Raw genomic sequence first — 71,923 nt, 5'->3', positions numbered from 1 at the left:
TTTCTAGTCCTCCCGGTTTTGACCCTTGGCTGTTTATGGACTCTGTGCCTGCCTGCCTTGACCACGAGCCTGTCTGCCACTCTGTACCTCCTGGACTCTGATCTGATTTTAACCTTTTGTCTGTCCTTGACTATTCTCTTGCCTACTCCTTTTGAATGAATAAATATTGTAAAACTCCAACCATCTGCCTCCTGTGTCTGCATCTGGGTCTCGCCTTGTGTCATGATAGGTTGGAGTTCGTTGGTCCCCAGTGGTGGTGGGTATACTGGTAGCTAGACCATAGATTGCTGGTTATGATTCTGGTTATGTATATTTTGATAATCATTATCACCATCATCGCTAGCAGAACTGACGTTAGCTACCTAACTAGCTAGCTCAATACAACTCGGATTTGATTTGTTAACATTTCAAAAGAAGGCAAATAATTAGTAGGACCTTTTGTCACGGTTGTGATGTCGCGAGATTGACTTTCGATGCAGTATAATTTAGCCAGCTAACGACGTTTGAGGGGACCACTGTATTTTAGCAAGCTAACATTAGCATTGCTAGCTATCTTTGACAGACTTTGCTAGTAACAGTAAAGGCAACATTGCCATCTGTCCAAAGTAAATTTGACGACATCATAAAATGGAAAAGTTGTTTCCTACTAATTCCTCCGAAGTGCAGCCCATGTCTAGGGCACAAAATAAGGATGGTGGTACTAGCTAACTTATGTCAAGCAGCAACAAACTGAAACCAACCCAGGGCCATAGCAAAACATGTCACAGTTGGTTGCATAGTGTAACGGAATCACCGGCCTGAATCTAATCCAATCTGGAACAAATCGGTCTACATCTGTAAAGCATAGAATTAGCTTCCAAATTAGATAGTTATTTCTCGAGCTATGTTTATAACTGAGGGATGATGACAATTGTTGACCCTGTTTTTTGTTGTTGTTTTTTAAAACTTTGTTCTTATTGAGGAACACAAATAAAGAACAAATAAAGAACAAAAAAGAACTGGCAGTTACAGCGCACATCATACAGTACGTTTATCAGATTAGTTGCATTGATATCATCTTTCAATTAGACAATTGTCAAGTACGAAACCCATTTTTCCCAGTATTCCTGGCCCCTCTCCTCTTGAGTTCTTAAAGCAAAGGTCATACGCTCCGCTCCATGTGGTGTATTTCGTTAGCAATATCTATCCATTGTGTCACGATGGGAGGGTCTTTTTGCAGCCATTTCCTAGCGATAGCCTTTTTACTGGCTGCCAGTAGGACCTTCAACAGGTACTTTTCTCTAGTGTGTAAGTTATCAGGTATTTCACCCAAGTACAAAGAAATTCATGCTTGTTCTGTCAAATCCCATTATTTTTCCAATGTTAGATCTTATTTCTGTTATGAAAAAACATATAACATTCTTCCAACATAATTACTCTCTATGACCTTGAGTTGGTGGAGCTTTGTTGAGTCTCAAATACATTCAACCATGTTTCATCAGTTATGTCAATGTTAAGTTCCTCCTCCCATTTCTGTTTAATATAGTTTGTAGAATGTTTCTTTGAGGCTTGAATACCCATGTAAAGATTTGAAATAGTTTTTTTGTTACTCCCCAAGTTGTCGGCGTTAGTGAATACTTAGATTCATTTTTGAGGTGCTCGAGGGTCAATCACTTTTATCTCCCTTTAAGAAATTGTGTTGCGCATGTAGGTATCTGTAAAAATCTTGTTTATCCAACCATGTTTTTTACTTAGGTCCTGGAAGTTCTCTCGGTCCCCGTTCCTTATAATTGTACTGATTGATGTGATGCCTTTCTGCGTCCACTGTTTAAATCTGCTATCCTGAATTGCAGGGATGAAGCTGGGGTTGTATGCGGGCCATTTCAGCAGCTAGACCTCTCCGTCTAAACATTTTTGCTTAACTACCCTAAACCATGTCTTCAGAGAGAAATTAATCCACTGATATATATTTCTATTACCATATCAATGTAATCTCCATGTCTTCACATTTGGATTCGTATTCTGAATTGCACCAACACACCAGAGGTCTCAATTGGGCTGACAAAAATAATATTTTAGGGTTGGTAAGGCCATATCCCCACTGTTTTTCCAGTAATTGTAATGTTGTATAACTAATTCTTGGTCTCTTACTGTTCCAGATAAACCTTGATATCCGTTTATCCCATTCTCTAAATTGTTTAGGCAGGATTTCTATGGGCAGTGATTGGAACAAATACAGTAATCTTGTTACGGTTTTCTGTATGAGAAGGAGAGTCGGACCAAACTGCAGCGTGTCGATTGCGATCCATGTTTATTTAAACAAACGTAAACACGACTAAACACGAACACTACAAAACAATAAACGAAACGAAAACAGCCTATACTTGTGTCAACTAACATCAAACAAGGACATCAAGACACTCAGGACAATCATCCACAACAAACTCAAAGAATATGGCTGCCTAAATATGGTTCCCAATCAGAGACAACGATAAACACCTGCCTCTGATTGAGAACCACTTCAGACAGCCATAGACTTAGCTAGAACACCCCACTAGCTAGAATCCCCATACATACACACCACATACAAAAACCCATGCCACACCCTGGCCTGACCAAATAAATAAAGATAAACACAAAATACTTCGACCAGGGCGTGACAAATCTTGGCCGGATGTTAATTTTGATTAAGATCTACTACTGATTAATTCTACTACTAAGATCCAAGGGAAGTGAATTCCACCTGTCCAGGTTACCATATATTTTCTTGTTGATGTGATCGTAATTCATGTCCTAAAGTTTGGGTGTATTTTTTTGGTAGATTTACTCCCAGATATTTAATGGATGAAGAGGTCCAGGTGAAGTTATACCTACTCTTCAGCTCTTCCTGTGGGAAATAATTATATACTAGGGCTTGGGTCTTGTGTACATTAAGCATATACCCTGAATATGTTCTAAAAGTTTGTAAAACATCCATTAATCCATCAATCTTACACTTGAGCCTGGGTCTTTAAGGAATAACAGAACGTCATTAGCATACATGCATATCTTATGTTCACTTATTGTTATTCCCTCTAAAGATGGGTCCTGTCTTTATTGCCTGTGCTAAAAGTTTGATGTACAAGGAGAAGAGCGTGAGTGAAAGATTACAGCCTTGTCTTGCCCCTCGCTCTAATTTGATCATTCGTGGCAAATGTCCATTTATCTTTATTCTAGCAGTCGGACATGAATACAGTGATTTTATGCACTGTATCACTTCTTTGTTGAAACCAAATCTTTCCATAACTTGGAATAGATTATCCAATCCGACTGAATCAAATGCTTTTTCTGCATCTAGACTGATTAATATAGCACTTGTCTTATTCTGAGTAATGTGGTCCATGACATGTAGAGTTCTTCTTATGTTGTCCTGTGTCTGCCTATTTTGTACGAAACCAGTTTGATCCTCGTCAATCAATTCTGGGATTACATTACTACAAATATTAATAGATAATTATGGAAAATAAATAAACAGGATTTTTAAAATATATTTATATATACAGTTGAAGTCGGAAGTTTACATACACTCAGGTTGGAATCATTAAAACTCGTTTTTCAACCACTCCACAAATGTCTTGTTAACAAACTATAGTTTGGCAAGTCGGTAAGGACATCTACTTTGTGCATGACACAAGTAATTTTTCCAACAATTGTTTACAGACAGATTATTTCACTTATTATTCACTGTATCACAATTCCAGTGGGTCAGACGTTGACATACACAAAGTTGACTGTGCCTTTAAACAGCTTGGAAAATTCCAGAAAATGATGTCATGGCTTTAGAAGCTTCTGATAGGCTACCTGACATAATTTGAGTCAATTGGAGGTGTACCTGTGGATGTGTTTCAAGGCCTGCCTTCAAACTCAGTGCCTCTTTGCTTGACATCATGGGAAAATCAAAAGAAATCAGCCAAGACCTCAGACAAATAATTGTAGACCGCCACAAGTCTGGTTCATCCTTGGGAGCAATTTCCAAACACCTGAAGGTACCACGTTCATCTGTACAAACAATAGTACGCAAGTAGCCATCATTACCGCTGAGGAAGGAGACACGTTCTGTCTCCTAGAGATAAACGTACTTTGGTGCGAAAAGTGCAAATCAGTCCCAGAACAACAGCAAAGGACCTTGTGAAGATGCTGGAGGAAACAGATACAAAAGTATCTATATCAACAGTAAAACAAGTCCTATATCGACATAACCTGAAAGGCCGCTCAACAAGGAAGAAGCCACTGCTCCAAAACCACCATAAAAAACCTAGACTACGGTTTGCAACTGCACATGGGGACAAAGATTGTACCTTTTAGAGAAATGTCCTCTGGTCTGATGAAACATAAATGTAACTGTTTGGCCATAATGACCATTGTTATGTTAGGAGGAAAAAGGGGGGGATTGCAAGCTGAAGAACACCATCCCAACCGTGAAGCATGGGAGTGGCAGCATCATGTTGTGGGGGTGCTTTCCTGCCAGAATAGTATGTCAACTCTCTCCTGTTTCATCTTTGCTATGTAACGCGATTCGTCTTCCTCTGACGAGGAGTATGAAGGATCGGACCAATATGCAGCGTGGTACGTGTCCATGTTGATCATTTATTAACATTGAACACCAAAAACACAATAACAAGGAGAACGAACGAAAACTAAACAGTTCTGTCTGGTAAAGACACAGAGACAGAAAACAATCACCCACAACTAAAATGGGGAAAACAGGCTACCTAAGTATGATTCTCAATCAGAGACAACAAACGACACATGCCTCTGATTGAGAACCATACCAGGCCAAACACATAAATACTACATAGAAAAAAGAACATAGACTACCCACCCCAACTCACGCCCTGACCAAACTAACACAACGACATAATAAAGGAACTAAGGTCAGAAGGTGACATGCTTACTTCTCTTGATGGCACTCCCCAGTCCGTTTACATTGAGACTGATGACCTTAAATTCCCGATGACGCATCGATATATATATAAAAAAAACTGTGCACCATAACTGCCTGCTTATCATGAGCCTGAAAATGAACGAAAAATCAAGAACGATAATAAAGTATACCAAAGTGGAAAAATACTTTGGTATTTGGACTCCTATGTCAGAGGACTGTCTCTTGCTTCTGGGGTTTGAGGGGATGAGCCTGTCCGCAGGAGGGGCCCCTCGCTCAAATATGAAAATGCGTGACGCAGTCGCAAACCAGACTTGTTGGAACCGAAAATAAAATGGGCGCCTATTTCATCGCTTATATCCATCGATTAATTACAAGTGCAAACTATATAGGTCATGCGTGCATATCCTCCCCTTGATATGCCCTTCTGTCACCCCGTTGTCAATGTGTCATTAATCATAAGCTAATATGTTATTAACGTGATCATACATAATGTGTCCATAAAGAACACATACATATGGCTCATCACCCTTGCTCAGCATTGGGGGAAAATAGGGGAGACATTTTACCTATTGCAATGTCAACCCGTAACACCCTAATACGTCTTAACAGCTCACGGTAACTATTAAGTCTTGTTAAATCCGATTCAGTGTCTTCCATCTTCTCGTTGGAAATGCCTGAGTCTCTCTTGGATGTGAACATCCTCTCACCGAGTTGATTTCCCTCTTTTTCTGTGACTCTGCTCGCCGACAACGATCCTTGGGAGGGCCTGCTCGAGTCTTTCCGCCGGTGAAGACACCGTTCTCCTGGCAGTATACTCCACTGGGACGCCCCTCGACTTCAGGTCCTCAGCTGCCTCGTCTGCATGCTTGTATGTAACTAGGCCATTTTCCAGAAATACCCACATTTTTGCCCTGGAATGGTGTTTGGAAGTGAAAACCCTTCTCTTTAAGTGCTTTCTTAATGGGGGTGTATTCCTTCCTTCTTTTCAGTATCTCTCCCGCGGTGTCATGATCAAAGAACAGTCGTTGGCCTTGGAAGTTAACAGGCTTTTTTCAGGCTGCACGTGAGACGTGCCCTCAGCCACAGAATAAAGTTTAATGTTGTTTCGAAGTTCTGTCACTTTTGTCTGTAGTGCATGATGGCTTTTCAAAGACGGTTCAAGTATTTCCTTGACTGCAGTGTTCCATGTGTTCCATGCTGTTCTGCGTCCCCCATTCTTGTAGATAATGTCCTTCTTGAACTCCTTTGTTATTTTCAAACATCTTGAGGGTTATTTTGGGGATATTTTTGAGGGTTATTTTGCTGCTGCTAGCTTATTTGCGCTAGCATTAGCCATCTCTGTTTTGTCTACGATTGTATATTCTGTGACTTGTTATAAGCTATTGTAACAACAGCTGTATTTTGTTACAGGCTGTTTTCCTATTTTCCCCTTTTCCATTTTGTGTAAGTTATTATAATGCTCAGAGTAAATTCTTGAATTTAGGGGGGAAACACCTAACCGATGTGCAGTACAAAAAACTAGGCAGCCATTTCCTAAATTGCGTCAAAGGATGTCCCCGACCCTGTTTTTCTGTTAGACAAAGTGCACAGTTGGGTGCCAGACTGATCCCCTTGTCATGAATGGATCCTAGGACCTACCTGAAGGAGCAAAGGTGGCTATCAGAACATCTACAGCAATGTGATTGGAATGGTTTAGTGGCCTCCAAAATTTTTTTAAATCACTGTTGATTTGCTATTTTTTCAGCTTGTCAGGCAAGACCTGTTGCCAGTCTCCCTCGCCTCCTATGAAAAGGACATGCCATCACGAGGCCTCTGACAGTGGCCCGAGTTACAGCCCATTTGACACAGATGGCTTCATCAACAACGACAGGTAATGTTTGTTATGTGAAATGTGAAAAGTTGTATTCAAATATACCCAGCTTGATAAACTAGTAGCCTAATTCCCCAGCCAAGCAGATACAACTAGTAATTTTTGTTGTGAAATGCATTAGCAAAAAGCTTTGTATTTTCTAAAGAACTAAATTCAATTGACCACTTGGCTGTCTATTATATCACCCTTTTACAGTCCCTCCCAGTCCACACCACCTTATAATATCGCCTGTTGCAGTTGTACGAGAGATGTTTGCAGCCGAACATGCAGCATAGAGAAGACCAGCAAGGGGGCCCTCATCAGCATCATGCAGACATGCCCTCACTGTGAGGATTCCTATGAATGGAACAGTCAGCCACATGTTGGCAAGTATCCGCCCAGCAACCTTCACCTGTCAGTGGCAACAGCTTTCACAGGTTCACCATTTGTTCAAATACAGAAGGTAACTGTCTTCATTACTTTGATACATTTGATAGCCCAATTGTGAAACCTAATATATGTAAACTGACATTACTTGTTGCTTATGTTCTACTTCTTAGATGCATGTAATGTCCAGGGCATAACCTAGCCTGGTGGAACCAGTCTGATCGCTGTGTTCACCATTCTATTTCACTTCACATTTTATGACATCTGTAGTTAAATAGAAAGGTGAATGCAGCGATCAGGTTGTGTCAACCAGGTCAATCATAACCAACAGATCAGTGCTCCGTGTGTGAGTGTGTGTGTGTATGTGTGTGTGTGTGTGTGTGTGTGTGTGTGTGTGTGGGTGTGGGTGTGGGTGGGTGTGACCGACTGGTAACTTTGATGATGATCTACGTTGCTATGCCCAAAGAATCTCACCTCCAGCATAACCACTTGCATGCTCACCAACGGTCATCGATGGAGAGAAGAGAATTATGCAGGTTTAATCTGTCCTGTTCAAACGTCAGCATAGCACCTGTTTGTGTGTCAGATATGACCTCTCCTAACTGCCATTAGTAATAGAAAAGTGAAAGTGTGTGTTTGTGTTCACAGAAACATGTATGGAGCCAGCACACGGAGACTTGCAAAATGATGTGATGAAGTTCAGACTCACAGACGGGCTTCTCTCAAAGGAGATATACCTGGAGCTCGGCATAAACATTTTACTAGACATAACTTTTACTTGGGTCTTTTTTATTATTCAATTGAATGGTCTCAGTCAATATGGGCAGGGAGAAACCCTGTGTATCCTGTACCAGGATCAGGGAACTCCTGTTGTACACGGGACGCCACACAGGAAGATATGACCACTCTGACATGTTTGCCAAGGTAGCCTCATTACCACCAGACAAAATGCCGATAGGCACAGTATCTGTATCGACTGGGAATGACAATGGTCCACATTGTTATATGTGACTCATTTCAGGAAAGTAGGCGTATGTCGCGTGTCACTACTTCACAGGAGAACTATTTGAACGTAAACTATTTTTTAAAATCAAAATGCGTTTTGTGGGAATAAAATTGTTAAATTCTGAGCCTAGTTGGTTTAGCCATGGAAAAAGACAGCAACTTACCCGCTAGCCAAGATTGGCTGAGATAATGAGTGGGCTGGACATGCCGAGAGACGAGTTCGGATTGGTCTACCATGTAGCACGCTTCTGTCTATAATATGAGCTGGTTAGTATGTGTAGGTAATCCTTTCCAACGCGGCCTTTTTGAAAAATATCACGTAGTAGAACTGCATAAGTGTTGCTCTCCACTTTCTGGAGGGCCGAGTTTTGAAATCAGTGGAATTAGAGTATGCTAGCTAAGGAGAGGAAAAAAATTCTGCCACTTGATTGCAAATATGCAGGAGTCGAAAAGAGAACACAGAAGGCTCCGGATTACATCTTCAAACTAAGGGCAACCATGGCATCCCTGACAGAGAGGGAGAAGCGTCCATCCATGTATATTTTTTATTTTTTTATTTTATTTATTTCACCTTTATTTAACCAGGTAGGCTAGTTGAGAACAAGTTCTCATTTGCAACTGCGACCTGGCCAAGATAAAGCATAGCAGTATGAGCAGACAACACAGAGTTACACATGGAGTAAACAATTAACAAGTCAATAACACAGTAGAAAACAAAGGGGGAGTCTATATACAATGTGTGCAAAAGGCATGAGGTAGGCGAATAATTACAATTTTGCAGATTAACACTGGAGTGATAAATTATCAGATGGTCATGTACAGGTAGAGATATTGGTGTGCAAAAGAGCAGAAAAGTAAATAAATAAAAACAGTATGGGGATGAGGTAGGTGAAAATGGGTGGGCTATTTACCAATAGACTATGTACAGCTGCAGCGATCGGTTAGCTGCTCAGATAGCTGATGTTTGAAGTTGGTGAGGGAGATAAAAGTCTCCAACTTCAGCGATTTTTGCAATTCGGTCCAGTCACAGGCAGCAGAGTACTGGAACGAAAGGCGGCCAAATGAGGTGTTGGCTTTAGGGATGATCAGTGAGATACACCTGCTGGAGCGCGTGCTACGGGTGGGTGTTGCCATCGTGACCAGTGAGCTGAGATAAGGCGAAGCTTTACCTAGCATGGACTTGTAGATGACCTGGAGCCAGTGGGTCTGGCGACGAATATGTAGCGAGGGCCAGCCGACTAGAGCATACAAGTCGCAGTGGTGGGTGGTATAAGGTGCTTTAGTGACAAAACGGATGGCACTGTGATAGACTGCATCCAGTTTGCTGAGTAGAGTGTTGGAAGCCATTTTGTAGATGACATCGCCGAAGTCGAGGATCGGTAGGATAGTCAGTTTTACTAGGGTAAGCTTGGCGGCGTGAGTGAAGGAGGCTTTGTTGCGGAATAGAAAGCCGACTCTTGATTTGATTTTCGATTGGAGATGTTTGATATGAGTCTGGAAGGAGAGTTTGCAGTCTAGCCAGACACCTAGGTACTTATAGATGTCCACATATTCTAGGTCGGAACCATCCAGGGTGGTGATGCTAGGCGGGCATGCGGGTGCAGGCAGCGATCGGTTGAAAAGCATGCATTTGGTTGGGTATGGGGAAGAGATGGGTAAGAGAGTCTAGCTAGCTACATTTTCAGATATTACGCATTTCTAATTTTGAAGTTAAAGTGTACTGTTAGCTAGCTAGCTAACGTTAGCTGGCTGGCTAGCTAGCTAATGTTACGGGTATGATATTTGTAGTAATATTATTCATATCTCAGAGCTATTTGCATTGCTAGTTATAGCCTAATGTTAGCTAGCTAACAATGAACCTGGTTGGTTAGCTACCTGCAGATTCATGCAGGGTAGTAATGTTATGAGTTGGGATTATGGTTAATTGTTTAAATGTCTAAACAAAAGACACCACTATGCAAGTAACTATTTCAATAGAATGTTTATGATGTCACTATGACAACTGTCGATAGACGTAGCTGGTATATTTGCTCTGGCTATCTACTCCAATTTCAGAGCACTCTCGTCTGAATGTGCCATTGCGCAGAATAACTGATGAATTTACAAACGCTCAATGAATATGGCCGGTGTCAGTAAATGTTGGCAAAAAATGCGTAATTAAATTGTTGTCTGCAGCACAGTTACAGTCACCAACACTTTGGATAACATAAAAACAGCCTAACCAGCTCTGCTAGGGCGAGTAAAATGGTCAGATTGAGCTGTTCTCTCATTTGTGTCTGGAAGTAGCTCGCAAGCTAGCCAACTGAATGGGTGTAGACAAAGAAGAGCACTCCAGTATGTACCAAAACATTCAAGGGCCATTTTCTCAAAAGTGAGGTTACAAGTTTATAAACTTACAAAGCAGAATGACTTTTCCATTGTTGTGCAACTGTAGTGTATGATATACCATTTTTTGTAGCTCTGAGTCTCTACTTTTATCCAATGTAAAAAACACAATTTCAAATTTTACTACATAAGACCGAATCCAGCCGGTCGGTCACATATTAGCAGAACACTTCTTCTATGGTATTATGTAAAGTGTTGTTTATTCTACATGGGCATGTTACTACATTTGAAAGTAATCAAAACACTTAGTTTTGAATGTCCACATAATTTCAGCAATTGCATTCTCTTATTACTCTGTAGGCTGCTGACCTGTTCAAAGGTCATTTGCTGTCATTTAATTGCTGTTTTGTTTCATATTGTGTTTGATGGTTGTGTTGCCGTGGTCAGGGCACCCTTGGGAATGAGATCCTAAAATAAATAAACACTTCTTTTCCCGACATCTCACCATCTCGCCTGTAATTATGGAGTTCAACCTGCAGGAGGTTTGTTTGTTGTGACTGAGCGGAGGGAAACACAAGGCTCTGACAGATGGATGTATCTTGGTGCTGGCAACACACCCAAGAAACACCCGTATCAAACCACACCCCCAGGCCAACTCACGTTTGGTTTCTGTCTTGGCCGCCAGCATTTCTTGAAGAGCAAGCCAAAAAACGCTGGCCAAATCAGCGGGTGCAGTTCCCCTTTAAAATATTGTTGTCATTATATTATGCAATTTACAGTAGAAATATATGATAGGATGCATAAATGACTCGGGACTACCGAGTTAGGTTTGAATCATTTCACAATGTTAAGATTATGAACGTTAATATAACTCAGTTTGCTTTCAGTTTATTTTATCGAGATACGCAGTCGACTACAACAATGTGAGGTACTGTGTCTGTAGACCACAGGAGGCTGGTGGCACCTTAATTGGGGAGAAGGGGCTCGTGGTAATGGCTGGAGCGGAATAGTTTCCATGTGTTTGATGCCATTCCATTTGCGCCGTTCCAGCCATTATGAGCTGTTCTCCCCTCAGCAGCCTCCTGTGGTGTACAGATACAGTACCTCACATTGTTGTAGTTGACTGCGTGGCAGATGGAGTTGGTTTAGGGAATGTACATGTTTTCCTTCTTCTGTTTTTTAACAGATGGGTAGCCTACACAGAGAGACTAATCTGAGTGGGTGTAGCCCTCAGAATGCATGCATTCAGTGATGCAAATGGGGCCACAAACAGATGTGGCTCTAAATAGCATCACACAGGGAACCCTGTGGCTCGGGCCCACTATGGCCCCTTGCTGCACTGGGTGGGGGAACCACAGAAATGAAAATAAATAAATGTCTCTGGGTTAAGCACCGGTTGGTTCGTGAGCATCGGAGGATGGAAGGGGGAAATCCGCATTTTGCACTGATGTGTGAAAATCTCTCATGGGTGAGGGGGATAGAGAAAGGGGTGAGGGGGATAGAGAAAGGGGTGAGGGGGATAGAGAAAGGGGTGAGGGGGATAGAGAAAGGGGTGAGGGGGATAGAGAAAGGGTGAGAGGGTTGGAGAAGGGGTGAGGGGGTTGGAGAAGGGGTGAGGGGGATAGAGAAAGGGGTGAGGGGGTTGGAGAAGGGGTGAGGGGGTTGGAGAAGGGGTGAGGGGGACAGAGAAAGGGGTGAGGGGGTTGGAGAAGGGGTGAGGGGGTTGAAGAAGGTCATGAATACAGACTTGTCTCAGATACATCTGGGCACTGAACGGATCTGTGATTTTAATGGCTCAGTGGGTTAGGGTTTGGTGCTGGAAACATTTGGGTTGTGGGTTCGATTGCCACATACTGAATATGCTGTTTGTATAAATCCAATACATATATTTGGGTGGCAGGTAGCCTAGTGGTTAGAGATTTGGGCCAGTAACCGAAAGGTTGCTGGATCAAATCTCTGAGCTGACAAGGTAAAAATCTGTCCTGTTCCCCGGTAGGCCGTCATTGTAAATAAGAATTTGTTCTTAACTGACTTGCCTAGTTAAATAAAGGTTGAATATCAGAAGTCTAATCCACTTCAGTCATTAAAAAGATCATGCCATAGAGGAGGCTGAGGTGAGATAACTGCTGTTCATCCTGTTACTGAATCAATGTTTCACCTTCCCAGTTCATAAAGCCGTTTCAGGCCACTAAGAATCTCAACAAAATCTCCAGCCAGGTGATGAGCCGACACTTTCAGTGTCAGTTGACAGCGAGTAACAACAGCTATTTTAGTAGGAGTGGATTGTGGACGGATAGCACTCTCTTCACAGTGTCTTTGAAGTCATGAAAGCCTGGCTATGTGGCCACTGGGTGACGGGTGACGTCTGAGCTGAAGGAACCCCCCTGGTGTCAGACAGGCGAGAGAAGAGACTGGCTTTGTCCTCATGGGGGTTTGATTGGTTTTAGTGCATGGTCGTCTCTCCTAGATCCTTGAAGTGTCCTTTCCACAAAAATGTTGCAACTGCCTCGATGTCAATGAGTTACAAGTCCAAATAATACAAACTTCAAAACATTCCAATTAGAAGAGCAATGCCTAACACCATGTATGCAGTTGCATGCCAATTATGAGAATACCATTTAAAAAAAAAGATAAGTAAACAGAAGAAACAAAAGAATGTGAGTGGCAGAGTAACAATAAGGACGTTCCTAGAGACGTCTGCCTGCTTAATCTTATTCCCCAATAAAGGGATTACGATTTGTCTTGTAAAGCTAGGAGTATTTTAAAGCATTTCACAGCCTTCCCTTACTGTGAGTGGAGTGGAAGTAAAGGCAGAATTTACAGGCCTGCTATACTACAAGGATCCTGCCATCACTGGTGGTCCGATTAGGGGCCGATTAGGGGCCATTCGTTTTATTGACATTTTTTAAGGCCTTGGCATCCCAGTTGACCCAGAGCTTAACCCTACACTGGAGAGCACTATTCCAGAGCAGGGGCTGAAGAAGGAAGGAAGTCGTTTGAAATGCATCACAACGCAGCACCATTATCACCAGCACGGTGCTGGGGAGCGTCCACCCGGACATGCCCCAGCCCCTGGCATCTCAGGAATCTTAATGGTGTCTTTACGATCCGGTTGGTGAGATGACAAAGACATCAAGGAGACATTTAGAGAACTGGCGGGCCGTCCACCAGCTGTCCAGAGGTAGAGGGGCTAGTCTGTGACTCGCCACTGTCTCACCACCGCTGATGGTCAAGTCGATTGCCCACTCAGTGTCGGAGGGGGGATCAATTGAAACGCTTTCCCAACTGAGATACAATATTTTCTTAGAGGTTAGGCACCAGGATGATGCCTACAAACACAATGCCAATGACCTACAACACATTGCCAATGAACTGACGAACACAGTATGAGCACACCAGCCCATTCTACTATTGCATGCGTTCACATCTTGGCTGCTGTTTCATGTTTGAATTGATATTTGTACTTTATATTCAAAGAGAATAACAACAGGCATACAGTATCGAACATATTCATCACCATTTGAAAATGTTTTTGTTGTTGTCTATACATAAAGAAAATGCTCCATAAAGCAAAACAAACAAACAAGAACAGCATGTGGCTCTTGAAACAGAGTGTTGTATCTCTCCTGGTTCCTGACACCATATCTCCTTTAACACCCTCTGTGTGGGTTTTGTTGACCCTTTTTGTTTTGTTATCCAATACCCCAGAGTTCCAAGCAACACCCGCATTCCTCTACACACCCACCCCTCTGCTTCCCAGCCGAAAGAGTTCGGAAGAGTTTGTGCATATATAACGATTACATTTTGTGAGGTTTTTGTTCATTTTGGACAACATGTTTTCATGCAATTTTTTTCATTTTGAAATACTGCACCAAACATCTTAGTTAGATGTAAAATTGCACGACTAAGATCTCGGCAAAAACGTCAAAATCAATGACAGATTTCTTGAATTATCTTAGAATAATTCTGACTATTTTGAGGAAGTGGCTATGGCGTCTCAAAATAGACATTTTTCATTTTTCAAGAGAATGTCTTTCAAGAGAGTATGCGAGCACACTCGTTTGGTTCGCCTAGCCGACTTCGGCTAGCCGCCAGTCGAACTGAAGCAGGCTGACACCTTAAACCCCTTCCAACCCCCCACCTCTCCTCCCCCCTCTCCCTCCACCATCCCTACCCAGATCCATATCCAGGTTGATCCCATCTGCACAACTCAATCCTCCAAACCCACAAAAATGGAGGGTAATGGCTTCAGTCAGTCAGTCTCACAACCCCCTCTCTCCCAGGGCTATGGGCCTACCCAGCCTTATCTACAAACATTTGTAGCAACCTTTAGCATTGAAGAGCCTCGTAATGTTTTGCCTGCAGGGGAGGAAACGCTCTTTCAAAGAGCTCAGACCATCCTCAACGTCTCCTTTAGGGCTGTTATAGTTAATCAGTTAACTCAAGTTAACTTTTTGTCATTTTTGTGCTCAAATTATTTCATTTTTGGTAATTAATTGTATTGTCTGAAATCATTAAAAATACACTGCAAACATCCAAAATACATCATATACACCGCTAAAAACAACAAGTTCAGGGAGTGCATAATTTAATAAACAAATGAACAAAACAAAAAAACACGAACAACGCACAGACAGGAAACTGAAACAGAAGCAATAACGCCTGGGGACCCTACCTACCTGGGGCATAAAAGTATTTAGTCAGCCACCAATTGTGCAAGTTCTCCCACTTAAAAAGATGAGAGAGGCCTGTAATTTTCATCATAGGTACACTTCAACTATGACAGACAAAATGAGAGAAAAAAAATCTGGAAAATCACATTGTAGGATTGTTAATGAATTTATTTGCAAATTATGGTGGAAAATAAGTATTTGGTCGGCAGATAAATTCATTAAAAATCCTACAATGTGAATTTCTGGATTTTTTTTCTCATTTTGTCTGTCATAGTTGAAGTGTACCTATGATGAAAATTACAGGCCTCTCTCATCTTTTTAAGTGGGAGAACTTGCACAATTGGTGGCTGACTAAATACTTTTATGCCCCAGGTAGGTAGGGTTAAAGTGACTATGCATAGATAATAGATAACAAACAGCGAGTAGCAGCAGGCTAAATAAAGTGTCACATTGCAAGAGGTTTTTATACACTGCTCAAAAAAATAAAGGGAACACTAAAATAACACATCCTAGATCTGAATGAATGAAATATTCTTATTAAATACTTTTTTCTTTACATAGTTGAATGTGCTGACAACAAAATCACACAAAAATTATCAATGGAAATCAAATGTATCAACCCATGGAGGTCTGGATTTGGAAAATTAAAGTGGAAAACCACACTACAGGCTGATCCAACTTTGATGTCATGTCCTTAAAACAAATCAAAATGAAGCTCAGTAGTGTGTGTGGCCTCCACGTGCCTGTATGACCTCCCTACAACGCCTGGGCATGCTCCTGATGAGGTGGTGGATGGTCTCCTGAGGGATCTCCTCCCAGACCTGGACTAAAGCATCCGCTAACTCCTGGACAGTCTGTGGTGCAGCGTGGCGTTGGTGGATGGAGCGAGACATGATGTCCCAGATGTGCTCAATTGGATTCAGGTCTGGGGAACGGGCGGGCCAGTCCATAGCATCAATGCCTTCCTCTTGCAGGAACTGCTGACACAGTCCAGCCACATGAGCTCTAGCATTGTCTTGCATTAGGAGGAACCCAGGGCCAACCGCACCAGCATATGGTCTCACAAGGGGTCTGAGGATCTCATCTCGGTACCTAATGGCAGTCAGGCTACCTCTGGCGAGCACATGGAGGGCTGTGCGGCCCCCCAAAGAAATGCCACCCCACACCATGACTGACCCACCGCCAAACCGGTCATGCTGGAGGATGTTGCAGGCAGCAGAACGTTCTCCACGGCGTCTCCAGACTCTGTCACATCTGTCACATGTGCTCAGTGTGAACCTGCTTTCATCTGTGAAGAGCACAGGGCGCCAGTGGCGAATTTGCCAATCTTGGTGTTCTCTGGCAAATGCCAAACGTCCTGCACGGTGTTGGACTGTAAGCACAACCCCCACCTGTGGACGTCGGGCCCTCATACCACCCTTATGGAGTCTGTTTCTGACCGTTTGAGCAGACACATGCACATTTGTGGCCTGCTGGAGGTCATTTTGCAGGGCTCTGGCAGTGCTCCTCCTGCTCCTCCTTGCACAAAGGCGGAGGTAGCGGTCCTGCTGCTGGGTTGTTGCCCTCCTACGGCCTCCGCCACGTCTCCTGATGTACTGGCCTGTCTCCTGGTAGCACCTCCATGCTCTGGACACTACGCTGACAGACACAGCAAACCTTCTTGCCACAGCTCGCATTGATGTGCCAACCTGGATGAGCTGCACTACCTGAGTCTCATGCTACCACTAGAGTGAAAGCACCGCCAGCATTCAAAAGTGACAAAAACATCAGCCAGGAAGCATAGGAACTGAGAAGTGGTCTGTGGTCACCACCTGCAGAACCACTCCTTTATTGGGGGTGTCTTGCTAATTGCCTATAATTTCCACCTGTTGTCTATTCCATTTGCACAACAGCATGTGAAATTTATTGTCAATCAGTGTTGCTTCCTAAGTGGACAGTTTGATTTCACAGAAGTGTGATTGACTTGGAGTTACATTGTGTTGTTTAAGTGTTCCCTTTTTTGAGCAGTGTACAATGAATGTATTAATCGTGCATATGTTCAATATGGAAATGAATACGAGAAGAAAGTTGACAATGTCTTTTAGCTGGAATATGTCTGGAATGGTCAACAGACATGCTTTTGGTATTCCAATGGGAAGGCCTATGCCCCTGCAGACTGGTAAACCCATCCCCTCTCCCTCCCCTACCTGCTTTCATCCTGGGTTGGAGCAGAAGCGAAACTCTGTAACATGGTGGGTGACTTTGTGCTGCTAGTCTCTATCCCTGTGTCCACGCACCTCTGGCAAGAAAAACACGGGCTGGAATTCATAGGGGGTCACAAAAGTTGATCATGGGGTCCAGATGCACTGTGTGTGTGTGTGTGTGTGTGTGTGTGTGTGTGTGTGTGTGTGTGTGTGTGTGTGTGTGTGTGTGTGTGTGTGTGTGTGTGTGTGTGTGTGTGTGTGTGTGTGTGTGTGTGTGTGTGCGCGTGCATGCGTGCTGTGTGTCGCAGCCTTTCCGTATACCTAACACACTAACAGCTAGTGGAGGAAGTCACCCCTCCTCTTCTACAGCTGAACAGTGGAAACATTACCTACCAAGGTGAAAGACAGAATGGCAGGAACAATGAGCACAAGTGTAGTGATGACCACCCCATATTGCAGAGATATCATCTCCCTGCCTTCCAATAGGTGAGGCCCTTGACTTTTAGGGCTAATGAACGTGCCATTAAACCTCTATCAACAACAAGGATCTGCTGAGGGAGAGGTTGTATGTAGTCACACCCTCCACATCACAATCCCCAACCCCACTGTGTTGTTCGTTCGGGGCAGAGTTATCACACAAAGAGGGGCTGTGCCCTCATTTACAAGTAACAAAACAACAGTCACAAAAAAGCCATAAACAAGGGGACTAACACAATGGTCTCATTTCAGCACAAATGAGAAAGAAATGCGGCCCAAGATCCGATTTAAGGCAGACGACCCATCTAGTAGAAAAGGGTCATTCTTTCCCAGCCACCTCCTCATAAATGTGTCACTTCTCTTTGTGTCACGTATAACATTCGGCTCACGCGTTGATTCATGTCTTTTTCCAGCTCTTGCTTCATAGGGCCCGAACAATCAAACATCCATTTTCCTCATCATAAACCAGCCTTACAAAACATCCCAGCTGCACTGTGTGAGTGTTCAGAGATTGAACAGAATGTCAGGGTTAGTATATTATGATTCCTGTTGACAAAGCTTGTGCTGGTAATTGGGCTCAAGAGTGGCCACACACCCAGAACCACAGGCCCACTGGATGCTAATATATTACAGCACCATTACAGCACTATTGTATTTCACAGACACGCACCAGGGTAGTAAATTAAATAATCTTTATTTTGTCAGAACAGCATTCAATATTTTGCACCATTGTTATTTGACTATTTCTAGGTTGTCTGAAACGGCACTGCATTGTTCACTGGTTCCTGCTCGACTACAACAAACCAGAGACCTTGAGACCAGTTGACCTTCTAAAAATATCCCCAAATAAAGTAACAATAAAATAAATGACTCCACAGTGATGCAATGGTCTCGTTTTAAGCAAACAAAGCCCAGAAGACATCACTGGTGCTTTTCACCAATATAAATAGTCTTCAATGACACATAGTTCTGCGATCACAGCAAACCTTCCCTTGAGATGTCCATTAAGTGAGAGCATGGGAAAGAGACTAACGTGTGTAATTCAACTCTCCGTATATGTATTGTACTGCATATAAGCCAATGCTCTGTTTTAAGGGTGCATTTTTCTGCTAGGGAAAGCACCATGACATTTTATTTCCTCAGATGTTTTTATTTTTTATAACTCAATAAATAATTTTCGGGCTGTAATTAAATATTGTCCACACATTGACGAAACAAAGAGTGAGTCACCCAAGTCGCTCTCACACACACAGCCAGTCACACAAATGAAGACATGTTTATTTCTTTATTATTGTCACTGTGAGAATACACAGAATATCCACATACAAATAGTCAGTGAATGAAATTGAAAGCCATAGTAGTTATGGAAACAAATCCTCCTCCTCATCATGGCTCAACTGCCTATTATTATTATTAATATGATGAAGAACCGGTGTGGCTGCTCTGGTCTTAGCAGGCCTGTTAAGCATCTTGTCCCCGATAACAAGGCAGACAGTATGCCATATGATCCTCCTAAAGAGAATCAGGGCCACCAGCACAACCATGAGAGCACCGGAGAACATGGTAGAAATAACAGCAATGGAACCACTAAACTCGGTTAACCCAGAACTCAAATCTCACAGAATTTGGTCAGATGTTTTACGTAGCCTCTGTCTGTCCACAAGATATTATGTAACGTTTACTCGTCTAGGACACTGATTCATTTCCATCAACCCTTCCAATGTTGACCTTTTTATACATTTCTCTCCCTCTCCCTCAAACATGTGAATCTATTAATCCTAGAGGAGAAATAGAGACAGTCCTGAGGAATGTGATTGTATGCTGCTCACAAACCCAGCCTACAGAGATAACTCAGAGGCGATGGAATGGGGTGCAGTGGTGGTGGTGGTGGTGGGGGGGGGGGGGGGGGGGGGGGCACAGTCCACAGCACTATTCATCGCTGTCTTCAGCCACTTCAGCCTGCCAACAATGATAGCTCTGTCAAGAGGAACTCCGGAGCAATCTCCTGCTCCCTTCAGAAAGGAGCCCTGATTTGTGGAGTGTGCCTCACACCCTTCTCCCTGTGCCCCCTTTTCGATCCCTCCTTCCCTCCTTTCTTCTCGGCTGCTGATGTAATCCAAAATCATCCAGAGGAGCAGCTGCACAGCGAAACTGCGTTCCTCTCACTCGCTTGCACTCTCTCTCTAAATCACTTTCCTTTCTCTTTCGCCAGAGGCGCGCAGGGCTGTCACAGGGAAGGAGAAGGGGGCTGTAGAGACAATTGTGTCCTTTCTCTCGTCTATCACTTCAAATCTCCTTTTCTGTCCACCACTGTATCCTGTTTGAAGAGGTGTCCGGGTTCGGAACAGCCTGAGGCACAGGCAGTTGTGTGTTTGTAAAACAAAACAAACTTGAAAATCAACTGTAGCTATCTCCCTATTGGGCCACCAAAGCCTTTCTCCGATGTTGTAGTCTAAGTATACTTTCTAAGTATGCTGTGTAAATATCACAAAAGAATCTCACCTTGCCTGACTGGCTTTTCCGTCTGAGGGGAGACGAGTCATAACCGTCTGCTGTGAAAGGTGTTGAGTGCACTAATCTGCCAGTAGTGTGAAGAATAACCTTATCTTGAATAAAGTATAGGACTAGTACATGGAGTTTACCCATAGGGGTGTGATTTAAAGACCTTGGTTTTGACTTTCCTGATAAGGGAAAACAGCCTTTCGACATTGAGATTATTTTCTTAGATCAGTTCATGGTACACGTATTCAGATGTTTTTCCGTTTCAGAGCAGTCAGATGCCTCCAAAAATTACATTGTCTGTCAAATCACGTGCTAGACCCTTTCTCAGTTCCAGTCCTGGAGGTCTTGCTAGCCCCGTTCTCAGTTCCAGTCCTGGAGGTCTTGCTAGACCCTTTCTCAGTTCCATGCCTGGAGGTCATACCAGCCCCTTTCTCAGTTCCATGCCTGGAGGTCATACCAGCCCCTTTCTCAGTTCCATGCCTGGAGGTCATACCAGCCCCTTTCTCAGTTCCATGCCTGGAGGTCATACTAGCCCCTTTCTCAGATCCAGGCCTGGAGGTCATACCAGCCCCTTTCTCAGTTCCACGCCTGGAGGTCATACCAGCCCCTTTCTCAGTTCCATGCCTGGAGGTCATACCAGCCCCTTTCTCAGTTCCAGGCCTGGAGGTCTGACTCATGCTGGTTTCCATACTTTCATCCTAATCAGGAATTGATCCAACCCTGAGGCTGAAGGTGAAGGAACTGTCTGGCCAATCGGTGACATTAATCAATCAATTAACTCCCAGGGAGGAAACACTCCAGACCTTCATGCTTAAATGTGACTACCTCTGCTCTACCACAGCGCAACAGAAGGGAGAGCTAAGTGGAGTGTATCCTTAGTCATGATGAGGGATCCATCCAAAATGGCTTCCAAAACATAGTTACAGTACCGTTACATAAATTGTAAGCTTAACACTGCCTTGTCAATGTGGGGCGCAAAGCTCCAGGAAAACAAACTCTGTTCTCTCTGCTCGGTGGGCAGCAAATAAACACCAGCAGCCGCCCACTCACCAAACACACCAAACACATAAACCATGACCAGCAGTCCGACTCATCAGGACTGATGTAGACCTGGCCAGGGGCTCTGGGGCTCTGGAAGAGATTGGAATGTCATGGTGAAAGGTCACCGGTCAAAAGGTTCTTCATGTGCGACTGATTCAGAGGTGAAACAGACAAGGTGCAGAGAAACAGGGCATCCAGGAAGCAGGATAGCCAGCCTCATTTTGATGTTGAGGTCAACTAGCTGTGTTTGTTTAGTTCCATAGAGACGCACAGGAGGTACTTGGTATCAACAAGGAGTTAAAATAAGAATTTCAGAAAGAAAATCATATATGCCTGTCTGGGAGTTGAGTCTACTGAAGAACGTTCAGAAAGAAATATGACTTGTGTAGCCCACTTGTCCATCCACTTCTCTCTCGAAGCTCCGGGGCGAGTTCTCTTGCCTGCAGAGACATGTTCTCTATCACTGGCCGATCTTTCTTACCAACACAGATGTCCACTGACCTTAGGGAATCCTTCTTTCACCTCAGACCTGATCAACATGATCAATGACCACACATGCTGTACACAATACAATTTCTTGTATTTTTTGTATTTAAACTTTGTTTAATTAGGCAAGTCAGTTAAGAACAAATTCTTATTTACAATGACGTCCTACCAAAAGGCAAAAGGCCTCCTGTGGGGACGGGGGCCTGAAATGTAAAAAATATATTATAATAAATACAATATAAATACAGGACTAAAACACACATCACAACAGGAGAGACTACACAACACTACATAAAGAGAGACCTAAGACAACAACATAACAAGGCAGAAACACATGACAACACAGCATGGTAGCAACACAACACTACATAAAGAGAGACCTAAGACAACAACATAACAAGGCAGAAACACATGACAACACAGCATGGTAGCAACACAACACTACATAAAGAGAGACCTAAGACAACAACATAACAAGGCAGAAACACATGACAACACAGCATGGTAGCAACACAACATAACAACAACATGGCAGCAACAGAACATGGTAGCAGCACAAAACATGGTACAAACATTATTGAGCACAGACAACAGCACAAAGGTCAAGAAGGTAGAGAGAACGATACATCACGCAAAGCAGCCACAACTGTCAGTAAGAGTGTCCATGATTGAGTCTTTGAATGAAGAGATTGAGATAAAACTGTCCATTTTGAGTGTTTGTTGCAGCTCGTTCCAGTCGCCAGCTGCAGCGACCTGAAAAGACGAGCGACCCAGGGATGTGTGCGCTTTGGGGACCTTTAACAGAATGTGACTGGCAGAACGGGTGTTGTATGTGGAGGATATAGATGGTAGATATCAGTAGTAGATATCTCAGATAGGGGGGAGTGAGGCCTAAGAGGGTTTTATAAATAAGAATCAACCAGTGGGTTGCAGCAATATGAAATGTCACAGTCTAAAAGTGACCATTGCAGTAAATGTCATGGCTTTCCTTGAAGGCACGCTACAGTGCCTTGCGAAAGTATTCGGCCCCCTTGAACTTTGCGACCTTTTGCCACATTTCAGGCTTCAAACATAAAGATATAAAACTGTATTTTTTGTGAAGAATCAACAACAAGTGGGACACAATCATGAAGTGGAACGACATTTATTGGATATTTCAAACTTTTTTAACAAATCAAAAACTGAAAAATTGGGCGTGCAAAATTATTCAGCCCCGTTAAGTTAATACTTTGTAGCGCCACCTTTTGCTGCAATTACAGCTGTAAGTCGCTTGGGGTATGTCTCTTATCAGTTTTGCACATCGAGAGACTGAAATGTTTTCCCATTCCTCCTTGCAAAACAGCTCGAGCTCAGTGAGGTTGGATGGAGAAAATTTGTGAACAGCAGTTTTCAGTTCTTTCCACAGATTCTCGATTGGATTCAGGTCTGGACTTTGACTTGGCCATTCTAACACCTGGATATGTTTATTTTTGAACCATTCCATTGTAGATTTTGCTTTATGTTTTTGATCATTGTCTTGTTGGAAGACAAATCTCCGTCCCAGTCTCAGGTCTTTTGCAGACTCCATCAGGTTTTCTTCCAGAATGGTCCTGTATTTGGCTCCATCCATCTTCCCATCAATTTTAACCATCTTCCCTGTCCCTGCTGAAGAAAAGCAGGCCCAAACCATGATGCTGCCACCACCATGTTTGACAGTGGGGATGGTGTGTTCAGCTGTGTTGCTTTTACGCCAAACATAACGTTTTGCATTGTTGCCAAAAAGTTCAATTTTGGTTTCATCTGACCAGAGCACCTTCTTCCACATGTTTGGTGTGTCTCCCAGGTGGCTTGTGGCAAACTTTAAACGACACTTTTTATGGATATCTTTAAGAAATGGCTTTCTTCTTGCCACTCTTCCATAAAGGCCAGATTTGTGCAATATACGACTGATTGTTGTCCTATGGACAGAGTCTCCCACCTCAGCTGTAGATCTCTGCAGTTCATCCAGAGTGATCATGGGCCTCTTGGCTGCATCTCTGATCAGTCTTCTCCTTGTATGAGCTGAAAGTTTAGAGGGACGGCCAGGTCTTGGTAGATTTGCAGTGGTCTGATACTCCTTCCATTTCAATATTATCGCTTGCACAGTGCTCCTTGGGATGTTTAAAGCTTGGGAAATCTTTTTGTATCCAAATCCGGCTTTAAACTTCTTCACAACAGTATCTCGGACCTGCCTGGTGTGTTCCTTGTTCTTCATGATGCTCTCTGCGCTTTTAACGGACCTCTGAGACTATCACAGTGCAGGTGCATTTATACGGAGACTTGATTACACACAGGTGGATTGTATTTATTATCATTAGTCATTTAGGTCAACATTGGATCATTCAGAGATCCTCACTGAACTTCTGGAGAGAGTTTGCTGCACTGAAAGTAAAGGGGCTGAATAATTTTGCACGCCCAATTTTTCAGTTTTTGATTTGTTAAAAAAGTTTGAAATATCCAATACATGTCGTTCCACTTCATGATTGTGTCCCACTTGTTGTTGATTCTTCACAAAAAAAAACAGTTTTATATCTTTATGTTTGAAGCCTGAAATGTGGCAAAAGGTCGCAAAGTTCAAGGGGGCCGAATACTTTCGCAAGGCACTGTATACTGTACTTCTAGCTTCATACAACAGAAAGCGTTGAACCGCGCAAGTGGAGAAGCAGCACGGGGGGTGTGTGTAGTCACTAAACACACAGTGGTGTCTCCAGGAAAGGAGAAGAGAGAGAAAAGAGGAAGTGGAAGTGGCAGACAATAACCCCAAGTGGAGATGGCAGACTTCTGCTCTGGCACAACTTGAAAGGATGAAGGGGGTTGGATGGGGGCGGAGGCGGGGGCGGCTGCTCCATTGCTATGGCAGGAGCAGCCGTCTGGGTTCCCATCCAAGATTCAACCTCCAGCTTAGAGCCCAGCAGCCAGGGCACAGGACTCACCCATGAACCATTCTGCAGCCGGGGAAGGCTAGCCTCCCTGTCTTCTATTCAGACCTGAGCTGATCTTCCAGAGCAGATCACAACATCATTAAGCTACATCATATTGATGGAATCCTGAGGTGTCACACCCATCTATTATTCACCAGGTCCCGTTTAGAGCATACGGCATCACAGTTTCTGCTTGTGATGGGTACTGCGAGTTTGGCCATTTTAAAGAAAAAGGATGGTGGTTCCTAAGGATAATTCATATCTATGCCAATGGCAACACATTCAATAACTCACAAGCATTGCGCTGTCATAATCATCACTATCGTCAACGGAATAAATAATCAAACGTAAACAAATAATTGATCAACAATTACAAAGACTGTTGTGTGACTGTAATGGAAGTGGTCCAAACATGTTTCCATCTAATCAGACATCCAATTCTTTCCATAGCTTTAGGGAATGCCCCCCGCTACCCCCCCAGCGCCCATCTTCCTTCTCCCCTGAACACAGTGTCAGAGAGGGGAGCCAGACAAGACCAGGAATGCCAGGTTTCACCAATCACCATCCGACACCCATTATGCAAATCCAACATTTGCCTGCTGAGGTCACAGTAAATTTCCACTACCAGACTTCCAAGCATACCATGCAACAGTTGGGCCATTGATGATCAGTCTGGTGATAGTAGGGTGAGAGAGGGAATAATCCTGATCTTAAGTATGATCCTATCTCTCTGTAAAGAGAAACATGATATCTAGCACAAGTTATGAAATGCACTGCACAGACCAGTTTCATCCTTTTTAAGCTTTTCAAAAGTATGTCTGAACAAGTCATTTCCTCAGTGAGAAGTGAAGTTACATTCCTTTAAGATGTTACTAGTGTATTTAGATGCCTGTTTAGAATAGGAAGGGGGGTAGGGTTATTGACAGAAAGGGGGCAACTAATAGTCGGCGCCATTCGAGCCCCACTAGTAAAGGGAAGGTTTAGTCAAAGAGAGGGTGTGTGTGTGTGTGTGTGGTTGGGTCAGGGTCTGCCTGTGCCCTGAATGCAGAGCTGTTCAGGGCAGATTTCACGGCTGGCTGATCACAGGCGTCCATGGGCCGACCCTCGCGACAGCTGCAAAGCCCCGCCGGCTGCCCCTGCTTCCCCCTCCATCCCTCCCTCCAACACCCTCCCCACCTTGGCACAAAGGAGGCCCTACACTGCACACCAGAGCGCCTGACAGGCTACTGCCGCCGCTAACGATGGCAACTGTGTGAGGCATGCGCGAGGGGGGGGGGGCTAAAATACTGCACACCGTGCTAATCGAGCAGACGAGCGAAGTGATCTTCAGCACCCTGTCTCTTCCCCCATCTCTCCTCCCGCCTCCCTCGTTCATCCATCCAGACTATGAGGAGCTTTCTTTTCCATGAGATTATTCCTCTTTATTATTCTCATTTGTTTCATTTCCACCCTCTTTTATTTCCAGCTCTCCCTTCATCTGACAAGTCCGGATCCATCCGAGATCCACACCAGAACATTATGCACCGAGACGTCCATGTTCATTGCTTTCCCCACTTCACTTCTCACATCCCTGGCCTGGTGGTGGTCTGATCTGCCTGGGAGAGCCATGAAGACTACCGTTCACATGGGTTAAGGTTGGAGGCCAGGACAATGTTTGGACTTTGCAGCCAAGTCATATCAGAGCGCAGCTTGGACATTCTAGTGAGAATGTCTGTTCCTTAGCTCCCCATCTCCACACCAACCATTCACCCAACTCCACCCCGGATTCCCATAGACTCCCTCCTTTTCAGGGTCATCAATGAAATCAAGTTGGATGGATGCATTCAATTTATAGCTCAGGGGTATAGATCCAGAATAGAGAATTGTTAGCATTGTCCCTTGGGAGCTCATGTTTATCATGTCAGACTCATTGTATGGCACCCCCTCCGTTGACCCTGCATGTTGACCCCACGACCCTCAGGGGTCAGCAGGGTCGACCACTAGACACCACACCGCTGCCCACAGGACTGTAATGAGCTTGGGTGGTTCCGTCAGCCTCTGAGATAATGTATTGGAGCCACTAACAGTCTTAAACAGTGGTGACATGGACTTAAAGCAGAGAATAATCCTTGGCTTTAACAGGATGGGCCACTAATATGGCAAAGACACACACGTCCATCCGGCCAATCCCGCCACATTTCCTCAAGGCACTTGGGTAGGCTACAGTCCTGCCAAAACGACACTGCACACCGAACAATACATGTAGTTCATTAAGGACTACAACGCTACGTTTTGAAACACACCTGAATTCACTACCTGTAATTCTCCCCACCTACCGTATAACCAGTGCAAAAACATGATTAAGAAATCGTATTCCCTAAAAATCACTGAAACAGCTTTGGACATTTTCAAGGTAAGGTTGTAGATCTATTAAAGCCAACATAAACAGTTTCCTTCTCGGGGTATCCATTACATACCCTGTGCGAAGAGACTTGATCTATGAAAATATGAAGGATCCCTTTCAATGGAGAGTGATTTGAGAGATTGGGAGGGAGAGAGCGAGTGAGGGAGAGGGGTGGCAGGTAGCCGCGTTCCACTAACCAAGACTAGACTCATTGTCCTGTCTCTGTGGGAAACTCTGAACACTTCCTTCAAGAGCGATTACCAGGAAACTTAAGATGCCACATCAGTGACCCTTCTCACGTTCACCGCAACTAAGTACAACTCTGCCCACAGGAGATGGCTCCCCCTCATCTATACACACACACACACACACACACACACACACACACACACAAACGAATGTGGACGATGAACAATAGGCCCTTATATGGAGAGTAGCTAAATAGGTTTTATATCTAATGGGGGGGGTCAATCAGCCTTAATAAAAATATGAGACTTTGTCATGGTGGATTACTGAGAAATCAGAACAACATTGGGATGGGAGTAGGTGCTGCTATGTAGGGGTGATAAGAGCTGGGCCACAATGGACATCATATGATAACCTCATCATTATCATAGCAATGCAGAGCAGTCCTTCTATTTAACCAGGGTCCACCAAACAGCATGGCTAAACAGCCAGCTACGTCCAACAACAGGGAACTGGACTTTTTCCATGGTCATGTTTGCACACCATGCCTGATAAAACTGGTAACACCGTAGGCCTAGGTCTTAAAAACTTCCATAAACTACAAGTCCTTTGTTTTCTCTTCATAGAAAAAGTGGGGGTAAGATGGTCTCATAGAATTCACCACCTGTTGCATCTAGGACTTGTTGCATCTAGGAAGCAACTACTGCCATCTAGCGGTGAGATCCCGCTCATTAAGTATGGAAGCTCCCAAGAGCAGCTCTGCTCTGACAGAGACTAATGGCTGCCTTGCCTCCTACAGACAGAGCCCAGAGGACAGCTGCTGGCTTCTGTCTACATGCCAATGTTGACCTAAATCTTTCTGAGGGAAAATCCCCCTCATTCTGTTCCCAGAAAAAAACCTTTGCTTCTTACTCTGCAATCATCACCCTGGTCGTTCCCTATTCCCTTTCTAAAGACCTGCCTCATCTACTTACTTCTTCTCACCTGTATGCTAATGAGCCTGCTCTCTAAGTGTTTTGAGCGGGAGAGAAAGGGCAGTGCGGCAGACTGATTGCTTCCGCTGCTGAAGAATGCATTCCGCACTTTGGCCACAAGTTAATTTATTACTGGAGAATTACAGTGCCAGACACAGAGAGGGGTGTTTGCAGAAATCGCTTTTCATGTCATTAGGCTGGCAGAGCAATCAACAGTGCTTTGAACAGCATCTCGTTTTTTCTGAAGTCTGCTCTGCCATAAAGTGTGGAAGAAACTTGATGAAAGTATTCTTGTGGGTTTTTAACTGAATATTCAATCAGAAAAGGGCACTTCAATAAAATATCTGTATCTTATTATGGTGTCATGCAATTTGGAGTATTGATCAAAGCAATGCACTTCTCTCTCTCCCTCACACACCCAGAGTGGGAGAGAGAGAGAGAGAGAGAGAGAGAGAGAGAGAGAGAGAGAGAGAGAGAGAGAGAGAGAGAGAGAGAAAGTGGGCGAGTGAGAACCAGCTGCTGCTTGCTAAAGATGGGCTGGGCGTGAGACAGGCTGAAAGTGGAATGTCCTGAACTTTTCCCCTCTCTTTCTCCCTTATTGTTTACAGCCCTCCTTATCCTGCATGGGGAGTGAAACCGGACAGAGGCGAGAGGGGGGGGGGGGGGGGGGGGGGCAGTGAGGCGATAAAGTGGCACCTGGCTGGCAGGTGTTGGAGGAGGCTGCCAGAGTGCACCGTGGCCCAGATCAACGGCCCCGCTCACCTGAGTGGGCACCAGCCCCAGCTCCGCCTCTCCACCAGGCAGAGAAAGGAGCTGGGCAGGGCCTGACAGGCAGGTGCATCTGCTCCCACTCAGTAGGGCAGACAGGCAGCCATTGAACAGAAGAAAGAGGCCAGGTCGGTTGGTCGGTCAGTTTAGTGGGCGGCTGAGTAATTAGTCAGGGAGACCTCATATAGGACCTGGAAGATGTGGTGACGAAGTTGTGAGGCAGTAGGTGGTGAAGGGGAGGTGATATGTGGTGTAGGTCATACCTCTCCCGTGTGTCCAGATATGGGTGGCCTGGTCTCAGAGTAAAGGGTACAGGCTATATGGAGGTGTGGGCATAGGGACATCTCCTTCTATTCTGTTCCTGTGGCTTCACAAAAGGTGAGAATGGCCCAATACCTCACCATAAAGACCTGTGGAGTTGGATCCCTTTAATTATATAAATCCGCATTTTCCCTGGGCGAAACATAAGATCGCACCCTGGTGCGGCAACTTCAAAAGGTCCTGTAAAAGCAGGCCTCCCACATTTGGTGAAAGGGGTGAGAGAACGGGCCGGGGCCAGCAGGTATCATTAGAGCTTATAGAGGCAGGTTAGCTAAGCCTTCAGGTGAACAGGGAAAGGTGGAGAAGTAGGTGGCGACTAAACCTGCCCCTCGACAGTTGCTCCTGGATCAGTTTCCTCGCTCCTCCTCTATTAACTATGGTGGCGGGATTTAAGATGTGAAAGATGATCCACAATCAGCAGCTGGATGGTGAATGGAATCTTTTTGTTCAATATTCTTCAACTTCCTAGATGCCACACTACTTATAAGGGTGACAGCTTGAGATTCAATAGAGGGACAGAATTGGCAGTTCAATTGGATTTTCAATAGCAGATATGTTGGTATGAGGTCTATTCACCCAAATAAGAAAGACCTTGAGATACAGTCAAACCACCTGATGGATCAGGTGAAGCATATTGATCAGGAACAAAAAAAAGAGTAGTAATTCCCTTATTAGAGAACGAGAGAGAGAAAAGACAAATAAGGGAGAAAAAAACCCTCAGTAATCAGTGAGAACATGGTGCAGCTGTCAGAACCCTTTCAGGTCAGTGAGAATGACAAGAAATTAGTAGAACAATTCTGGAAGGACTGACGACCGCCATAATGAGCTCACTAGTAGGGAAATACAGGTTCAGAAGCAGTGTGAATTATGATATTTTTGCTACTCCAGAAACAAAAAGGGTTACCAGGGGGTCAGTCCCACGTGCTGTAACTAGCGTTGGTAGTCCTGTGAGCAACAAACACCACCTTCTTCAAGCAGTAGGAGGCAAGACCAACTAGTCTGTTTGTCACTGCATGTGAATGCCTCACTTTGTTTCCAATATCCTCTTTAGTAAAGAGAGAGAGAGGGAGCGAGAGAGCTAACCCTGTTGGGTCCTCCTCCCCTGTCAGCACCTGCATTCTTAAAATACTTGGAGAACTGACATCTCTCATCCATGGCCTTTCAGCGCACAGAGCAAAAGGTCGCCAGGCTATGACATCATTTAGTTTGGCAGGTAACACAGAGTGCTAGCTTCCCATGAGCATCTTCAGCAGGGAATGTGTGAGGGGGGGGGGGGGGGGGGGGTTTAGAGGCACTGACAGCTGGCGATCAGACAGAGAGACACGTGACTCATTCAACCAATTACTGTAACCCTGATTCCTCATGTTGTTTGGTATGCATGTAGGCCTAGAGACCAGCGTTTCCCAAACTCGGTTTTTGCCCTAGCACTACACAGCTGATTCCAATAGTCAGCTCATCATCAAGTTTTACATTTGAATCAGCTCTTTCGTGCTAGGGCAAAACCAAAAACCTTTGCGTTCCGTTGACTGAGTTTGGGAAACACTGGCCGAGAAGTTGATGAAACTGAGTGCCTAGTGAGAAGTGAGGCAGTCCAACACTGAGGTAGCAGAAACAAACCCAGCCAAGCTCAGTGACTGAATAAACGACAGGGTCAACAAACTATGGTCTGGTAAAGAAACACACCGCAGTGATACAGTAGGTTCCTAGGGGATGTAATGACTAGAAATGCCACCACAGTCATTACAATACAACTGACTGAGGTCAATGAAACTACAGCAACCACTGGGGATCAACCATTGTCCCGTATCCATGTTTGAGCAGGAGGACAGTATGTCTAAAGTCTACATCTCCACGTACATACATCTGCCCAGCCTGCATTCCTCTAGCACAGTCCTTTCCAGACTGTGGCCCCACAGCTAGCCTGCATGATTTTGTTTCATTTTTAATGAAATCCGGCTTTCAACCTACCTCTGAATGTTGTAATGGTAAAATGCAAATGGTGCAATTTCGAAATTGGGTAGTGCATCAGCAGTTCCTCTTGTCCTGTCAACCATTGCAGACCATAGAGAGCTATTTATAACTTTTCAGATATGTATAGATCATGTCAGTTCACATTTCTTAGCTAGGTTTTTTAGCCCATTGATTTTGTTGTCATGTTTGAGTCACTGAAATGTCACAAACACATAAGACAGGAAAATGTGGAGAATTCCAGGAAATTTACTTCAAAACTGCTAAATGTTCTCTGCACCGCACACCATAACAAAATCAGTAGAATTGCATTTTCTCTTCGCCAACAAGAGGAGTCTGAACAGTTTGTATCATGAACAGTGCTTGTGCCAATATAAAGTGCGCAGGGGGAGGGGGCACGGGATGTTCTCCAATGCTGGAAAGGGGGCCTGAGTAACAAAGTTTGGTAACCCCTGCTCTACCACACATCACCTAGGCCTATCCCTCCTGCTAGTGTTGGCATTCCAGACAGCCAGGCTCTGTTGACCTAATCTGTCCTCATCAAGCTGGGTAAACAGTAGTCATTAGTCTGCTGGACTCATTAACCACCTGCTTCTAATTATCACCAATTATGCCTCATCTGGGATGCCTCTGGCTCTGCCTTCACTGCAGTGGTGGGATCTAGATAGAACATGGCTGACATATTGGCAAAATTGATGGAAGCCTCAACCTTTTAAGTTTAAGTTTTAAGTTAACTTCCTGCAATTCTGCACATCTTGCCATGGGCGTAGAGAAAATGTTTTTGTTTTAAAACTAATTTCATGCAATTCTACACATTTTGCCATGGGTGGAGGCAAATGTTTGCCGTTTTTAATATGATATCTGATGATCAATGGGACCCACACCGGTTGGTAATTCGACCATGCTTACTACAAGTTTAGATAGCTGGCTGCTAAACTAACTTACCAATAAATAAAAAACATGTAATGGGGTAATTGTGTGACTTCCGATGCACAACCAAATCTCCAAATTGCATCTTGGGTATTCTATTATTCTAACTCTCAAAAGTAAGTTCAGACCCCGACTGAGTTCCCCCCCCAAAAAAATAATTCTAATTGGTCCGCTGGCCTACAAAAGTGGGCCCCCGCCAGTTGCCCATCCCTGTTCTAGAATGTATAACTCACTACTCTGAAAGGACTCAAAGAGAAGGGTCCAGATAGCCCTACACAGGCTAGCTAGCCTACATCATATCTCAATGGTCTGTCATATTGTCATGCAATGGGCTTTTAACCTGATATGTCCCTACATTCTATTGTGGTTGTGCTAAGGTCTTGCACGAGCCCAAACTCACCAAGGGGAAAAGCAAACAAATAGTGGGAGGAGAGGAGGTCAGAGCTTTGATGTCAGGCCCTCTGGAGGTTGGCTTGTTTGCCTTCGTCTGTTTCCAGTAAACATGATGCTTGAGTGTGTGGGGTGTGGAGTGTCAACACCAGTGTGTGTGTGTGTTTGTGTACTCTATTAGCATAGAACCACAGAACAAACCCCAGGGACAATGCCTAGAACGGTGCCATGCCTCGATCGCCGTAATTACCTTTCGGATTGCATTTTATTATGATGTTGTAAAATGTGCTATTTTTATTATTCACAAAAAAACATGTTTCTCCCGCTGCCCTTCAGGTAGAATAACAGTTCTTCATTCCATTCTATACCATGCCATTCCGCAGTGTGAGCAGGATTCCTCAGTCAAGACTTGCATGCCCCGGGGAGAGCTAATTACCCTTATCTGAAATGACCATCACCAGGATGCATCAGCAGGAAATCTTCATTTAATCTTTAGCACTAACTAGCCTGGCCTGATGAGTGTGGAAGAGGGAGACGTCAGTTGGTGCTTATGGTCGGGAAGAAAAACACACAATGCCGGCACCTTCCAACTGATTGCAACAGTGAGGTAATTATGTATCTTCAAGATAGTTAAATAAAGGTTGAATAAAAAATACAAATAAAATATGAAATTGTAGAGAGATTTTACCTAATGCATAAAAACAACAAAGGTGGGCCTTGTCTAAAATTTGTTTTACACATTTGAAAGAATAATTTTCAGCCATACTAAACACATATTTCATAATTTATATAAAGTTCACTGAGATTTCTTTATTTAGCTAAAAGCACAAATATAAAATGCATCCCATGTTTCCCCCCTGTACAGCTTTCTTTTTATAAATGGCTTAAAAATCCTATTTACATTGCAAGGCAGGTAAGCAAAAGAGACAGCTTTCATGACAAATATACAAATATATGAATAAAAACTAGTCCTTTCCCCTTTTTACTCCCTATTAAATAATTTCATTAAGAACAGAGGTGTATTTTGTTTTGTTTGATGGCATATAGTGATTGCCATCAAACGAAAGTGATAACAGACTTAACATGAACAAAACGCTTAGCAACGTAATCTTTCAAACTCACTTTTAAAGGAACGGATGCAGGGAGAGAGGCATTTGTTCAGTGGTTTGAGTGCAAAAACACACAAAATGTGACAACATAGGACGAATCAGAATTGAGAGAGCACTGACAATATAGTCCCTTTTGAGTCCTTGACATTCACACAGAAATACGTGATAGCCAGTAAAGGCCCTGTTTATTTTGGATTGGCACAAGCCTGGTCGGACGTAGGGTCCAATGGTGTGTGAGGGGTGAAGGGTCATCAGCTGAGATGCAGGTGAGGGTGCTGGTGGAGTTGGGTGACCAGCTCCTCCTCTGTAGGCTCCTGAATTTGTTCTCTGGAAGGAACAGTGCAGTTTTAAAGACAGGACACAAAACTGTGTCAAGAGACACACAACGAGTTGAAGCGGAGCACGCTCATGCAAGCGGCTGCTGTAGTCCACAACGTGCATTTAGGGACGGGCATTAAGGGTTGCTCTTCTGACTTGCCCCTGCTAAACATATCAACCACACCTTCAGCAAATATTTCAGCGACATGCGTTTAGTTAAGTGGTTAAAAAGGGGGGCGGATGTTTTTGCTACCAATTATATTAGTGATGGGGTAAAAATTGATACAGTTACATATCGCAATATTATTTGTGATGATATTATCTCGATACTTTGACTAGTAACAATTTTTTTTTTTAAATGCTAGTCGGCTGTACCTGCACCTATCCTATATAATACATGATCTGCAAGCTAGGTCACAAAGAAATACATGCCATTTAAGAGTTTGTAATCAGAAAGCTCCCCAGACACAATTGCACAGATAAAAGCATTTCCAAAGATTTTGGGGAAAAGTGATACAGTAGTGAAATGTGAGTAGCCAAAGAGCATGGTTTAAAGCAGTGCCTTTTGATACTAAATGACATACAGCCAAAACATTTGACTGCATTCACAGAGAACTGGCAGAACCGCTGACAGTCAGGGCATCCCCGTTGGTGACTGGGATAGGCCTAAAACCAACACCAAATAGTAGGAATATGCAGCCGCCCAGACAACAAACAGAAGCAAAAAGCCAGAGCGGAGTTAAAAAGCAACCTACCTGAACATGAGCTGGACAGTGGTCTCATAGCCTGTTCGCTCAACGTCCGCTACTGAACATGTGACACTTCGGTCCCACTTATAGATGAAGTTCTTTCACATAAAACGGAGGATTCATTGAGCTTACATCTTTTCAGAAAACATCTTGCACTTAAACTACAGTAAGTACAAATCAGGCCAGCATAAGCTGATACATACCTCCAAGATGAGAGCCACAAACAAGTTGACCCACATGACAGAGGAGGTAAGCCACCAGGAGACAAAGTAGACCTTGGACCACCTGGGAGGAGAGAAGAAACCTGATCAACTGTTTTCATGGACACATCACCATTACCCATAATCACTGTTTTACAAACGGAGCCCCATGCACAATTAACTTGTCTTCATCCTCTTTAAGCAGGGCAAATAACGAACGTGAACTATGGCCCCACTCCTACATGTATTTTCACTGTTACTAGCCTTGTTCCTGAGTTGGGTACAAAAGCTTATTTAACCAACCAAACAGTTGCAATTCTTTAGGGAACAACTGAAATTAGATAAATATTATGAAGTGGAAGCTCACTAAAGTAAGGCTTGGCCCAAAATGAAAAGGACTGATGTGCTTCACCGTCAACCGCTGCCCTCTAGTGGATAGGGAAACGAATTGAAGCGTCTGACAGTTAGATCATAAGAATCATGTACGGATTTGTATTATTGTTGGCTTACTCTGTGGTGTATCTGGTGTAGGCATCCATAAACACCTGCCAGTTATTCACCACCATGATGTTGTAAAGGAGGACGAGGGAAGACTGAGCAAAACCGAGGGAGAGGAGAAAGAAATCACAGGTTAGTGTCCACTCTCTCTCTCTCTCTCTCTCAACATTTAGACACAATTTAAAGATTCCTTTGATTGATCAGGACTGAAATGTCAACATACCCACCATGGTATTTTACGGGTGTCTTTTAAAAGTTACTTCAGTGCATTATCCCCTTGAAAGGTTACCCCCACAACACTAGCCTTCCCAGTCTGAGCCAGTACACATGAGTCACAGATAGAATGCCAACCATGTGTTTTACAGTTTCATTCCCTCCAAAGTCTATTCTCATTAAACCGGTCTCTTACAACAGTAGACAGAATATTCGCCTTGAGCTAAGCCTCCCCTGTGTTCTCTGTCTATGATTCTACTTCACGGGCTGGCAGAGCGAGAGACAAGAGAAGGGCACCCACAGCAAAGTCGTCAAAGTTGTTTGGCCAGTAGCCCAGCTGCTCGTAGGAACCACACTCCATGGTGAAGTTAATGGTGATGTTCTCCATACTGGAATTGGACATCACACTGTAATGAATACGTACAAAACAACTTCCAATTACCTCACACAGTAAACACATTAAAATAGCCATATTAGCTACTGTATGAGGCCATTGCTACTTTAAATGTTTGTAAATAGTGTACAAGCGTTCAAATACATCATTGTCAAACTGTACCTCATCTTCCCTGGAGCTGTGATGGCTCCCTGGAACAGCCAGATGCCAAGGACAGCAAAAACATAGAACACCACCTAAAGAACAAACAGAATAGAATGTTAGCTGTGATAGGGAATCCACGATGTCCAGCAAACAGACGCCTAGTGTATGGAGATGCATTTAAAATGACTAGCTGGATGAGAGAACGAAAGAGAGAAAAAAGTGTCATTGTGTCACTCACCACTAGTATTCCTGCAAACGCTCTGAGATTTTTCACCAGGTCAACCAAAGTACTCGCTACAAGGGCCATCAGCTAAAAGAGCCATTAAAACACAAATATGACTATTTTTATATATTGTAATACCAACATGCATAACCAGAGATGATAAAGACATTGGCTGTACCGGGCATTGATTTACAACAATACAATTCTATTGACAATAGAGTACACCAAAATAGAGCAAGTCAAGCAATAAACAATTTCCACCACTAGGTGGAGCCAAATACAACATATACAATGGTCTTATCACATATATTGAAAATGATGGCACTAATACTACCCAGCGGCACCACTTCTCACCTTGATATCAGGGATGATTCGAAGGAAGCGGACGACGATGAGCATGTTGACCAGACGCACCATCTCCCACAGAGACATCAGACCACGCGACGCTGGGTTCCTGGGACAGCCACACAACACGGTGTATTCAATCTCACAGTGTTACTTAGTTTCTTATCTGCCATCGTTCATCCATTCCGAGCATTTTATTCAGTAACTCTCTTCCTCTGCTATGTTTATCACTATGTAACATCTCTTCATGTCCTTGTTTCTGTTTTAGACCATTCCCATGTACCTGTGTGTGTGTGTGTGTGTGTGTGTGTTACTCCTTTTTCCCCCCCTTTATTTTCCTTTTTTCCCCCTTTTATTTAACTAGGCAAGTCAGTTAAGAACAAATTCTTACAATGATGGCCTCCCCCCAGCCAAGCCCAGACAGCGCTGGGACAATTGTGCACCACCCTAGCCAGATGTGATACAGCTTGGAATTGAACCAGGGACTGTAGTGACACCACTTGCACTGAGATGCAGTGCCTTAGACCGCTGCGCCACTCGGGAGCCAACAATTCTTCACTATTGTTGCTGTATATATAAGTGAGCACCATCCTTCAAGACAATTTCCTTCTACAGAATGTATTTGTTGAGTGAGAGATATGACCAAAGGGTTCCTGGGACAACCACACCACACAAAGGTGTATTCAATCTCACAGTGCTACTTAGTTACTTATCGTTCATCCATCCGTAGTGTTTTACTCAGTAACACTCTTCCTCTGCTATGTTTATCATGTCCCATATCTATATGTCCATGTTTCTATTCCTGTTTTCAACCATCCCCATGTCCCATATCTATATGTCCATGTTTCTATTCCTGTTTTCAACCATCCCCATGTACCATATCTATATGTCCATGTTTCTATTCCTGTTTTCAACCATCCCCATGTCCCATATCTATATGTCCATGTTTCTATTCCTGTTTTCAACCATCCCCATGTCCCATATCTATATGTCCATGTTTCTATTCCTGTTTTCAACCATCCCCATGTCCCATATCTATATGTCCATGTTTCTATTCCTGTTTTCAACCATCCCCATGTACCATATCTATATGTCCATGTTTCTATTCCTGTTTTCAACCATCCCCATGTCCCATATCTATATGTCCATGTTTCTATTCCTGTTTTCAACCATCCCCATGTCCCATATCTATATGTCCATGTTTCTATTCCTGTTTTCAACCATCCCCATGTACCATATCTATATGTCCATGTTTCTATTCCTGTTTTCAACCATCCCCATGTACCATATCTATATGTCCATGTTTCTATTCATGTTTTCAACCATCCCCATGTACCATATCTATATGTCCATGTTTCTATTCCTGTTTTCAACCATCCCCATGTACCATATCTATATGTCCATGTTTCTATTCCTGTTTTCAACCATCCCCATGTACCATATCTATATGTCCATGTTTCTATTCCTGTTTTCAACCATCCCCATGTACCATATCTATATGTCCATGTTTCTATTCCTGTTTTCAACCATCCCCATGTACCATATCTATATGTCCATGTTTCTATTCCTGTTTTCAACCATCCCCATGTACCATATCTATATGTCTATGCTTCTATTCCTGTTTTCAACAATCCCCATGTACCATATCTATATGTCCATGTTTCTATTCCTGTTTTCAACCATCCCCATGTACCATATCTATATGTCCATGTTTCTATTCCTGTTTTCAACCATCCCCATGTACCATATCTATATGTCTATGCTTCTATTCCTGTTTTCAACTATCCCCATGTACCATATCTATATGTCCATGTTTCTATTCCTGTTTTCAACCATCCCCATGTACCATATCTATATGTCCATGTTTCTATTCCTGTTTTCAACAATCCCCATGTACCATATCTATATGTCCATGTTTCTATTCCTGTTTTCAACCATCCCCATGTACCATATCTATATGTCTATGCTTCTATTCCTGTTTTCAACCATCCCCATGTACCATATCTATATGTCCATGCTTCTATTCCTGTTTTCAACCCTCCCCATGTACCATATCTATATGTCCATGCTTCTATTCCTGTTTTCAACCATCCCCATGTACCTGTGTGTGAGTGTGTGTGTGTGTGTGTGTGTGTGTGTGAGTGTGTGTGTGTAAACCAAATTACTCTTTCATCACTATTGTAACTGTATATACAAATGAGCAACATCCTTTAAGACAATTTCATTCTACAGAATGCATTTGTTGAGTGAGAAATATGACCGAAGTGAAGACACCAACCATTTAGGAAATGGAAGCCTGTAGGTGGCAAAAATGGTGATCTGAAGGACCTGTAAAAAAATATATAAAAAATACTTTCAGTTATATTACCAAGACAGAAATATGCTTAAAGGGGCAGTATGTAGCTTTTGGGGCGACCCGACCAAATTCACATAGAAATGTGAGTTATAGATTTGAGAAGCGGTAGACCCATTCTGTGTGCGCTTTTTCTATGCTCCCCGTTAAGTTACGTTTTAGCGTCTTTTTTCTTTCGGTTTTGTACACTAGCTTCAAACAGCTGAAAAAAACCCAATATATTTGGTTATTGAAAATATATTTCAGAGCAGTTTAGATTGTACAATGATTCTCTACACACACTATACATTGTCAAACTGAAATTAGGAGAAGCATTGAAATGGTCGAGTGATTTCTACATATTGCACCTTTAATATGTTTCCTGTCATTTTCAGAATATCTTACCAGAAGGCAAAATGTGAGAAGACCATCAAAGATGTTGTTTCTGTATGACAGGTAGCCTCTCCACCCAAAGGCTAATATCTTTAGACTCATCTCCATCAGGTAGTATAGAATAAAGAAGCAGTTAATAACTTCCATGTAGTAGTCATCCCGCTCTGCCATGGACTTCTCGGAGTCAAGCACCAGTATGGTCTGCAACACACGGAGAGAAACAGAGAGACCAAACAAGTTGAGCCTCGGTCTAATTTGCTGGAAAACCAAACAACAGGAACAACATACTGTCTGTGAGAAGATCCTGGACTTACACAGATGCACATGACATTGGCCAGGGCCACGGCGTTGCCCACTATCATTACATAGTAGTGGCTGAAAACCAACTGAAGCTTCTGGAGGAGCGGAGAGTTGTACTCTGGCTTCGGAGGGTGCTGCAGGAGAAAGACAAAGAAGACTCGTCAAATCATATAGGAGCAACCTAGCTATCATTTAGACAGGCAAAATAAGCCAGTTTAGAACCAACAATGAAGTTCATCCAAAACAGTAACATTGATCCGGTGAGGAAGCACAGAGTAGTTAATGAGCTGTGGCCCCACCTCTTTGATGCGGTCCTTGTCCAGCTCATCAAAAAGACCCCGGAAGGCCTCCCACTGGATGAAGCCATCTGACAACTGCTGCAATCTCTACAGGAAGAGAGAGAGAGAGACATAGAGAGAGAGAGAGAGACAGGGAAACAGGCAAATTCAAAGGGAGTTATATTCAAATGTTTATCCACATGTTCTAAAGATTTGCACTGTAGTCTTTTCTCACCTTGATGATGGCTTGTCTGTAGTAGGACTTCATTTGTACCCTCGCCATGACCTGCAAAGAGGCATCCACCCGCACACGCTCTCTGGGAGGGACAAGATGTAAGGCCATTCAGTGTGTGTGTGTGTCTTTGTGTGTGTAGGGCTTAAGGGTAAGAGAATGAGCAGTCTTACACATGCTCCTCTGAGTGTGTAGCGTCCTGACCCCGCCCCTGGCAGGACATGACCTCAAAGGCAGCTCTGACGCCCAGTCTCCTCCTTAGGATGGACGCCTGGACAGACATCTGCCACAAGAGAACAGTTTCATCATGATATTCTATGGGGTTTACGCTGTACCTTAAAATGCTCTGATATTTAAATCATATCAGTCCAGTGCCAATCTTAAACTCACCAGCAGGTATCCCCTGAACTGGTTGTAAATGATGGCAGTTAGTAAGTTCATCAAGAAGTAGGTTCCTGGAAGCAGTAAATAGGACAAATTAACAACAGACTGTATTACCACTCAATCTGTTTCATATTTCCCTTGTCCCTGAACAGTTCATTTGGTGGCTAGCTCTTACCAAAACCACTAAAGAGAATGAAGAAGATGGAGTATCCTCGGTTTAAGGAATAGGCCGGAATCATCACTGTTAAAAACACGAAGACAACTTTAGGTGGAGTAGACAGCTGACAGCAGAAAATATATGTTTAGTTCACTATGACCTGCACAGTGAAATTACCATCAGGGTTATTGGCTGTAGTGAGGAGCACCAAGAGAGAGGAGAGAGACGTGGGCAAGTCTCTGAAGTAGGTCTCCCACTCCCCGTTGTGCTTTGGGTTCTAGGGACAAAACAGAGGTATGACGGAGATACTTAACTCCCTTATAACAACAATGTTAAATGGACATCCATTGTGCTTCATCCTGGTCATGTGGGGGTGAGTTCCTGTACAGGTCTCTATTCAGGCAGTTGTAATACTACACATCTACAAGCTCTGTTAAAGCCTGTACCACCGAGTGAATAAAACAGTCGTGAGGTAAGGTAAAAGGGCACGTTCAGGCTTGAGAACTGGGCGTCAACAGTACAGCCAGCAGGGTGGAACAGAACGTACCTCTCCTTTAGCAAAGAGCAGCATGCCAATCATGGTGAAGAGGCAGAGGTGGAGGGCCAGGAGCAGGATAACACTGGGAGGTAAGAGAGAGGGGAGTGGTGCATTAGACACACACCTCTGCAATGACAGTCAGGCCTATATACATGTACAAGTAGATTAGGGTGCCCTCTGCGGGTCTCATATGTACTGAAACAAGAGTGAATCATGTATCAGTATATAACCCTACATATACCCTACAAAGCAGTTTTAGGGAACTATGTATGTGATAACAGAAGTGAGAGTATTTTGAGGTTGACGATCATTGTAAAGCTGTGAAGTGAAGATATGAGATTGAACAAAGTGTTGGTGTTTAACACAATTACCTGGCTATCTCTGGGAGAGTCCTCTTGATGCACTTTAATGTTTTCTTCATCAGGGAGGAGTTTTGAAGGAGGAAGAAGGGCCGAATGAGTCTCCTAACTCGTAAGTTCTGACATCGAACAACAAAGGGAAAGAGCCATATTCCATTTGAGTCTTTGTATTGTAAACCATGTCTTTATCAACTGTCAAGAGACATGTTACAGAGGATGTACAAACCAATATTTTGAATATGATCTCACCTGATCACAATACATGCTCAACGTCAACGTCCAATCAATTACAGATGCTGAGACGGCCAAGATGTAGACAATCAACCACTTGCATTTCCGGAACTCGTCCCAGCCAATCAAATAGCTCTAAGGACAATAGATTAAGCTTGAGCCATATATATATATTCATTGCAAATAAAGACACAAAATGGATGTTCATGTACTTTGAGATTTCTTGTTGCCCATCTACTCTCTTCCCCGTTGACATTGTCAGAAACATGGCCTGATGGTTACCTTGGTAGTGAGGTCAATGGCAAAGATGATGAGGCAGACAATCTCTATGCCCTCTGTCAGGCCACAGGGGGGCTCCCAGGGGGGAGGTCTGAAGCGGGGGTCTGATGTGTAGGAGAAAGACGAGGGCCTCTCGATGAAAGCCAGCATCAAGACGACCGCAATAGTCAGGCCCAGCCCCCTGAGCAACACAGAGAGTCGTTTAACAATGACACAAAACCCGCGAGAGGGTTTCAAACTGAGAACGGGAAGGGTGATGGTTGGCTTCACCGTCATAAAGTGCTCTTCTCACTACACTTAACCACAGAGGAAGCTAAGACAGGACAGAGTTAAGTCAGCAATGACTGACGACATTACTGAATACTGCACATTGCAGTGAGATGCAGTGCAGAGAGGATATAAGGATTGGCTTTAGAGGATAGGACAAATATAAGAATAGAAACATGCAGAACAATCCAGAACAACATACTTTGACTCATCACGACAGTAGCGGCTTACCATTGCCATAACCTGGAGTAGTACCACCTGTACAGACGTAACGAGTTTGTATCCACTCTATGATTGATGGATCGGTACTGTAGAACGAGAAACACATTTCATTGTTTTGAAACCGCAGTTTAGGGACAGTTCATAATCAAGTCATACAAATAATATATTTCAATCAGTTACAGCGAGAGTTCACACAAAGGATATATATGTTTCACCTGTATGGCGTCCTCAATAAACACAACAGCTTGCTGGAGGTAGAGATCCACATCACCTGTGTAAGAGGAGAGGGAAATGATTCAGCAAGTGATGTGAAACAATAGTTTTTCTCAAGCAAATGAAGTCATACTTTGTGTTGGTTGAAAACAAAACATTGAAAACAAACCTATCGACCTATCTGTAGTTTTTCTCAAGCAGAATAATAAACCACAACCAAAACCTTGCATCTCATGCTCACCTTTTATCAGTGGCCACTGATTATACAACAAAAACAGTACTGACTGTTCCACAGAGGTCAAAGTCTGAGCACATATCCTAATCCTAGGATAGGCCTGTGTGCATGTGTTTGCAATAAAGTTCAATACTAGCGTGTCTGAATTCATCTTAATCTTTCAAATATTCCAATTGAATTATAACCAAGTCGGGATGGATAGTGTGCTTCAAACATCCCTCGCCAAGTCAGATTAAATTAGCTACTGATTCCAGGCATTTTTCCACAGACCTGATCACACATCTAAATGTCAACTGAACTCTCTTTCACTTACTGGACTATCACTTCAATTCAATTATTATTTTCAGTTTGGGTCTACAATAATATATCACATTCATACAGCTATTTTGATCTGTGTCAAGAAGCCATATTATCTCCTGGATTTGTCTTTGTCCCCATTTGTCCCCCTACAAATGAGTGAATTTGGCTGATTCAGCTAATTCAGTTAGTCGGGAGCTTCATGAAATGGGTTCCCATGGCTGAGCAGCCACACACAAGCCTAAGTTCACCATGCACAATGCCAAGTTTTGGCTGGAGTGGTGTAAAGCTTGCTGCCATTGGACTCTGGAGCAGTGGAAATGTGTTCTCTGGAGTGATGAATCACACTTCAGCATCTGGCAGTCCGACGGATGAATCTGGGTGTGGCGGATGCCAGGAGAACGCTACCTACCCGAATGCATAGCGCCAACTGTAAAGTTTGGTGGAAGTGGAAGAATGGTCTGGGGCTGTTTTTCTTGGTTCAGGCCAGGCCCCTTAGTTCCAGTGAAGGGAAATCTTAACGCTAGAGCATACAATGACAATCTAGACAATTATGTGGTTCCAACTTTGTGGCAACAGTTTGGGCAAGGCCCTTTCCTGTTTCAGCATGACAATGCCCCCGTGGACAAAGCGAGGTCCAAACAAAAATGGTTTGTCGAGATCAGTGTGGAATAACTTGACTAGCCTGCACAGAGCCCTGACCTCAACCCCATCGAACACTTTTGGGATTAATTGGAACGCTGACTCTGAGACAGGCCTAATATTTGCCCGATCTCACTAATGCTCTTGTAGCTGAATGGAAGCAAGTCCCTGCAGCAATGTTCCAACCTCTAGTGGAAAGCCTTCCCAGAAGAGTGGAGGCTGTTATTGCAGCAAATGAGGGACCAACTCCAAATGAATGCTATGATATTGGAATGAGGTGTTTGACAAGCAGGTGTTCACATACTTTTGGCAATGCTCTATTTCATTACATGACTGCCTCAAGCAAAAAAAGCTTTGTATGGGGTGTAAAGTAGAGCTGCACATCATCAGTAAAACGGGACGTTTGAAAAGGGCAGAGTAATCTAGGGCAGGGCCATCCTTGTTCAACAGGACACAATGTGGAGCTTGGCATTTCAACCTGGCTTCAGGGCAATTCATAGGATTTGGGCTGTTTATTGTTTCCCTCCATTTAGTATGACAAGAATGATAGGCTTCATTCAAATTCTCAACATACAGCTGAACTGTTTACCCAGAATCCCAGTGCCTCTGCAATGTCACTCCACTGGTCTAACCTTTAAACGTACATTTTCCAGTCATAATACATGGTCACATGCATGTTTGATAGTATTTCCCTTTTCAGGTGACTATTATTTTCTTTACATATTTTGAAAGAACATGTCCTACCCATAGAGCAATTGTTCTTAACCCAGACTGGATGACTCATATTAGACTTTGTTTCCCTCCACACTACCACTGCTGACTACAACCACATTATGTGTCATCACTCATCATGGCTGTCTCTGACAAGGGCAACTGTTCTCAAATTCAGTCCACAATATGCTGCCAAAGAAAACTTCCTTTCAACTTCCTGTCACCAAGTATCTTAAAGATTTTTTATAAACACATTGTGGACCACTCAAATAGAGTTTTGAGACATTAAAAACAATTGGTAACACTTTACTTGTAGCATATGGTCATAACACCTTACAACACGGTCATAACCATGTCATGACCTGTCATAACACTGTCATAACACATATTTATGTGTGTTGTGACATATATTACAATGTTTTATGGCTGGTTATGACACCTACTTAATAGTGTTAAAACCCACAAAACCTACCACACAACATTGGGGTAGGCACACACCAAAATGGTCAATTTCCTGAAATTGACAATTGTATTACCATGGCAATTGCACATACATTGATGTCAAACGTGTGCTTACCCCAATGCTCTGTTGCTGATGACTTGCATGATTTCAAGAGCAGGACAGCATTTTTGACTTAAGACTGATATATGGTGATGTATGTGATAGGTCTCTAGACAGTATGAAATGATATATATATATATATATATATATATATATATATATATATATATATATATATATATATATATACACACAGTGGTGTCCGAAATGATTGACCACCTTGATAAAATGAACAAAAATTACTGTATAAAATAAATAATTTAAATACTGAGCTACATTGTATTCTCAACAAATGGGGAAATGATATTACTTTATACAATGGCTCAGAAAAATATCTTGTTTAACAGGTAATACCTTTTTTCTCAAAAAGGTAGGGCTAAAAATGATTGACACCACTGTTTTCAATACCTCACCTCGCGGGATAATAGCTGTAGTACTGTTGTTGCCTTTAACGTTACAATGCATAGGTGGATATTTACCTAGTAGTTGTCCACACCAACATATGTAGTGATTAACAAACACTAGCTAGCTAACTTGGTACTGTAGTTAGCTAGCTACATGAATAGTTGAGAGCTAACGTTAGCTATATGTTATGAAAACGTTAAGAAAATAAGATTTTAATGTGTTTGACAATGTGTGAATTCGTTAGCTATTGGTATGTAGCCTTAGCTTTTAGTGTGTCTTTCTTTAGCTGTATTACCCCATTGTTGCATAGTCTACTCTGATTTATGTTCCTTACTTATATTTTTCAGAGAAAGTAGCTAGCTCATGCATCTGTATCCATTGTGGAGGTTAAGGCTTTGAGGGAGGCAGCCATAAAAAAAAACTTGGGAGTCTAACTTCCTGTGAGTGACCTCAAAGACAAATGTCCGGGCCTGTTTCAGCCCACTCTCGTCCAATTACAGTTGAATGACAATAGACAATAATGAATGTAATGATTCATCATTATTCTTTGTTGTTTTGATCTGAGATACGCATCACAGCATCAGTCCCACATCTCTGTTTCTTTCTCTCACAGATTGAGAAGGAATTCAGAAGGATTATAACCATCCGGTTTTCAGTCCACCTTCATGGAGAAGCTGGATCATTACAAGACTGTTGTCATTGTTCAAGATGAGAGGTGCTGCAAAGAAGGAGGAGATGCAGAGCATCCTGGAAGTGCTACGGGGTATGCGCTCACGATAGTCACATTACAGTCAATAATTACATTTGGTTGACGGTAGTATACAACCATTTTAATTCCATCTCATGTCAGTGTAACACCGTCCAGACAAGAAGAGACTGGGTGATCAGCGGCCTGATCGTATACTTCGGCGAAAGGGTAGAGGACCGTATCATATGTCACATGTCACAACATGTCTAAATATGTGTAATGCCAGCGTTGTGAAAATATTATGTCAGTCATGACATGAAATGGTTATGACCGTGTTATAACATGTTATGAAGCTATGCTTCAAATATTGTGAACAACTGAAACGCTTACCCCCTCCGACACAGCAATACTCTGCAGCAACCGAGTAGGACAGACGTCTTGTCTTTGGGGATCCCTTTTCAAGGTGATCATTGTCGTCAGGGTGGGAGCCGTAGTTAATGCTTCCAGTCAGCAGTGGTTCCGATTCCATCTAGTAAATTTGACCTAACTAAGCGAGTGTAAACTTGTTTATGCGGCGCCTGTAACTCAGGTAAAACAAACTGAACCTCCGCCAAGTGTAAATGGCCAGTTTTAGGGAAGAGAATTAGAACTATACTGGAACTGTCAGAGAGACAGAAAACATGTTATGCTGTCAAAAACGTGTAAATTCGTTAAATCCATAGTTTTATATTTACAGACAGTTTCTCCACTTGGTTACGACTGTACGGGAAATCTGTTTTTAGGAAACGAACTCCTCCCTGTGTTCTCTCAAGTATCACTTTTCACCAGCGGGTGACTCACCGCGCCACTGAGCTATACCGCGCGTAACTCAAGAGTAGCCTGTCCCCAAAGTAGCTCTTAATTTAAAACAATGGTAGTCTACTTAAGGTCTAGTGGTAGTTTACTCTCTATTTTGTTAGTCAGCAGCTTTCTACGCGCCAGTAAAAGTGGTGCGTTAGAAGACGTTTCACACTTACTCGTTTTCGCTTGGCCACTTCCTTGGTAGTAAATGTTACCACTTAGACTCATGTTATACACATATTTGATAACAGTACAAAACAAGATAAAAACGTGTTTTATAGTAAAGCAGTACATCACTATTTCAATGAACAAGTGTATTGTATTTGAACCTGAGAGAATAGACTGTTGTGAATATTTTTAACAAGACCGCCAGTTTAAGCTGGCCTAGAGCATGCAGAACGACAACATAATTAATGCACATCATGCTGAACCACTGACACAAAATACTTATTTTGAATACTCTTCATTGTTAGAGTCTATAATATCAATCAATAGCCTAGGTCTATTTTCAGAAATTAGAATACTGTACAGTAAGAAGGCATTGTGTGTACAGTAAGAGTGTTTGGAGTTGCACTACAGTGTTTATTGTCACAATTTAGATGAGTTCTTTGGGATGTTGCTCTGCCATTGGGATGAGCCTTAGTCGTGGTAGTCATTCCCAACCTCCATCTTGGACACCTGTGTATGAAATAATAATATTTATTTTATTGAACCTTTATTTAACTAGGCAAGTCAGTTAAGAACAAATTCTTATTTACAATGGCGGCCTACCCAAAGGCCTCCTGCAGGGCCGAATAAATAAATAAATATATATAAATGTGTGTGTGTGTGTGTATATATATATATATATATATATATATATATATATATATATATATATATATATATATATATATATATATATATATACATACATACATACATACATACACACACACACACACACACACAACCGTTAAAAAGTTTGGGGTCACTTAGAAATGTCCTGTTTTGAAAGAAAAGGCCAGTTTTTGTCCATTAAAATAACATAAAATTGATCAGAAATATAGTGTAGCCATTGTTAATGTTGGAAATTACTATTGTAGCTGGAAAGGGATGATATTTTATGGAATATCTACATAGGCATACAGAGGCCCATTATCAGCAACCACAGTGTGTACCCGCAAAACACCAGTCTCAACGTCAACAGTGAAGAGGTGACTCTGGGAAGCTGGCCTTTTAGACAGAGTTGCAAAGTAAAAGCCATATATCAGACTGGCCAATAAAAAAAGATTAAGATGTGCAAAAGAACACAGACACTGGAAAGAGGAACTCTGCCTTAGAAGGCCAGCATCCCGGAGTTGCCTCTTCACTGTTGATGTTGAGACTGGTGTTTTGCGGGTACTATTTAATGAAGCTGCCAGTTGAGGACTTGTGAGGAGTCTGTTTCTCAAACTAGACACTAAGGTACTTGTCCTCTTGCTCAGTTGTGCACCGGCGCCTCCCACATCTCTTTCTATTCTGGTTAGGGACAGTTTGCGCTGTTCTGTGAAGAGAGTAGTACACAGCGTTATACGAGATCTTCAGTTTCTTGGCAATTTCTAGCATGGAATAGCCTTCATTTCTCAGAACAAGAATAGACTGACGAGTTTCAGAAGAAAGTTCATTGTTTCTGGCCATTTTGAGCCTGTAATCGAACACACAAATGCTGATGCTCCAGATACTCAACTAGTCTAAAGAAGGCCAGTTTTCAGCGCTGTGCTAACATAATTGCAAAATGGTTTTCTAATGACCAATTAGCCTTTTAAAATGATAAACTTGGATTAGCTAACACAACATGCCATTGGAACACAGGAGTGATGGTTGCTAATAATGGGCCTCTGTATGCCTATGTAGGTATTCCATTAAAAGTCAGCCGTTTCCAGCTACAATAGTCATTTACAACATTAACAATGTCTACACTGTATTTATGATCAACTTGATGTTATTTTAAAAATGGACCATTTTTTCTTCTTCTTTTCTTTCACAAACAAGGACCTTTCTAAGTGACCCCAAACTTTTGAACAGCAGTGTATATACAGTGGCAAGAAAAAGTATGTGAACCCTGTGGAAATACCTGGATTTCTGCATTAATAAGTCATACAATTTGATCTGATCTTCACCTAGGTCACAACAATTCGACAAACACAGTCAGCTTAAACTAATAACACACAAACAAGTATACGTTTTCATGTCTTTATTGAACACACCGTGTAAATATTCACAGTGCAGGGTAGAAAAAGTATGTGAACCCTTGGATTTAATAACTGGTTAAACTTCCTTTGGCAGCAATAACCTCAACCAAACGTTTTCTGTAGTTGCGGATCAGACCTGCACAACGGTCAGAAGGAATTTTGGACCATTCCATGCCACAGCATCTCAAATCGGGTTAAGGTCAGAACTCCAGAAGGCGTATTTTCTTCTGTTGAAGCCATTCTGTTGATTTACTTCTGTGTTTTGGGTCGGTGTCCTGTTGCATCACCCAACTTCTGTTGAGCTTCAATTGGCGGACAAATAGCTTAACATTCTCCTGCAAAATGTCTCGATAAACTTGGGAATTCATTTTTCCGTAGATGATGGAAAGCTGTCCAGGCCCTGAGGCAGCAAAGCAGCCCCAAACCATGATGCTCCCTCCACCATACTTTACAGTTTGGATGGGGTTTTGATGTTGGTGTGCTGTGCCTTTTTTTCTCCACACATAGGGTTGTGTGTTCCTTCCAAACAACTCAACTGTAGTTTCATCTGTTCACAGAATATTTTGCCAGTTGCGTTATGGAACATCCAGGTGCACTTTTGCAAACTTCAGATGTGCAGCAATGTTTTTTTTTTGGACAGCAGTGGCTTCTTCTGTGGTGTCCTCTCATGAACATCATTCTTGTTTAGTGTTTCAGGTATCGTAGACTCGTCAGAGATGTTAGCATGTTCCAGAGATTTCTGTAAGTCTTCAGCTGACACTAGGATTCATCTTAACCTCATTGAACATTCCGCGCTGTGCTCTTGCAGTCATCTTTGCAGGCCGGCAACAGTAGCAACAGTGCTGAACTTTCTCCATTTAAGGACAATTTGTCTTACCGTGGACTGATGAACATCAAGGCTTTTAGAGATACTTTTGTAACCCTTTCCAGTTTTATGCAAGTCAACAATTCTTAATCTTAGGTCTTCTAAGATATATTTTGTTCGAGGCATGGTTCACACCAGGCAATGCTTCTTGTGAATGGCAAACTCAAATTTTGTGAGTGTTTTTTAGATGGAAAGGCAGCTCTAACCAAGATCTCCAATCTCATTGAATGGACTCCAGGTTAGCTGACTCCTGACTCCAATTAGCTTTTGGAGAAGTCATTAGCCAAGGGGTTCACATGCTTTTTCCAACTTACACTGTGAATGTTTAAATTATGTATTCAATATAGACAAGAAAAATTCAAGAATTTGTATGTTATTATTTCAAGCACACTACGTTTGTCTAATGTTGTGACTTAGATGAAGATCAGATCAAATGTGACGACCAATTTGGCAATTCCAAAGGGTTCACATACTTTTTCTTGCCCCTGTATATAAATATAGGACAAAACACACATCACGACAACACTACATAAAGAGAGACCTAAGACAACAACATAGCAAGGCAGCAACACATGACAACATAGCATGGTAGCAACACAACATGGTACAAACATTATTGGGCACAGACAACAGCACAACGGGCAAGAAGGTAGAGACAACAATACATCACGGAAAGCAGCCACAACTGTCAGTAAAAGTGTCCATGATTGAGTCTTTGAATGAAGAGATTGAAATAAAACTGTCAAATTTGAGTGTTTGTTGCAGCTCGTTCCAGTCGCTAGCTGCAGTGAACTGAAAAGAGGAGCGATCCAGGGATGTGTGTGCTTTTCGGACCTTTAACAGAATGTGACTGGCAGAACATGTGTTGTATGTGGAGGATGAGGGCTGCAGTATATATCTCAGATAGGGGGGAATGAGGCCTAAGAGGGTTTTATAAATAAGCATCAACCAGTGGGTCTTGCAAGGGGTATACAGATATGACCAGTTTACAGAGGAGTATAGAGTGCAGTGATGTGTCCTATAAGGAGCATTGGTGGAAAATCTGATGACCGAATGGTAAAGAACATCTAGCCGCTTGAGAGCCCCCTTTACGTAAGGGGGCTCTCAAGTGATGCCTTCGTAATCTAGCATGGGTAGGATGGTCATCTGAATCTGGGTTAGTTTGGCAGCTGGGGTGAAAGAGGAGCGATTACGATAGAGGAAACCAAGTCTAGATTTAACTTTAGCCTGCAGCTTTGATATGTGCTGAGAGAAGGACAGTGCACCGTCTAGCCATACTCCCAAGTACTTGTATGAGGTGACTACCTCAAGCTCTAAACCCTCAGAGGTAGTAATAACACCTGTGGGAGGAGGGCATTCTTCTTACCAAATCACATGACATTTATTTTGGGAGGTGTTCAGAACAGGGTTAAGGGTAGAGAAAGCTTGTTGGACACTAAGAAAGCTTTGTTGTAGAGCATTTAACACAAAATCCGGGCAGGGGCCAGCTGAGTATAAGACTATCATCTGCATATAAATGGATGATAGAGCTTCCTACTGCCTGAGCTATGTTGTTGATGTAAAATAAGAAGAGCGTGGGGCCTAGGATCGAAGCTTGGGGTACTCCCATGGTGACAGGCAGTGTAATTTACCATGTTCCGTGGACATTCACAATTCTTGTGAGATTAAATCAAATCTGATAAAGCCGTTGAGGAGGGAACAACCAAATGTGAGAGATCCACAGTAAAAAAACAAATATCCTGAGTGACTGCACCGCAGTGCTAGATGCGTCACTACAGACCTAGGTTCTATCCCGGGCCGTATCACAACCGGCCGTGATCGGGAGTCCCATAGGGTTGCACACAATTGGCCCAGCGTCGTCCGGATTAAGGGAGAGTTTGGCCTGGGGTAGGCCGTCATTGTAAATAAGAATTTGTTCTTAACTGACTTCCCCAGTTAAATAAAGGTCAAATAAAACAAAATGTCATGTTGACTGTCGGATCCCCACCTGATTATCAATGGCTCTGAACTGCCAGGACCAGCGAGTGTTGTAGAGGAATGGCCTGAGGTCAAAGCGGTTGTCATCGGGGCCATAGCTCTCAGCGTGGTAGGATGGTGTCACAGTTGTCATTTTGTGTCTGTTCACAGAATACATCTGGAAAAAGTGTTTCACTTTGGCCGCCACCTGAAATGTCAAATGGTCAGAAGAAGTGTTATTCTCAAATCATAGAAATAGATAGCGTACACTGAGTGTACAAAACATTATGAACAGCTCTTTCCATGAGACTGACCAGGGGAATCCAAGGGAAAGCTATGATCCCTTATTGATATCACTTCTTAAATCCACTTCAATCAGTGTAGATGAAGGGTAAAACAGATTAAAGAAGGACCTTTAATCCTTAAAACAATTGAGAGACATGGATCGTGTCTGTGTGCCATTCAGAGGGTGAATGGGCAAAACAAAATATTTAAGTGCCTTTGAACGGGCTATGGTAGTAGGTGCCAGGCGCACCTGTTTGTGTCAGACATCTAATAGTATGAAAATAGTAAATGGTGTGCGATACAGAGGTGTAGAGTGACCTGTAGAGGGGAGAGGGCCTCCCTCCACGTGTGGATGAGTTTGCAGAACATGCTGTACGGGCCGCACTTGGAGATCTTCCTGAGCCGACCAATCACAGACAGCTCCGAGTAGGTCATCCCCATATCAGACTAATGAGAGGGGGACACAGAGAGAGCAAGAGAGAGGACGACAGCAAGGGATAAGGAAGAGGTCAGATTACACCACAACTGAACAAACCATGTGCGCAGATGACATCCCTGAAGAGACATTAATTTTCCAAGCTTGTGAGGTGGTATATATAGACAGGGGAAGTTGAGTCACACAGTCACAGAAGAAAAACATGACGGGACAATAACAACAGTAGTCAAGCTGAATAGAGCTGAGGGTTTATGGTATGACTTTCACCTGCAAGTCTGAAATGTCAACTTTTCTTAATTCGTATAAAGAACGGTCAATCATAGCAGTGTGTGCACAGTATGTGAGGAAAATAAATAAATAGAAAGAAAAATAAGTTGTCACTTCGTATGTGGTTGGCCCACACCCACAACAATCAACATAATCAGAGGGCTCAAGACCACATCTGGCTCCACTTGAGGTGACATGCTGACTCGTTACCTCATCAGTCTGCGACACCTGGCCGTCCATCAGGGGCTCCAGCTCTGCAGTGGGAGGTGCAGCCATGATACTACAGAGGACATAAAGACAGTTGCCAACATGGTGAGTCTCCTGACATTATAGTGACTGTTTTGTATTGTCCCAGAGAAGAAGACGGGATTGCAGAGCAGCGTGCTTCACCTTTTGAGGGCGGTGAGCTGGAACTGTTCGACACAGTACTGCAGGAAGCTTTTTAGGTCTGTCTTACTGATGCCCCCAATGGGATTGATGTCAGCACTGGAGCAGTCATACTTAGTAAAGTAGCCAGTGAGACTGCAGAATAGAGGGTTATTGAGGTGTAGGTCAAATACAGAGAGGGATCATACACTTTTTGTACTTTTCTGTTGGACTGACGCAGATAGCACATAGTTTAAAAAAAGAGAGAAAAAAAAGAGAAACATTGACATTCTCTAGTACTCACTAACCTCTCATCCACATTGGCTGAGCCAAGGACTAGGAGGCCACCAGGTTTCCCCTCAGCCCACTGACTGAGCTGAGCAAAGAGATAGGCCAGAATCATCCTGATTCGGGCCTGGAAGGGACAGGATAGTGGATAAGGGTTTCATACAATTCACACACCACACAATTGCTTACTCAGATCAGACCGTTTAACTGGAACATGATAGTGTGAGGATTGTGGTGAGCATGTGTGAAAATGCAAGTAAATGGTGTGATTAAAGAGAAATGCAAGTGAGGGGAAAAGCTCTGCTCATCTCAGAAACCATTTTTTAAATTAATTTTGCAATAACGGGTTTCTGCTTTGTTGAAGTGTTTCAGGTAACACCTGAACAATGTACTCCTTGACACTCAACCCACCTGCACATTCTGTAGGGCAAGGTTTTCTCTTGTGCTTCCACCGTTAGCACGGAACTGGGGACACTTTCCCGTAACCATGGAGAAGATTCCCAGCATGCCTTTCACTGCCATGTCGATGTTGAGGTTCATGTGTGAGCTGAATTAACAAGATAAATACAAAGAAAAATAACTTTAGAAGAAAAGCATAAGGTGAGATTTATAACAGATGTGAGTCTCATTGTGTTCTAGTTTGTTAGTCTGTAACTGCCCAACTATGATGGGGCCAGTGACGCTCACCTGCCAATCTGAGAGGCCAGGTCTTTGGCCCTGTTACGGGTTCCTTCTGAAGAGTTCTCACTGGCCATGTAGCAGGTGGTAAAGATGCGTCTGCACAGCTCCCGTGGGTCCCGGGGTGTGTAGGACACATCATTCACTACCCGTTGAACATCCTCCAGCACCTGGGTGTCTGATACAGGGAGAGAAGAAACTGAAGCTGTAGTGACAAACTCTGAATGCAATGTCAAACTTTAGAATAGGAGCCATGTGCTTTTGTGTCACACAACAAAACACTATTGGCCTGTTGGCACCACCGTATCCAGTCCAGTACTCACTGCCATCTCTGACTGCCTGGCAGACCAGCACACACATGGAGTAGACAATGCAGGCTGTAGAGGAACTGTCCACACCACCACTGAGAGGCAGGAGGAAACCAGCCTGGAGCAGGGAATAACAGGAGTGTTTATAGATAGAGATAGACAGACAATACCAATAAATCAGTAATAAGCAGGTACGCATAAGCACATTTACACATCATTTAAACCAAATATAGCCCTACTCACCTGACCACTTCTCCTCAGGTAGTCCCAAAGCCAACATGCTGGACCCAGGCTGAAGACACCAAAGACAAGATCACACAGACACACATGTGCATGTATTTGACATGGGTCAAATTGCAGGTTAGAATGAAGGCCCTGTGCTGTTTGTCACCTGAATGGAAGGGTATGTATGTGTAAACTGTAAAGAGGTGGGCAGTCACATGATCTGGAAAGTAGCTTTAAAAAAACGTGTTTCTCTAGTTAACTTCTCTCAGACAGAGATTGGCTCCACCAAAGACAGGCAGCTCAGTTTCAGACACAAAGGGAGCAGTCAGGGTAAATGAATGTCACACGCCAAGCTCCTGATTCCAATGTGTGGCAATATATATATAGTAGGCTGCTATCGCTGTCTGTTTCCAATGATTCCATGGTGAAAAAAACGAAATACAGGGAGACAAAAATAGCTACTATTTATTATGGGAAGCATATAAAGCACACAACACTCTTGTGATCACAGTCTTTGTCAGGAGGTGCCATACCTAATCTCCTCCTCAGGGGTGTGGAACTGCCACTCAATGGGCTGGTGAGTGGGGAGGTAGACATCTTCACAATCAGACAGGGAGAAGTCCACTTTGACTCGATGGCACGGCTTGTGCTCATACTCCTGGACACAGTGGAGCAGAGGACATATCAGCAAACCATGTGACATTTCAAATGTAACCGGCATGCTATTTTGGGTCCGAGTCAATAATTGAAGGGACTCTCTCTGTGTGTACCCAGTCTAGGGAGGAAAGACGACACCGGGCAGAGACAGAGCCTTGGGTTGGGGAGTTGAGTGTTGAACAGGATTACCTCTGGTTCCCCTTGTGTGGCTAGTTTAACTTGGGGAGTAATGTGTTTCTGAATCACACCTACCGTTTCTGAGAAGTAAAAAGTGTCCTGTTTTGAAGAGAGGTGTCAGCTCACCACATGTGGGTGGCAATGCTCTCCTTTGTAGCTGCGGACATCCTCCAGATCCAGAATGGCAGTCACAACCTCCTGCAACACACACACACACACACACACAGTCCAAGAGTTCACTTCGGGAATGGCTAGCATTATACAACATGCTGACTTGGCCAACCCATATAATCAAACACAGCTCACCCTGGTGTGTGAAGTGAGGGTGAAATAATAGGCTGTAAGATATTCTTCTCACATGTACATTTTGTTATGTTTAACCTGTCCTTACCACGTCATCCAGGGAGAACTGTCTTCCCTGGGCCACTATGTCCCCGTTGATGGCCACCGTGGCACAACCATCATAGTAGAGTCTGTCTCCATCACAACCCTTCTGATTGGCAAACATGTAGATCCCCCCGCTCTGTGCAAAACAACACACTTGTAATATCAGAAACCGCTCAACTTCATTACTATGCAATAACAATTGACTAAAATAACATGTAACAACAATGTTGTTATGTAGTAGTGTTATTACACATGTCTAGGATCAATGCGATGATAAGTGTTACCCAAACTCATACTAATCAAAATATACATGTAGGGAAAACAATGTATGAAATGGAGCAGTATTATAATGACAAAACAGTGCCTCCAAGTGGTTACTGGGCAGGCAACATGCAGTACCTCTATTCTCACTAAACATACTGCACAACAGAGGTACTCAGCTCCTACGTAGTCCGGAGCCTGCTGGTTTTCTGTTCTACCTTATAATTAATTGCACACGCCTGGTGTCCCAGGTCTAAATCAGTCCCTGATTAGAGGGGAACAATACAAAAAATGCAGTGGAACTAGCTTCCAGGTCCAGAGTTGAGTTTGAAGGGCTGTATAACATGTGCGTGTGTTCATGCATGTGTCCGTCCGTTCGTGTGTGTACGATCACCTTCGTGGTGGCTGATTTAACCAGGTTCACTCTGTGGTCTGCCTTGCGTAGCTCGTGGTAGCTGGCTGAGGAGTTGGTGAAGATCTCCACGCCGTCCAGACCCATGTCCACATGGGGGCTGCCAAGCACATGACATTCCCACATACATCATTACATACCGTAGCTGACTAGAAAAACACACACACAGTATATATTTATTCACATATGCAATCTCACTTCATCTCTCAAAAACATTTGAGCTCTCCTTCGATCCATTACACAAATAACTAAGGGCACACAGTATTACACAACTCATTACAGAAATTGAGTAATGATTTGAAAAGAAAAGGCCTTCATTTGAGACTCTTCATTGAATGTACCTCCTAGGGTTCCACAGCTCTGCACACATCTCACTCCCAATGCAGGTGTCTTTGGTTGAGAGGACGCAGTCACCAAAGGGGACAGTGTCCTTCAGGAGACAGAACAATGGAACGGAATTTCATAAACGATCACATTAAATGGATGATACTATTGATTGCTGCACATATATAGTACCATTCTAAAGTTTGGATGCACCTACTCATTCCAGGGTTTTTATTTTTACTGTTTTCTACATTGTAGGATAATAGTGAAGACTTCAAAACTATGAAATAACACATATGGAATCATGTAGTAACGGAATCATGTAGTAAAGAAAGTGTTAAACAAATCAAAATATATTTTATATTTGAGATTCTTCAAAGTAGCCACCCTTTGCCTTGATGACAGCTTTGCACACTCTTGGCATTCTCTCATCCAGCTTCATGAGGTAGTCACCCAGAATGCATTTCAATTAACAGGTGCACCTTCTTAAAAGTTAATTTGTGGAATTTCTTTCCGTCATAATGTGTTTGAGCCATTCAGTTGTGTTGTGACAAGGTAGGGGTAGGGGTAGTATACAGAAGATAGCTCTATTTGGTAAAAGACCAAGTCCATATTATGGCAAGAACAGCTCAAATAAGCAAAGAGAAACGATAGTCCATCATTACTTTAAGACATGAATGTCAGTCAAAGCAGACATCTTTACGAATTTTGAAAGTTTCCATGTGCAGTCGCAAAAAACATGAACCTGGCTCTCATGAGGAACACCACAGGAAAGGAAGACCCAGAGTTACCTCTGCTGCAGAGAATACATTCATTAGTTACCAGCCTCGGAAATTGCAGCCCAAATAAATGCTTCACAGAGTTCAAGTAACTAACACATCTCAACATCAACTGTCCAGAGGAGACTGCGTGAATCAGGCCTTCATGGTCGAATTGCTGCAAAGAAACCACTACTAAAGGACACCAATAAGAAGAAGAGACTTTCTTGGGCCAAGAAACATGAGCAATGGACATTAGACCAGTAGATGTGAGATTTTTGGTTCCAAACGCTGTGTCCTTGTGAGACGCAGAGTAGGTGAACGGATGATCCCCGCATGTGTGGTTCCCACCGTGAAGCATGGAGGAGGAGGTGTGATGGTGCTTTGCTGGTGACACTGTCAGATTTATTTTGAATTCAAGGCACACTTAACCAGCATGGCTACCACAGCATTCTGCAGCGATACACCATCCCATCTGGTTTGCGCTTAGTGGGCCAATCAGTTGTTTTTCAACAGGACAATGACCCAACACACCTCCAGGCTGTGTAAGGGCTATTTGACCAAGAAGGAGAGTGATGGAGTGCTGCATCAGGTGACCTGGCCTCCACAATCACCTGACATCAACCTAATTGAGATGGTTTGGGATGAGTTGGACCTAAGAGCGAAGGAATAGCAGCTAACAAGTGCTCTGCGAATGTGGGAACTCCTTCAAGACTGTTGTAAAAGCTTTCCAGGTGAAGCTGGTTGAGAGAATGCCAAGAGTGGGCAAAGTTGTCATCAAGGCAAAAGATGCCTACTTTGAAGAATCAAAAATGAAATATATTTAGATTTGTTTAACACTTTTTTGGTTACTACATGATTCCATGTGTTATTTCATAGTTTTGATGTCTTCACTATTATTCTACAATGTAGAAAATAGTAAAAATTAAGAAAAATCCTTGAATGAGTAGGTGTGTCCAACTTTTGACTGGTACTGTATATTAATGGTGCAGATTCCCTTTAAATGAAGAAACGTGCAAATAATCCTCTTATCACTGATCCTTGTTAGTGCATACCAACACCCTGCCATTAGAGAGAGATGGATCCTACCTGTCCTGTCATGTCCTGGATCATCCTGGGCAGGTAGTACTCCTCCACATGTCTGTGGCAGACAAACACAATAATGCCATGTTCAAATCAAAGTTGAATGGTCACGTAGAGAGATTTGCAGGTTTTTTGACAGGTGCAGCTAAATGCGTATATGTTATTACGTGTGATGTGAAAAATATGGATTTGTGTCCTTTTCCACGTACCAAATCTGCTTTGACCTAAACATTTAAAGACGTTCCGGAACTTTTGCGACTACCAAGTATTTTTTAAACCTCTCACTTTGGACCGGAAGTCTCCATGTGTAGTTCATATATGCATAATATATGAGCAGAAGTACTGTCTTACTTCAATTAGCCACGAAATCCCTAGTTTGAAGGCAACTGTTTTCTGGAAGCTGTTTTGCGCCATTTCCCCCACTTTTTCCCCCTTCAGCCGCTCGCCATTTGAGTGTCAACTAGCAAGATGCCCGCACAGCAGAGTGAGAGAGAGAGCAATGACATGGTGCACATATCTGAACATATGTGACATAGTATGCAATTTTCTGAGACTACTTTTGGCTCGTAAGCCTTACTTTCCGAACTACTGGCTAAAAAGTATACAAAAGTACCTGAGAATCTCTCTAATTTCACTGTTTATCAAAGTATTATCATTATGTGCAGAAGGAAGAGTTTCTTGTGCAGATTCAATGTTGATCACTTACCTGAGTTTATTCCATGGTGAAAACCAGCGGAACTCCCGGTTGTTTCCATAGTTGGCCAGCAGCATCTTGGGTCGGATCAACAAGATTTTCCTTTAAAAAGTGGGTAAGAATTGTGAACAATTACACCTACTTACTATTGACAATGCACATAACCTACATCAATACAGAATTGCTTATTTCCGAGACTTACCCGTTGAGGAAAATTACTCTGCAGTTATACCGAACATTATGATGCATGATGGGCCTGAGGGGGACATAGAGAACATTAGACACAGGTTACGGAAATCTTACTACAACATACACTGTTTAGTGGGGTATGATAGTCCAGGAGGCAAAGAGAGGGACAACCGAGCTGAAGTGCTTGTGAGAAGTGTGACTGACATGCCAACATCGCAGATGATGTCCTGGGTGACAGGTGACTCCAGCAGCTTCCTGAGTACCTGGAAGCAGTGCAGGAGGGTGTCTGACTCGTAGAAGTGGTCTGCACAGCCATACCCACTGATGACCAGGGACAGAAAGAGAGGAGGTTGAGGGAGAGTTCATGGAAATTCAGAGCAGGCATGGCAATGTAGGATGCTTATTATATGCAAATGCACAGAGCTTTATAGGAGTCAAATAAAAAGACCACAAACAAAGACATACATTTGTCTAATAAGCTACATATTTGTTCTAGTCTACATACTGTATACAGTAATGTACTCAACAATCACAACTTTGATGAAGGAGATGTAGATTACATATACCATATTTCCAGTTCTGGTCCCAGTCTGTATTTAGCCCCCTGAGACTTGGCTATCGCGATACCTAGTCATGAGAAAGATATCATTAGTAAAATGAATGGCATGTCCAGAGTCCTGATTGCAAGACTTGCATGCTATTCCCGCAGAGCAAGTTGCCTAGTATAGTATACTCCAGGCTTCTAAGTGGAATGTCTATAAATCATTACAACACACCATATTACCTTTAAAACAACTCTGTATATGAACCCACTACAGTTTAAGTTAAATGGACAATGCATCTTCAATTCGACGATTTTTACTTCGGAGAAGTTTGCAGAGTGTGATTCTCAATTATTTTATTCGGACTTACTTCTCAGTATTCTCTCTAAGTTTCCGTCAAAATCTAGTGCCCATTGATTCAAGGAGCACGTAGCTAATATAACCTTTCGTCCCATTTCATAAAACGGTGCAACAAAGTAGCCTTGCTGATATTCAAACGTTGAAACCTTAGTTTAAATTCTCAAATGAGTTACTGTAACACTCGACTCAAAAATATCTAAGTTGGAATTGTGTCACTTCGATCCGGGAACCTCTACCACAGATAGAACAACGAGACAGATATTTCACCGGATGCATAAATGTGAAGCACCCGAGTGGCTTTTCCACTCGCTCAAATAATGTACCAAATATGACAGTGAGCGGAAGCCGAGAGGCCAGCAATGGGAGAAGATGGAATGCTATGGATTTTGGCCGACATTGTGCTAATTTTCTCATCATTTTATCTCAATATAGTTCCCCCCCCCAAAAAAAATATGTTACGAACAGAGTGGATAAGGTTTTGTAGACTTTACCCTTTGACAAAGTTTCAAAACATTGCTAGAACGCGCCAATAGGATCTCACTAACTCGTTATTGGCCCTGCCCACCACCTTGCTTGTTCTGCCCACTATGAACCATTTGAAACGACAGGCTGTGGTTTATCTTGGTTTAGGGATACAAATCTTTGCTTATACTGCCCTTCCTCCTCGTATGTCTTATTAAAGAGACAGGAAATGTATTTATACAACAAGCTGCTGTGCCTCTTCTGTACAAAATTAGGATGCCTGTATTTAGTAGATCTACAGGTCGTCTTCATATGTTTTAAAATTTGTCCATATTTCAGACGTAAAATTGTTGATGCTTCCATAAATAACATTTTTGTGGAAACCAAGATGAAAAGTAGATCTCAAACTTCACATGTTGTGTAAAGTTGCGACTTCATGAAAAAAAATATATATAAAAGTAGCCTACTATTTAATCTATAAATATTTGCATTTATTTTAGCTACATCATCCTGTATTATTCTGTCATCATATGACAGCTGTATGCAGATATTGTCATCGTGAAGACAGTGTGACTGTGTGATGTTGTCCACTTATTGGTTCAAAATATGTTGAGGATTTATTTGGGTCTGTCGGTTTGTTGAATGTGGATGTATTATTTTTAATGGCCCAACTATTCATGAGCTCATCAGGCGCTCGTGGCTTCAGATCAGTGTTATCCAATCAGAGGTCGATATGGGAGTGCGGCGCGTACCCTACTGAGACGTTATTGGCTGTACGTTCGCAGGCATTTGTTATTTGGGCGGAGTTGTTGTTAATATAGAACCTTTTATTCGTTATATCGTACACATCTGGTCCAAGAGTTTTCCCATAGGTCCTAGAAGTTGGTGAGTAGCCTACGAAATTATATTTTAGACAGACCTATTGAAATTCAAAGTCTGCTTATAATGCTTATGTTATTTTTCCGTCTATGATCCTCGACATTATGCATTATCTATTGTCCATATGAGTTATGGCTTTTTCTGGAGGTGCGTTATGGCAGCGTTAGGCAATTTGTTATCAATTGTTTTGTGAGAGCCTCTATCTAACGTCTATTTATTCATTCGATCCGTTGTCTACATTTCGTACATAATTATTGACAATACCATTTCAGGGACTTGCGGGTATGTATTCAATAATCGGGTGTAAAAGCAGCTGACGCTTGTTGTAGGCCTATCAGTCATTTTAAGTAACGTTAAAAGGGTGGAGAATGAAGTCTATGCTTTTTTATGAAACTCACCTTCTACTTACTTCAATCAGTCTTGTATACAAAATTATTTGAGTGGTCTATGTGAATGTGTGACAGCCGTCACTCTGCCGAAAGTGTTGTTGTCAACTACGTACAAAAGGTGTTCCCCTCAGCATTATCGTTGTATCTGTATGTTGGATTTTGTCCAAAAACGTTTCAGCTGACATAACATGACCCAGAGACCTGCTATTACTATCCCTGTGTGTCTGCTTTACCACTTCTGTGGATTATTACAGTACATGTGTAGGCCCTACCTCTGATGTATGGTATAATTATATAATATATGCCATTTAGCAGACACTTTTAACCAAAGCGACGAAGTAATGCATGCATACATGTTTATATTAATGGAGGGGATGAGCAACATTAGAAGTAGTTTAATAATGGGGGTGAAAAAGTTTGTTTGGTTCTATGGTGTCTTTGAGCCCATGTAGTAATCAAATGCAGTTATGGTGTTATTAAAGTGTACTTACACATTTTTCCAGTGTGTTTGATATGTTTGAACATTTGCATTAGATTTGCTAACATACACAACGGTGTTGTGCTAAAACCTCTCATTGTAGAATTATCATGCTCATGTCTATTCATAAACTTTAGAATTGTGCATGTGTCAAACAGACACACTGTAGGCCTTACCACACTGGGACCAAAAGATTTGTGACATTTTGATCTGTATTATACAACATCCTGTGTGCATCAAATAGTAGCCATCTGGCTTGTCATTATCACTCTTGGACACACCCCATGCAGCCTTGTGTAATCGACTTTTGATCCTTAAGGTTTACTAATAATATTTAACCATGTATCATGTACAGCACCATCACATAATGTTTTAGGTCAGGTCCTCAAAGGCCATCAGATGTCCTTTGATATCCCACATTACCTTATTGGCTATAAGGTACAGTCGGTCTGTTATGTCTTGGTCACTACCACGACTCTCTACTCTCTTTCTCTGTTTCTCTAGAGATGTCTTCTGCAGTGGCCATGGAGGCCACCCGGAGGCGCCAGAGGCTCAGCTCTAACTGGGGGGTGTCTGAGACAACAGAGGAACCTGCAGGGCAGTGGGGAAGAGCATGGTAAGATGAAGCTGACCTACTGTAGGCCTATAGTCATTAATGCTCTACTCGGGTAACTGGGTTCACATGTAACTATGTTCACTGTCTGTTGGTTCAGGACTGATTATGATACGATATACTTAAAGCTGCAATCCTTAATGGTGAAACTGACACATCTGTTTGCAACAATGTAGTTACTGCAAAGAGCAGCAGCACATGTATTGCGATTTCTTGTACACTCCCCACCTCTGCTTCATCAAAGAAAAACAAAACCGGCTTTGGGCAGACAGTGGCGCTGTTTCCCCAACTGCGGATTCCATCTTTAATCTCCATTTATATGGAAATTAATTTTGTGAAATCAGCATACAAATACCTAATTCAGAAAACACTGGAAATGTCATAGTTAATGCACATATATGCACAGTCCCTGTGGCCTACTGTCTGACCATTGGACCTACATCTGTCCTATGTCCCACTGTTCAGGCTGTCGGAATGAAACTTGCCCTGCTCCTATTCTTGCTGAACAGTGGGACCTTATATTTCTTTGGGGAGGGCAGCTGCTCTAAAATATTGGGCAAGATTGTGTGTGGGGACCTGCTTAATCTTCAGTAGACAGAGGTAGTATGAAAAGGAAGTAAAGTATTTGACTGGGGAAAATTAACAACCAGTTTGAATCAGTTCACAAGCTTCCATCACCCACACATTATATTTCCATTATATGTCTATTCCAGGTTTCAATGGGTTATGGGTCACTGCCACTGAAATAAGTTAAAAGGTGACAGTGACAAGGAAAAGTATGTGAACCCTTTGGAATGATCTGGATTTCTGCATAAATTGGTCATAAAATTAGATCTGATCTTCAACTAACACAGCCTGCTTAAACTAATAACACACAAATTCTTGTATTTCTCTTGTCTCTATTGAATACAGAATTTAAACATTCACAGTGCATGTTGGAAAAAGTATGTGAACCCCTAGACTAATGACTTCTCCAAAAGCTAATTGGAGTCAGGAGTCAGCTAACCTGGAGTACAATCATTGGGACGAGATTGGAGATGTTGGTTAGAGCTGCCCTGCCCTATAAAAAACACTCACAAAATTTTAGTTTGCTATTCACAAGAAGCATTGCCTGGTGTGAACCATGCCTCGCACAAAAGAGATCTCAGAAGACCCAAAATTAAGAAGTGTTGACTTGCATGAAGCTGGAAAGGGTTACACAAGTATCTCTAAAAGCCTTGATGTTCATCAGTCCACGGTTTGACAAAATGTCTAAAAATTGAGAAAGTTCAGCACTGTTGCTACTCTCCCTAGGAGTTGCCATCCTGCAAAAGCACAGCGCAGAATGCTCAATGAGGTTAAGAAGAATCCTAGAGTGTCAGCTAAAGACTTACAGAAATCTCTGGAACATGCTAACATCTCTGACGAGTCTACGATACGTAAAACATGAAACAAGAATGATGTTCACGGAAGGACACCACAGAAGAAGCCACTGCTGTCCAAAAAAAAACATTGCTGCACGTCTGAAGTTTGCAAAAGTGCACCTGGATGTTCCATAACGCAACTGGCAAAATATTCTGTGGACAGATTAAACTAAAGTTGAGTTGCTTGGAAGGAACACACAACATTGTGTGGAGAAAAAAAGGCACAGCACACCAACATCAAAACCTTATCCCAACTGTAAAGTATGGTGGAGGGAGCATCATGGTTTGGAGATGCTTTTCTGCCTCAGGGCCTGGACAGCTTGCTATCATCGACGGAAAAGTGATTTCCCAAGTTTATCAAGACATTTTGCAGGAGAATGTAAGGCTATTTGTCCGCCAATTGAAGCTCAACAGAAGTTGGGTGATGCAACAGGACAACGACCCAAAACACAGAAGTAAATCAACAACAGAATGGCTTCAACAGTCGAAAATACACCTTCTGGAGTGGCCCAGTCAGAGTCCTGACCTCAACCCGATTGAGACGCTGTGGCATGACCCCAAGAGAGCGGCTCACACCAGAAATCCCAATAATATTTCTGAACTGGAACAGTTTTGTAAAGAGGAATGGTCCAAAATTCCTCCTGTTGTGCAGGTCTGATCCGCAACTACAGAAAACGTTTGGTTGAGGTTATTGCTGCCTAAGGAAGTTTAACCAGTTATTAAATCCAAGGATTCACATGCATTTTCTACCCTGCACTGTGAATGTTTACACGGTGTGTTCAAGAAAGACATGAAAACGTGTAATTGTTTGTGTGTTATTAGTTTAAGCAGACTGTTTGTTTGTCTATTGTTGAGAAATGTTGTCACATTTTATGACCCATTTATGCAGAAGTCCAGGTCATTCCAAATGGTTCACATACTTTTTCTTGCCACTGTACATGTTTTTGCTATTGTAGCCCTTATACAAAGCTCAGGTTAGCGAATGGATTCACTACGGAATTATTTAAAAAAGGAAAAACTAGGCTCTCAGGATTTATGTTGATTTGTGCTGTACATAGACAGCACAGTAGGCTTGTGGCACCTTCATTGGGGAGGATGGGTTCGTGGTAATGGCTGGAGCAGAATAAGTGGCATGGTATTTTGATGCTATTCTATTCACTCCGTTCCGACCATTATTACGAGCCATCCTCCCCTCTGCAGCCTCCACTGATGGACAGTCACTACATGGACAGACAGTCACTGAAATGTTGGACTATATCATTCTTGTCATATAATCAGTGGTTTTCAAATGAGCCTGTAAGATAAACTGGTCATGCTTATCTTTAAAAGTGAACTCTAGCAAAGTTGGCAGTACACCACAAGGCAAAGTCCTCGGCCCATAGTGTTTATGTTGGATTAGATCTACAGCCTAATAATAACAACTCTCAAATAAATTACAGTAGGCTATCAAGTGTTTTTTACATTTTTTTTATTGACATTTTTTTACAGATTTTTTTTTAGGAATGATGAATTATTATAAATGCTCCAATTATTATGCATTTTCACCATTACAACTCTGTATGTTATTTCCCCCATCTCCTCCACACCTACCATTCTGTTAGGGAGGTGGACTGGTTCTCTCTGAGCGCTGTGATCCTGCTGCTGTGCACAGCCCCCTTCCTTGTGTTCTTCTTCGTCATGGTGTGTGACCAATACCAGTGCTCGGTCAGCCAGCCCCTGGTAGAGCTCTACAGTGGAGAGGCCACCCTGCGCTCCATCTGGGAAAAGGCCCCCTCCTTCACCTGGACCGCTGCTCAGATCTACACCGTCTGGGTCTCTTTCCAGGTAAGGCCATAGGTAGGGCCGTGTGTGTAAATTACATTTTATTATGGTTTATTGCATCAGAATATTTCAACGATGGGAGTTCTGTGGAATGACACTGTTTCTCCATCAGGTGGTGCTCTACATGTGTGTTCCTGATATCACTCATAAGTTCCTGCCTGGCTATGCTGGTGGGGTTCAGGATGGAGCTCGCACCCCAGCAGGTAAGGCACCTGAGAAGAGAACATTTACATTTTTGGAGATTTCTTGCATGAAGGATTGGTTTCTATTAATATTTACAGATATTTTATGTGCACAATAGTGTTGAGTATTGTTGATTGCAAACACTTGGCTCTTTTCTACCCGGGAGAACTACTGCCCCCTCTCATTGAAGCCACAGAAGTTCAAGCCTGACCACGGTACTGCAGGCATTGTTTTCAGAAAACATGATCCCCCATTGTAGTGAATGAAAAAAGGGAAATCGTAGTGTAAATTCCCCCCAAAAATCTAGACCGTTAATGGTACCAATAATAGCTTCTAATACACAAGATTTATGTCCTTGAATAGATAATTTTAAAAAAATCACACACAGACAAAGTTATAAGGATCATTTATCTGCTAATGGTAGCCTACAGTAGCCTCCCGGGTGGCGCAGTGGTTAAGGGTGCTGGGTTCGCGCCCAGGCTCTGGGCTTGGCCGGTAGGGATGTCCTTGTCTCATCACGCACCAGTGACTCCTGTGGCGGGCCGGGCGCAGTGCGCGCTAACCAAGGTTGCCAGGTGCACGGTGTTTCCTCCGTCACATTGGTGCGGCTGGCTTCCGGGTTGTATGCGCGCTGTGTTAAGAAGCAGTACGGCTGGTTGGGTTGTGTATCGGAGGACGCATGACTTTCAACCTTCGTCTCTCCCGAGCCCGTACGGGAGTTGTAGCGATGAGACAAGATAGTAGCTACTAAAACAATTGGATACCACGAAATTGGGGAGAAAAAGGGGTAAAATTCAAAACAAAAAAATGGTAGCCTACAGTACCCCGATCGACCTTCAACCTGATTTACTCAATGAGAGAGGGCAGCACCTAGCTAGCCTGCAACGCCACTTCCAGGAGTAGCTCAAACTGCGCACGTTGTCTCCATGAGACGCCATCTGAAACAACTTAATTTGGCTTCAATGAGCTATTGAGTCTTCACATAGGAATGAATAGTGTCACGTGATCGATGGCTTTGTCCATTCATATATGCAGTCATTGGTTTCACCCCACATTGTTTGTTCTCTCCTAGGCCTCATAAACAAGTATGAGATCAACGGTTTACAGTCGTGGCTAATCACCCATGCCCTATGGTATGCCAACGCTCAATACTTCCACTGGTTTTCCCCCACCATAATCTTCGACAACTGGATCCCACTGCTGTGGTGCACCAACATACTGGGCTATGTTGTGTCCACCTTTGCCTTTGTCAAGGCCTACCTCTTCCCCACCAATGCCGAGGACTGGTGAGGACTAGATGCGTCCAATAATATGTTATATTTCATTCAAACTTGTCACTTTGGGCCTATTTCATCTGAATTGCCTTTATCATTTTCCAGCAAATTCACAGGCAACGTCTTCTATAACTACATGATGGGCATTGAGTTCAATCCCCGCATCGGGAAATGGTTCGACTTCAAGCTCTTCTTCAACGGGAGACCTGGTATTGTTGCCTGGACTCTAATCAACCTCTCCTATGCAGCCAAACAGCAGGAGCTCTATGGCTATGTGACTAACTCTATGATCCTGGTTAATGTGCTGCAGGTGAGACACTCCTCTCCCTTTACCACTAGATGGCAGTGTATGTTAGCGAGTGACCTAGCTAAACTAGACCTTAGAGTGGTAGCTTTGACTGAACCAGCAAGCTTTACCTCCAATGAATGGCTACTAATGTAATAGCTACTCCTACAGGCAATCTATGTTCTCGACTTCTTCTGGAATGAGGCATGGTACCTGAAGACGATTGACATCTGCCATGACCACTTTGGCTGGTACCTGGGCTGGGGAGACTGTGTGTGGCTGCCCTTCCTCTACACGCTGCAGGTAAGTCACATCATCGTAAAAAAAACAACTAGTCAGACACCCAACACAGAAGCCACTGCAAAAATGTGAATAGGTCATGGAAATTGTAGTTGAGTTGATGCGCTTCGATTATACACCCTGAGTTAAATGTAGCTGTTATGGAGTCTTTCTTGTTTTCTGTTCAACTGCCAAGACATCATACTGTATGTTTGGCATCATGTCTCTTTCTACAGGGCCTGTACCTGGTGTACAACCCAGTCCAGCTCTCCACAGCCCATGCTGCTGCTGTCCTCCTCTTGGGTCTGGTGGGTTACTACGTCTTCCGCTCCACCAACCACCAGAAGGACCTGTTCCGCCGTACCGAGGGGAAGTGCTCCGTCTGGGGCAAGAAGCCCACCTTCATTGAGTGTGCCTACCGCTCGGGTGACGGCGGCCTGCACCACAGCAAGCTCATGACCTCCGGCTTCTGGGGCGTGGCACGCCACCTCAACTACACGGGCGACCTGATGGGCTCGCTGGCCTACTGTGCAGCCTGCGGCTTCGGCCACATTCATCCCTACTTCTACATCGTCTACATGACCATCCTGCTGGTGCACCGCTGTGTGAGAGACGAGCATCGCTGCAGCAGCAAGTACGGCAAAGACTGGAAGCGCTACACGGATGCAGTTCCCTATCGCCTGCTGCCTGGGATCTTCTAGAGTCGAGTCAGAGGTTGAAGGAATCCCTGCATCCTGAAAGAAGTTTGACAGAAGAAGGAGATGTGTGTTAAATGGACGGTTCATATTCCATGGGAAAGAGGTTGATGACATTTTGAGCAAAATGTGTGTGTGTGTGTGTGTGCCGTGGTGTCTTTGGATCTCCATGTGTGTTTCCATGTTTCTCTGTATGAAAATATATAGTACTCAGAGTGAGATCTTCACTTGTAGTCAGACTGCCAGCTTTGTGCTCTAAGAAGCAACCCTCAGGTACTCTCAGAACTTCTCTCACTGCTGCCTAGGAGCATTTCTCCATAAATGTTGGTACTATGGTACATAGACACTATGAGAAACTCAGAAATGGATTTCTAATTCAAATCTGTATTGAAGTGTGAACACCACATAAATATACCGTAGCAGTTAGTTGCCATGGGTAAAGTAACTACAGCTACAAGTGAGCAATAATCTAGATGTTTTTGTTTTTGTTGACAATGCACTGTCTGACAAATGTGTCTTCTACTTTGGGATCGGTACAACATTAAATGATGCTAGCAGCAGACTAGTAGATTATGTTCAAGAAGCAGTTACAACCATACAATGATTGTTCCTGCGTAAATTCATTTGTCTTTATGCCTGTCAATATGTTTGAGGTACCTGTTATTTTAAAGTTTTGTGCTAATAGTGCTTTTACTTTATCCAACAGTGTTTTTTGCCATTTGATTTTAGGTGTTTTCCTTTTTTACCTTATCTGCCTTTCCTAAAGTGATAACTTAGAAAAGTAAATAAACCTAACAATCTGATTTCTTTACTTTGATTCCAATCAATTCATATGTATTTTGTGAGTGGAGGAAATGACAATGACGGAGGTGTCATTGCATCATCACAGAGTTGTTCCTGTGCTTTGAAGGGTGCTGACACGGCCTTAGAGAGGTCAACATTTCCTCCTGCTGTGACTGAAGAGGTTGATCAGGCCTCCTGTCCCTCATGCTGGCCTGCCTGACCCCTAACCCCTTCAGATCGCCACAGCTGCCAGGAAAAGAGTTAAACAAACACAGACGGTTGGAGCTGGATGTGAGGCTAATGTTAGGCTCTGACAGACAAGAGGAGGGAGTGGGAGGATGTGGATGCGGTGGATGGTGGAAAGACCCCTGGAGTGGGTATGACAGGGATCACTCACTGGTAGTGGTGGTGGTTGTACTAACGTCAAGAGTGCACTCTTCACTTCCATTGACTATTTTCTTCCTCTTTGTTCTTATGTCTCCCTAATCCTCATATTTCTATCCCTCTCTTCCCTCAAATCTGACATTCAGCAGCAGGTGGCAGAAGAACACCGGTTCTAGGGGATATAAAACAATCAAAGAGCGTTGGTGAGTCATTGTAAGTACATTTTATATATTTATAGTTGATAAAGATCTTAAAGAATTTGATGTTAGAATAGCCTGAACATAGAGAATTATTTATTTATTTTTACCATTGAAGTCTATGGCCCCTTTTTTTCCCCCCATTGAAATGTATTGGGAGCTCATTTTCAAAAGTAGAAATGCTATCAAAAACGTTTTCTCAGACAATCTAAGTTGGGGCCGTCTGTACGTTTTGGAAATTGGTTTCGTGTTCATAGAGAAAATCGCTTAGGCTTTAGAGCGGGCTAAAGTCATCAAATTATAATAATAGGAGTATGTAAGAAATCAAGAGCTTCAGCAAGCACACCTAATGATGAACATCTCCTCAACATGAACTTTAAAGACAACACAAAAGATCCAAATGATTCACCCAGACACACGTATCTTTACTCATTATTCACACAGACTTAGACAAATAAACACAGAGCGCTCTTCTACTCCCTGTTCAGTCGTTCACATACACACATACTCAATCACCTCTCCCATCGCTTTTCACACCGACACAAATAAACAAACACTGGACCCTAACGTCCTATCCACAGAAACACTACACGACTACTCCCAATCCTCAAACTACAC

General features: G+C 42.9%; 3 protein-coding genes across 3 annotated transcripts; 1 reads left to right on the top strand and 2 right to left on the bottom strand.

Annotated features, from left to right (window-relative positions):
• Positions 1-33,474: 33,474 nt before the first annotated feature.
• Positions 33,475-47,502, bottom strand: tpcn2 (two pore segment channel 2). Its single transcript, XM_021585988.2, has 24 exons — positions 46,999-47,502; positions 43,071-43,126; positions 42,865-42,941; positions 42,370-42,547; positions 42,106-42,222; positions 41,869-41,975; positions 41,507-41,579; positions 41,137-41,236; positions 40,978-41,043; positions 40,809-40,873; positions 40,592-40,701; positions 40,422-40,503; positions 40,208-40,294; positions 39,923-40,042; positions 39,621-39,809; positions 39,162-39,211; positions 36,893-36,992; positions 36,554-36,625; positions 36,334-36,407; positions 36,079-36,184; positions 35,577-35,659; positions 35,070-35,151; positions 34,873-34,964; positions 33,475-34,126 (listed from the first exon to the last, which is right to left on the bottom strand). The coding sequence occupies exons 1-24, from the start codon at positions 47,135-47,137 to the stop codon at positions 34,051-34,053; spliced, it is 2,301 nt and encodes a 766-aa protein (XP_021441663.2). The 5' UTR covers positions 47,138-47,502; the 3' UTR covers positions 33,475-34,050.
• A 204-nt stretch (positions 47,503-47,706) lies between these two features.
• nadsyn1 (NAD synthetase 1) lies at positions 47,707-61,445 on the bottom strand. Its single transcript, XM_021585989.2, has 21 exons — positions 61,190-61,445; positions 60,844-60,904; positions 60,482-60,598; positions 60,291-60,344; positions 60,101-60,190; positions 59,401-59,452; positions 57,571-57,659; positions 57,212-57,329; positions 56,561-56,692; positions 56,296-56,367; positions 55,869-55,993; positions 55,354-55,402; positions 55,126-55,228; positions 54,812-54,980; positions 54,536-54,671; positions 54,145-54,251; positions 53,861-53,992; positions 53,681-53,750; positions 53,086-53,214; positions 52,514-52,690; positions 47,707-48,126 (listed from the first exon to the last, which is right to left on the bottom strand). The coding sequence occupies exons 1-21, from the start codon at positions 61,272-61,274 to the stop codon at positions 48,088-48,090; spliced, it is 2,106 nt and encodes a 701-aa protein (XP_021441664.1). The 5' UTR covers positions 61,275-61,445; the 3' UTR covers positions 47,707-48,087.
• A 938-nt stretch (positions 61,446-62,383) lies between these two features.
• On the top strand, positions 62,384-70,744 carry LOC110506398 (7-dehydrocholesterol reductase). The gene is made up of 8 exons (XM_021585986.2): positions 62,384-62,526; positions 63,892-64,003; positions 67,005-67,227; positions 67,337-67,427; positions 68,480-68,693; positions 68,787-68,991; positions 69,139-69,270; positions 69,483-70,744. The coding sequence occupies exons 2-8, from the start codon at positions 63,894-63,896 to the stop codon at positions 69,945-69,947; spliced, it is 1,440 nt and encodes a 479-aa protein (XP_021441661.2). The 5' UTR covers positions 62,384-62,526; positions 63,892-63,893; the 3' UTR covers positions 69,948-70,744.
• The last annotated feature ends 1,179 nt before the right edge of the window (positions 70,745-71,923 follow it).

Source organism: Oncorhynchus mykiss, chromosome 26 (assembly GCF_013265735.2).
Source record: "Oncorhynchus mykiss isolate Arlee chromosome 26, USDA_OmykA_1.1, whole genome shotgun sequence".
In the NCBI taxonomy this organism is placed as follows: domain Eukaryota; kingdom Metazoa; phylum Chordata; class Actinopteri; order Salmoniformes; family Salmonidae; genus Oncorhynchus; species Oncorhynchus mykiss.
Note: the sequence above shows the minus strand (reverse complement) of the source record. Positions and strands in the feature narration are given on the sequence as shown.

Bases quoted from the DNA above. Each gene is read 5' to 3' on its own strand.
- nadsyn1 (XM_021585989.2), bottom strand. From the start codon at position 61,274: ATGGGACGAAAGGTTATATTAGCTACGTGCTCCTTGAATCAATGGGCA. The intron at 54,252-54,535 runs GTGGGTTGAGTG...TGTCCCTTCCAG, and splicing joins TTGCCCTACAGAATGTGCAG to GCCCGAATCAGGATGATTCT. The intron at 53,751-53,860 runs GTGAAGCACGCT...TGTCCTCTGTAG, and splicing joins CAGCTCACCGCCCTCAAAAG to TATCATGGCTGCACCTCCCA.
- tpcn2 (XM_021585988.2), bottom strand. From the start codon at position 47,137: ATGGAATCGGAACCACTGCTGACTGGAAGCATTAACTACGGCTCCCAC. The intron at 41,237-41,506 runs GTACGTTCTGTT...TTTTGTCCCTAG, and splicing joins TGCTCTTTGCTAAAGGAGAG to AACCCAAAGCACAACGGGGA. The intron at 39,212-39,620 runs GTAAGATATTCT...ATTTTTTTACAG, and splicing joins TTCTCACATTTTGCCTTCTG to GTCCTTCAGATCACCATTTT.
- LOC110506398 (XM_021585986.2), top strand. From the start codon at position 63,894: ATGTCTTCTGCAGTGGCCATGGAGGCCACCCGGAGGCGCCAGAGGCTC. The intron at 68,694-68,786 runs GTGAGGACTAGA...ATCATTTTCCAG, and splicing joins CCCACCAATGCCGAGGACTG to CAAATTCACAGGCAACGTCT. The intron at 68,992-69,138 runs GTGAGACACTCC...CTACTCCTACAG, and splicing joins TCCTGGTTAATGTGCTGCAG to GCAATCTATGTTCTCGACTT.